At 42.8% G+C, this 72,089-nt stretch overlaps 3 protein-coding genes across 3 annotated transcripts; all 3 read left to right on the top strand.

Moving 5' to 3' along the window:
* Positions 1 to 13,399: 13,399 nt before the first annotated feature.
* Positions 13,400 to 21,001, top strand: LOC143508874 (extracellular calcium-sensing receptor-like). The gene is made up of 6 exons (XM_076997476.1): positions 13,400 to 13,635; positions 13,797 to 14,097; positions 14,256 to 15,029; positions 15,193 to 15,417; positions 15,527 to 15,650; positions 20,088 to 21,001. Exons 1-6 carry the CDS (start codon positions 13,400 to 13,402, stop codon positions 20,999 to 21,001), a joined length of 2,574 nt encoding a protein of 857 aa, XP_076853591.1.
* Positions 21,002 to 33,765: 12,764 nt separating this feature from the next.
* On the top strand, positions 33,766 to 37,558 carry LOC143508873 (extracellular calcium-sensing receptor-like). Its single transcript, XM_076997474.1, has 6 exons — positions 33,766 to 34,001; positions 34,181 to 34,481; positions 34,681 to 35,454; positions 35,634 to 35,858; positions 35,969 to 36,092; positions 36,645 to 37,558. Exons 1-6 carry the CDS (start codon positions 33,766 to 33,768, stop codon positions 37,556 to 37,558), a joined length of 2,574 nt encoding a protein of 857 aa, XP_076853589.1.
* An 8,255-nt stretch (positions 37,559 to 45,813) lies between these two features.
* LOC143508872 (extracellular calcium-sensing receptor-like) lies at positions 45,814 to 50,023 on the top strand. The gene is made up of 6 exons (XM_076997473.1): positions 45,814 to 46,049; positions 46,247 to 46,547; positions 46,755 to 47,528; positions 47,741 to 47,965; positions 48,120 to 48,243; positions 49,110 to 50,023. Exons 1-6 carry the CDS (start codon positions 45,814 to 45,816, stop codon positions 50,021 to 50,023), a joined length of 2,574 nt encoding a protein of 857 aa, XP_076853588.1.
* The last annotated feature ends 22,066 nt before the right edge of the window (positions 50,024 to 72,089 follow it).

Genomic DNA, 72,089 nt, shown 5'->3' with positions numbered 1-72,089 from the left:
GTAACAGATTAATCAAAGGCCAAACTAAACAGATGAGTCTTTAATCGAGTTTTAAACATTGAGACTGTGTCTGAGTCCCAAATAGAGGCAGGAAGATTATTCCACAATTGTGGAGCTTTAAAAGAAAAGGCTCTTCCACCTGCTGTGATCTTTTTGATCCTAGGAACAGTTAATAACCCTGCGTCTTGCGAGCGAAGTGAACGCGCTGGGTTATATTGTTCAATAAGTTCACTAAGATAGTCTGGAGCTAAGCCATGCAGCGTTTTATATGTTAATAAAAGTATTTTATAGTCAATACGGAATCTAATTGGCAGCCAGTGTAATGACGATAGTATGGGACTAATGTGATCAAACTTTTTAGTTTTTGTTTAAACTCGTGCTGCTGCGTTCTGAACCAGCTGGAGTTTGTTTATCGATTTACCAGAACATCCAGCTAGGAGACTGTTGCAATAATCTAAACGAGAGGATATGAATGCATGGATTAGTTTTTCTGCATCACTAATATTTAATATGTTTCTAATTTTGGCAATGTTGCGCAAGTGAAAGAATGCTACCCTAGTTATATTATTAATATGTGTATCGAACGAGAGATCTGGGTCTATTGTGATGCCCAAGTTCTTTACCTCTGCGCTGGGGGTTATAGTAAAAGAATGTAGATTCAATGCTACATTATGTATCTTGTCTCTTGCAGCCCTAGACCCAACTATTATTAAAATTATTAGAAAGTTACACGCCATCCAATGTTTTATCTCTTCTACACATTTCTCAATCTTACTGTTTGCGCCTAAATCATCGGGTTTTGCCGATAAATATAGCTGAGTGTCGTCTGCGTAGGAATGGAAACTGATGTCATGCTTATGCATAATCTCGCCTAAGGGTAACATGTACAGTGTGAATAGAAGTGGTCCTAGGACTGTCCCTTGTGGGACACCATATTTAACCTGCACAGATTTAGAGGTTTTATTATTAACACTTACACATTGGAAGCGGTCAGTTAAATATGATCTAAACCAGGAGAGTGCGACTCCTTTAATACCTACCGTGTTTTCTAGTCTATCCAGCAAAATGTTGTGGTCTACAGTATCAAAAGCTGCACTAAGATCTAACAGTATAAGGAACGAGACAAGCTCATTATCGGCCGATATTAGTAGTAGTAGATCATTCACTACCCTGAGTAAAGCTGTTTCAGTGCTGTGGTTTGGTCTAAATCCTGATTGGAACTTTTCATGGATACTATTTGATTGGAGATAGTGGTTTAACTGATTGGAAACAGCTTTTTCTAAAATTTTAGAGATAAATGGGAGATTAGAAATGGGTCTATAGTTAGCTAGAATCTGCGGATCGAGATTCTGTTTTTTAATCAAGGGTCTAATTACGGCGCATTTTAATTGTTTGGGCATGTAACCTAGGTTAAGGGAGGAGTTAATCATATTAAGTAAGGGCCCTGCAATGGCTGGGAGTAGGTCTTTAAATAGACGGGTTGGAACTGGGTCAAATATACATGATGTAGGCTTAGACGAATTAATCAGTGTTGTGAGCTCTTTTTGCGATATAGGATCGAAGTTATTTAGCTCAGTAATATTTTTGGATGCATAGTTACTAATAACTAAACTACTGGGGTTGGATTGGAGGTTAGGCTGCGATGTATTATGACTGTAGTCGGATATTATCAATTTTATTATTGAAAAAGTTAAAAAATTCATCGCTAGTGTGTGTAAGTGCTGTTAGAACTAGTGTCGTTGATATTTCTTGTTAGTTTAGATACCATCGCGAAGAGAAATCTAGGGTTATTCTTGTTGTTTTCTATTAGTGTCGAATAGTATGTGGCTCTAGCTTTTATTGGGGCATGTTTATATTTGACTATGGCGTCTTTCCATGTGATTCTAAACACTTCAAGTGAGGTGGATTTCCATTTTCGCTCCGCTGCTCGAGCTGCCTGTTTTAGAAGACGAGTGTGTTCGTCATACCATGGTGCAAGCTTTTTCTCCCTAATTAATTTTGTTTTAATTGGAGCTACACTGTCTAAGGTATTGCTGAGTGTGGAATAAAACTGTTGTGTTGCCTGTTCCAATTCATTGTTCATTCCTCTCTAAGATCCTTGAACGGGCTGTACACAACCAGTTATCCTCTTTTCTCTCACAGAACCAGCTTCAGGACCCCAACCAATCTGGCTTCAAGCTGGCACATTCTACGGAAACTGCACTCATTGCAGTAACTGAGAAACTCCATGCGGCTAGAGCAACTGGACTATCATCAGTTCTGATTCTGCTCGACCTTTCGGCGGCCTTTGACACAGTCAATCACGAGATCCTCCTGTCCATCCTTTCAGGCCTTGGTATCACTAGCAATGCATGGACGTGGTTTGCATCCTACCTGGAGGGTCGTTCCTACCAAGTAACATGGGGAGGATCAACATCCACGCCATGCAAACTCTCCACTGGTGTTCCACTAGGCTCAGTGCTGGGTCCACTTCTTTTTTCCCTTTATACCCGCTCACTGGGTGAGACAATTTCTGCACATGGCTTCTCTTATCACTGTTATGCAGATGACACCCAGCTCTTCTTTGCCTTCCCACCTTCTGACACACAGGTTTCAGCTCAAATCTCTGCATGTCTAAAAGACATTGCCTCTTGGATGGCAGCTCACCACCTAAAGCTTAACCCAAGCAAGACAGAGATGCTGTACATCCCTGCAAGAGACAGTCCTCATCATGATCTTTTTATCTCATTCGAGAAAACCGTGATCATTCCATCCATGGAAGCGCGTAGCCTTGGTGTAGTTGTCTCCTTCACGGCCCACGTTGCTAACACAACACGATCGTGCAGATTCGCCCTTCACAACATTCGGAGGATTCGGCCATTTCTCTCTAGGGAGGCCACTCAGGTCCTTGTCCAGTCCCTTGTCATCTCAAGACTGGACTACTGCAACTCCCTACTGGGTGGTCTTCCTATGCATGCCATCAAACCCCTGCAACTGATCCAGAACACTGCAGCTCAGCTGGTCTTCAACCTTCTCAAGTTCAGTCATGTCACTCCCTTGCTGTGCTCCCTCCACTGGCTTCCGGTAGCTGCCCGCTTCAAATATAAAACCCTGGTGCTGGCCTACAAAACAAAGAATGGTCCAGCTCCTCCTTAATGCTACATTATGTATCTTGTCTCTTGCAGCCCTAGACCCAACTATTATTAAAATTATTAGAAAGTTACACGCCATCCAATGTTTTATCTCTTCTACACATTTCTCAATCTTACTGTTTGCGCCTAAATCATCGGGTTTTGCCGATAAATATAGCTGAGTGTCGTCTGCGTAGGAATGGAAACTGATGTCATGCTTATGCATAATCTCGCCTAAGGGTAACATGTACAGTGTGAATAGAAGTGGTCCTAGGACTGTCCCTTGTGGGACACCATATTTAACCTGCACAGATTTAGAGGTTTTATTATTAACACTTACACATTGGAAGCGGTCAGTTAAATATGATCTAAACCAGGAGAGTGCGACTCCTTTAATACCTACCGTGTTTTCTAGTCTATCCAGCAAAATGTTGTGGTCTACAGTATCAAAAGCTGCACTAAGATCTAACAGTATAAGGAACGAGACAAGCTCATTATCGGCCGATATTAGTAGTAGTAGATCATTCACTACCCTGAGTAAAGCTGTTTCAGTGCTGTGGTTTGGTCTAAATCCTGATTGGAACTTTTCATGGATACTATTTGATTGGAGATAGTGGTTTAACTGATTGGAAACAGCTTTTTCTAAAATTTTAGAGATAAATGGGAGATTAGAAATGGGTCTATAGTTAGCTAGAATCTGCGGATCGAGATTCTGTTTTTTAATCAAGGGTCTAATTACGGCGCATTTTAATTGTTTGGGCATGTAACCTAGGTTAAGGGAGGAGTTAATCATATTAAGTAAGGGCCCTGCAATGGCTGGGAGTAGGTCTTTAAATAGACGGGTTGGAACTGGGTCAAATATACATGATGTAGGCTTAGACGAATTAATCAGTGTTGTGAGCTCTTTTTGCGATATAGGATCGAAGTTATTTAGCTCAGTAATATTTTTGGATGCATAGTTACTAATAACTAAACTACTGGGGTTGGATTGGAGGTTAGGCTGCGATGTATTATGACTGTAGTCGGATATTATCAATTTTATTATTGAAAAAGTTAAAAAATTCATCGCTAGTGTGTGTAAGTGCTGTTAGAACTAGTGTCGTTGATATTTCTTGTTAGTTTAGATACCATCGCGAAGAGAAATCTAGGGTTATTCTTGTTGTTTTCTATTAGTGTCGAATAGTATGTGGCTCTAGCTTTTATTGGGGCATGTTTATATTTGACTATGGCGTCTTTCCATGTGATTCTAAACACTTCAAGTGAGGTGGATTTCCATTTTCGCTCCGCTGCTCGAGCTGCCTGTTTTAGAAGACGAGTGTGTTCGTCATACCATGGTGCAAGCTTTTTCTCCCTAATTAATTTTGTTTTAATTGGAGCTACACTGTCTAAGGTATTGCTGAGTGTGGAATAAAACTGTTGTGTTGCCTGTTCCAATTCATTGTTCATTCCTCTCTAAGATCCTTGAACGGGCTGTACACAACCAGTTATCCTCTTTTCTCTCACAGAACCAGCTTCAGGACCCCAACCAATCTGGCTTCAAGCTGGCACATTCTACGGAAACTGCACTCATTGCAGTAACTGAGAAACTCCATGCGGCTAGAGCAACTGGACTATCATCAGTTCTGATTCTGCTCGACCTTTCGGCGGCCTTTGACACAGTCAATCACGAGATCCTCCTGTCCATCCTTTCAGGCCTTGGTATCACTAGCAATGCATGGACGTGGTTTGCATCCTACCTGGAGGGTCGTTCCTACCAAGTAACATGGGGAGGATCAACATCCACGCCATGCAAACTCTCCACTGGTGTTCCACTAGGCTCAGTGCTGGGTCCACTTCTTTTTTCCCTTTATACCCGCTCACTGGGTGAGACAATTTCTGCACATGGCTTCTCTTATCACTGTTATGCAGATGACACCCAGCTCTTCTTTGCCTTCCCACCTTCTGACACACAGGTTTCAGCTCAAATCTCTGCATGTCTAAAAGACATTGCCTCTTGGATGGCAGCTCACCACCTAAAGCTTAACCCAAGCAAGACAGAGATGCTGTACATCCCTGCAAGAGACAGTCCTCATCATGATCTTTTTATCTCATTCGAGAAAACCGTGATCATTCCATCCATGGAAGCGCGTAGCCTTGGTGTAGTTGTCTCCTTCACGGCCCACGTTGCTAACACAACACGATCGTGCAGATTCGCCCTTCACAACATTCGGAGGATTCGGCCATTTCTCTCTAGGGAGGCCACTCAGGTCCTTGTCCAGTCCCTTGTCATCTCAAGACTGGACTACTGCAACTCCCTACTGGGTGGTCTTCCTATGCATGCCATCAAACCCCTGCAACTGATCCAGAACACTGCAGCTCAGCTGGTCTTCAACCTTCCCAAGTTCAGTCATGTCACTCCCTTGCTGTGCTCCCTCCACTGGCTTCTGGTAGCTGCCCGCTTCAAATATAAAACCCTGGTGCTGGCCTACAAAACAAAGAATGGTCCAGCTCCTCCTTACTTGATGGCCATGGTAAAACCCAGAAGCATACCTAGAGCCCTCCGCGCCTCAAGTATGTCTCGTCTTGACCCTCCATCATCCAGGACACATGGGAGACAAGCATCCAGACTTTTCTCTGTCCTGGCTCCAAGGTGGTGGAATGAACTTCCCTTGTGTGTCCGAACATCGGAGTCACTTGCTGTCTTCAGACGCCGACTGAAGACCCACCTCTTTCAAGTGCACTTTGCATAATTATGCTTTGTCTATTGTGCCTTATCGTCTCTTTCCTCAGGTGTTTGTTACAGGTATTGCTTACTGTCTTTTTCTCAGGTATTGTGCATAGTTGGGTTATAGGAATTGCTTACTGTCTTTTTCCTCAGGTGATGTGTATATTCAGGTATAATTGTTAGGTATCATATGATTTTTGTCTAGTGGTCCAGCTTAGAGTACCTTGTGTTCAGGACTATCTATACTACCTTGGAGATTCCAAGCAACTACATAGCACTTTTGTAAGTCGCTCTGGATAAGAGTGTCTGCTAAATGCCGTAAATGTAAATGAAATTTTTAATTGATACTATGAAGTTTGTAATGCTGAGCAAGACACTGTGAAGAGTATTACTGTCAAACTCAACATCAAACCTGAGCAAGCACCAAACCAGTAAGCATAGGTTTTATAATGTATGTTATTAAGGTCTATGTTCTGGAGTCAGTAAGTGTCAGCAACTGGGCAATTCCCATTGTTCCTGTTCTGAAAAAGGATGGATCCATCAGAATTTGTGGTGATTTCAAGGTCACACTGAATCCAGTACTGTTGGTGTAAGAATAGCCCCTACCTCATCTTGATGACCTTTTTTGAAGGCTTGGTTGGAATTGTAACGAGCTGCACACAATTGTGGCCTTTAAGGGAATTCTCAGATGTAGTAGTCTGCTTTTTGGGGTTATGTCTGCACCTGCACTTTTACACAAGGGAAAGGACCAAATCCTGTGTGGCTTGCCTGGTGTTACTTGGTTGACATCTGGAAAAACTAAGGTGGTGCACCTAAGCAATCTTAACACCACACTTCAGTGTATTAAAGACTGAGAATTGTCAGAGATTTTTCAGAGAATATGTGGAGTACTTTGGACTTGTCATTGATACCAAGGGGCTTCATAAGCACTTTTGAAGGTGAAGGCCATTGTAGGTGTTCTTTAATGTTGCGAAGCTTGCAGGATGCAGAGACGAGTTGCGTTAAACACTAAGGTTTATTTATATGAATAATGGCTACTAACATAGCAAACACTTAACACCCAGGACGTTTGACTCACAAAGATGAACCTGGGACAAGACTAACGCACACAATATATACTGAACACATAACAAGTACCATGTGTAACACATTGGACTAACGAGACAGGTGAACACATAAACAGACAAATCACAGAAGAATATATATAGATACAGACAACATCAATACACACCCAAAAGGAGGGGTCCAGGGCTGTATTGTGACATGCTCCCATCCCACAAAAGGTCAGTCAGCTTCACTTGGTGTTAGATCTCCTAAATTACTATGGGTGATTCATTAAAGATTTGGCTACAAAATGGAAACCACTACAACAGTTACTCTGCAACATTGCTTGAGTAAGAGTAATTACTTGAGTAACTTTGTCCCAAAGTTGCCAATACAGCTAGCTTGCAATACTTCTCTATATGGATTGGGGGCTATCATTAATTAAAACATTATTTCATCAGGTCAGAAAAACCCGATTGCGTTCACCTTATGTCCCTTGACCAAGGTGGAAAGCAAACATGCGCAGACCGAACGAGATGTTTTGGGAACACATTGTGTACAAAAGTACAATCAGCACTGGTGTGAAAGGTCACAAAAACTGATCCAGTCCTTTCATAAGTGAATTAGTACCACATTTAGAACCACATTGACAACCCTACTTGGACTTGCAAGAACTTGCATTCTGGTTACTCATATGGTGTGGATGAAGGAGATAGTAAGGAGGTATTTTTAGTGGCCTGGGACAGACAGGGACATAGAGGAGAAAGCCAAGCCATGTTTTTCATGCCAGAACATCAGAAATGTACCACAGTCTGTGTCTCTACACCCATGGGATTGGGCATTGATCTCCTGGCAGTACATACACAGGGATTTCACTGGTCCATCTATCTATCAATCTACTGCTATATCTTTGAGCAACTACTGCACACCACCCTCGACCTGCTACAACCACACATGGTAAACTCCTCCCATTGCCTATCCCACGTCGGCCATGGTCACACATAGCTGTCGACTTTGTCACTGATCTGCCTGTCTCAGGAGGCAATACCGTAATCTTTGTTGTAGTGGACAGGTTTTCGAAAATGTGCCGTCTGATTCCTCGCCCCAAGTTACCCACAGCCATGGAAACAGCATCGGACATCTTCCACTACGTCTTCCGGATCTATGAGCTCCCAGAAGACATCCTGTCCAATCGAGGGGTTCAGTTCCACCTCACGCGTCTGGACCCAGTTCTGCAAACTGCTCGGCGTGACAGCCAGCCTGACGTCAGGATATCATCCCCAGTCCAATGGTGAGGTGGAGCGGTACAACCAAGAACTGGGTCGGTTTCTACGCCAGTACTGCGCATCTCAGAGAGACTGGCATAAATATCTCCCCTGGGCTGAGTATGCACGTAACTCCATAATACACTCCTCAACCAAACTCACTCCTTTCCAAATTGTCTACGGCTATCAACCCCCGTTTTTCCCATGGGATAAGACGCCCTCTGATATCCCCACTCTAGACGAGTGGCTGACGCGCAGTGCTCGTACCTGGGAACAAGCTCACGTTCAGTTGAGACATGCCCTCCATACCCGCCGTATGAATGCTGATCGCCGTCGTTTCCCAGCCCTGATCTATCACCCTGGTCAGCGAGTATGGCTCTCCACTAAGAATCTCAACCTGTGTCAGCCCTGCCATAAACTCAGTCAACGTTACGTGACCGTTTACGGACCGTTTAAAGTGCTGAAGAGGGTTAACGCCGTAACCTACAAGCTGCAATTGCCCCCTCATTATCGCATTAATCCCACCTTTCATGTGTCTCTCCTTAAGCCTGTCCATTACAGCCCCACGTCTGTCTCATCTGTTCCTGCCCGTCCCCCGGAGCCGCTGGACATCGACGTTCGGCCGGCGTATATCGTCAGGGAGCTGCTGGAGTCCCGACGTCTGCGTGGTGGTCTCCAATACCTCGTCGATTGGGAGGGCTTCGGTCCTGAGGAGAGGACCTGGGTGGCTGTGCGGGACGTACTCTGTCCCTCGCTCATCGCCAACTTCCACGCTGCCCATCCACATTTTTCTGCCCCCCGGGGCCGCGGCCGTCCGCCTTTGCGTCGTGGAGTGTCAGGAGACGCTCCGTTGAGGGGGGGTAATGTCAGGAATGTCACCTGATAGCCATTAAGGACTCAGCTGTTCCTCATCACCACACCCACATTCCAGGCATTCATATACACCGTCATCACAACACCTCGTCGCGAAGTATTGACAACTATGTTGCATACCGAGCGTTATCATACTCTGCTGTTTCTCCTGTGTACCGACCTCTGCCTGTTCCCTCGACCCCGTCTCCTGCCTAGCCCTCAGGTACCGTACGGACTCTGCCTTCCCGTTACGACCCCGGACCGGATAGACCAAATGTTACAATAACTAGGGTAGCGTTGTTTCACTTGCGCAACATTGCCAAAATTAGAAACATATTAAATATTAGTGATGCAGAAAAACTAATCCATGCATTCATGTCCTGTCGTTTAGATTATTGCAATAGTCTTCTAGCTGGATGCTCTGGTAAATCGATAAACAAACTCCAGCTGGTTCAGAACGCAGCAGCACGAGTTTTAACAAAAACTAAAAAGTTTGATCACATTAGTCCCGTACTATCGTCATTACACTGGCTGCCAATTAGATTCCGTATTGACTATAAAATATTTTTATTAACATATAAAACGCTGCATGGCTTAGCTCCAGACTATCTTAGTGAACTTATTGAACAATATAACCCAGCGCGTTCACTTCGTTCACAGGACACAGGGTTATTAACTGTTCCTAGGATCAAAAAGATCACAGCAGGTGGAAGAGCCTTTTCTTTTAAAGCTCCACAATTGTGGAATAATCTTCCTGCCTTTATTCAGGACTCAGACACAGTCTCAATGTTTAAAACTCGACTAAAGACTCATCTGTTTAGTTTGGCATTTGATTAATCTGTTACATATTTACTACATCTTGTATCTTTTCTCCGAGGTTCACCTAGAGAGTAACATTGCAGTTGGAGCCTACAATACCAGCATGGCTGCTCCGACACGGAATGAAAGCCTGGCGTTCATCAACAGACATTTACAGTGACAATATCATAACCCAGAACTTTCATTTTTACCTTTACTTAGTCTGATTGTGTGATTTGTGTGTGACTTGTGTATTTGTCTGTACTTTGTGTAATTTGTGTGTTAACGGGCCGCCCAATGGAGGATGGGTTCCCTTTTGAGTCTTGGTTCTCCCGAGGTTTCTTCCTATTCCCCACCATCATAGGGAGTTTTTCCTCGCCACTGTCGCCTTTGGCTTGCTCATTAGGGTTCTGGACCCATAGTATTGTTAACCTTTTAAATCCTGTAAAGCGCTTTGTGACATGTGTTGTGAAAAGCGCTATACAAATAAACTTTGATTGATTGATTGATTGATATATAGTAATACAATGATTTGATGGTGGTGACACACAGAATATTGTGTTTTGCTTCCTTGTTGTTGCATAAAAAGAGAAGGCCTAAGTAAACATTATTAGTTAATGTCTCACATTAGTTAAATTCACATTTAACTTATCACAGTGTCACAGTCTCACAGTATCACATTATCACAGCATCACAGATACAGACACATGAATGAGTATACAGACACATGAACAGAGACAGGGATCAACAGAAAACCAGGAACAGAACAGGGCAACAATAGGAACACAGGCACAGATTAGAGTCAGGCCTACAGGTAGGCAGAGCAATGCAGAGTCTCTGTAGGTCCCAGACCAGCGTAGGAAACTAGAACGGGTCCCAGACGGGCCTCAGGCAGGCCTCAGCACGTGAATAGGCCGCTGGCAGGCCGCGGGGAAAGGAACAGGCAGCTGGTGGGTTGTGGGAACAGGAGAAGAAGACACCTTCCGGGTCACAGGAAAAAGAGAAAGACCCGTTCTGGGTTGCAGGAACAGGTGGCTCAGCCGTGCAAGTGTCGCCATAGAGACTAGCAGAGAGTTGCGGCGTCGTTGGAAGGCGCTGGAGCTGAGGAGACGGCATTGTCGGGAGGCGCTGGAGCCAAGGAGACAACGTCATCGGGAGGTGCTGCAGCCGAGGAGACGCCATCAGGGGGTGCTGCGGCCGTTTAGCTTGCCCTCAGGCTCCTAATCCTACCCACATGACTGATGGGGACGGCCTGTTGGGTCCTGAGGGTGCAGTGTTCTGGGTCGTAGCCCCCCCCTAAAAAATGTCTTGGTGTGAGCCGAGCTTGACTACCAGCTCTGTGAGGAGACACATGGAAATTATAACACAGACTAAACAAGGAATGAAACAAGACACAGCTGAACATGATAATCACTACGGCAGGGACACAAGGTACAGGGGCATGATAGACAAAAGGGAAACCAAGGAAACCAAAAAACAAGGTGGGACTAGGGCAAACGACACAAGACAGGGGCAGAGGGTGAAGCTATAGGTGACACCACCCTTTTCTCTGCACTGTAAAAAACAGAACTTAAAATTGCTCGCCTTACTATGATTTTTAGTTTAGCTGATCCAAAAATAATTAATTGCACCATAAACTATAACAAATTAATTGGATCGGCTTACTTTATTGAGTTTCTTGTTAAAAGTTGATCTGACCTTACAACCTGCATTGTCAAAATATACAAATTGTAGTTGAACCCTAGTTAAGGCCAGGCCAACTCCTCTGCGCATGCTCAATTTGACTCCTTAGTTGAGAACAGTGTGGGGTTTGCGATTTCTGCCAGAATTTGACTCCGGACATCTTGAAATGGATTTCACCTGCGGCAAGCAGCGACCTACGCTACTCTGAACTGAATATTAACGTCCAAATGTGTTTTGTCATTTGTCTTATATGACCCAACTTCAGTTAGCTATTCTTAGTATTGAATTTAGAGATTTATGTACATGTGAAATACACACCTGTCAAGTTTTGTATTTAAAAATACGAGACATTTCCCGTATGTGACGTCATCACCTAATTTGCATAATCGGTTATTTGCATATAGCTGCAATCGAGGCTGTAGGAGAGACGAAAACATCTTTGGAGTGGCAAAAAGTGAAGAAAAAACACCCCAAATATGTTTTGAACTACAAATGTGACTAAACCCGTGAGTTTTCAATTGTTATTTTTTTAGAGCATTCATGTGCCGGGCCAAACAGAATTCTGTCACTAGCCTCGCGAGAACTGCCACCTGCAGTAGTCTGGGTGGTAGTTCTCGCGAGGCTAGTGACAGAATTCTGTTTGGAGCGGCACATGAATGCTTTAAAAAAAATAAACATTGAAAACTGAAAATACAGGAAAAATACGGGAAAATAAAAATACGGGATGACGTCGGGACAGAGCGGTAAATATGGGACTTTCCCGGCCAAAACGGGATACTTGACAGGTATGGAAATATACATTATCTGAACAAGATATTGTAGCGTCGGGCCAATGGGGGGTGCCAGAGGATGACGTCATTACCCATGAGTCCTTGCGGCTCCGGCCCTGTTATGTGTATTATGTGGTGTTTATGTCTGTATAGTGTTATCAATGATTATTAATTGTGTTATTAGTTAAGTCACCCTGGTCCATTTTTTATGTACATGTGCATTATCTGAGTTCCCCCTCCATGTATGTGTAACGTTGCTGTCTTCATGACCTCCCCCTGTGTTTCATGTGCAAGGCAAAGCTATTTGAGGCCTTGAGTTTGATCTGATTGTGCCTGTGAGTGCCAATTTTCTTGCGAGGTGAGAATAAAACCTCTGTTCTTGATAAGAATGGACTTGTCTGTGGCCTTTTTCTCCCACACCAAGCTACAATAAGTTGGCACAACTTAAAAAAATGTGGAACTCTTGGTATGTAAAACTTACATTTTGAGTTTCATATACATGGGCAAGATAAATTATCTGAACAAGATATAATAAGTTAGCATAACTTGAATCATTTGGAATTATTTGTAGGCAATACTTAAAATCTGAAGTTTATATACCTGTGAAAAATAAATAACTGGAACAAGAAATAATAAGTTGGCTCAACTGTGAGTGAATTTCTTAAAAACATAAGACTTTGAGTTGGGATCAAAATTCAAAAATCGAGTGCAGTAACTGCCAGTAAGTTTTCTCAACTTTTTCGTTTTTACAGTGTGCAGCTGTAGACGTTTTCATTTATGGCACAATCCACTCAGCAGACGTCAGTCTCCAGAGACAGATTTCCTGAAACAATTGATTTGTTTAAAAGATTTGACATATCACTTTCATGAAAGACATTGTCATACTATTGCACAGCAAATGGACAAGAAAATTAACTCAAAAGGTTCAATTTTTAATCTACTAAATTGAAAAGATAATGTATAAAATGTTTTGAAATTGCACATACTGTATGCACTATAGACATCAGAAAACTTTGAGATCTTAATTATGATTAACACTGAACACATAACCACACCTCTTCTGCTCAATTCACACCCACATTTACAGACAGGCCTTCACTACAAAGCTGCTATATAAACCACTGTAGAGCAGACATCCAGACATTCAGAGTGCTGGGAGACACCGAGCCCACCATGCAGATCACTTCAAGTCTGGTGCCATTTGTATCAGTGCTGTGGATGACTGTGTTCTGTTCTGCAGGATGTAAAGCAAACCCAGTCAGCTGCAGACTGTGGGCTGAGCCTCAGATACCTATTTTGTCTATGGATGGAGATTTTATAATTGGAGGGATATTCTCTATTCACTACTACGTGAGATCAGAGCAGACCACATACACGATGATGCCAGCACTACCACAGTGCGCTGGGAGGTCTGTCTGTGAGGGTTGAATTGATTTGTCATTTATTTACAATTACAATGAGAAATGAAATTGTTAAGCTGTTACTTTTTCAAGTCTTGTACTACTTATTTTAAAGACATTACAAGCTGTGTGTTTGCCTGATGTATTCATAGTTTTATGTCTTGTTTTAGCATGGAATTCAGGCAGTTGCGCTTCGCACGGGCCTTGGAATTTACAATCAACCAGATCAATAACAGAACAGATCTCCTGCCGGGCATTACGTTAGGCTACCAGATATACGACTCGTGCTCTGATGTGCCGATATCAGTGAAAGTTGCCTTTCAGTTTGCAAATGGCTTGGACCCCGTATTCAACGACACCGATGCCTGTTTAAATTCTACAGCTGCTGCTGTTCCAGCTGTCGTAGGACATTCTTCCTCCACTCCGTCAATTGCCATGGCCAGAACGCTCGGGCTTTTTGGAATTCCACAGGTGAATATCATTAGTTTAAAGACATAAATAGTTGTGAAACAATGCTTTATAAATTATGTCACATATATTATTTTAAGATGTGCCGAGAAATATGTGCAACGTTATAACTAAATCAGCATACTGAATCATTCTCTTTTCCAACACCCACTGACTTGCAGGTGAGTCATTCCGCAACCTGCGCGTGCCTAAGCGATAAGCGTGAATTTCCCACCTTCTTCAGGACGGTACCTAGTGACCAACACCAAGCGGCTGCATTGGCAAAAATGGTGAAGTATTTCGGCTGGACATGGATTGGGGCAGTACGCAGCGACAACGACTATGGAAACTACGGAATGGCAACGTTTCTACAGGCTGCGCAGGAGGAGGGGATCTGTGTGGAGTACTCCGTGGCTTACGTTAGGACACAACCGCGCAGTAAACTGGAGAGAGTAGCAAACGTCATCCGTAGATCAACGGCCCGAGTAATAGTAGCGTTTCTAACCTCAAGCGACATGAAGTTTCTCGTGGAAGAACTGGTACGAAAGCCATTGCCTCCGCTTCAGTTGATAGCCAGTGAATCATGGATCATACATCCAGACTTTTTGCGGTATAACATTTGTGCCGGCGCTTTAGGATTTGGTTTCCCCCGGTCAGTCATCCCAGGTCTTCGTGAGTTTCTACTAGACCTTTCTCCAGCACAAGCATTGAAATTGCCCATATTAACGGAATTTTGGGAGAGCTCGTTCAGCTGTAGCCTAAAAGGGCGGACAGGCGTGCGGGAATGTGACGGCAGTGAGGACATCCGCGCGCTACAGAACCCATACACAGACACGTCTCAGCTGCGCATCACAAACTTAGTATATAAAGCTACATACGCCATAGCCCATGCTATCCACGGAATAATCTGTAATGACATGCACTGCGACAAAACTAATGAATTTGTCTCATGGCAGGTATTTAAATCTTAATTTATATATTTAGATTTAATGGATAAATGTCCACTAACTATACAGCATTGTATTAATGTAATACGGTATTATCTGCATCTAGACTATTTTTTTCGGTAGTGGAATATACCCATTGTAATGACCTTTCATTAAGTCATATCAATTTCAGATACTCGACCAGCTCAAGAAAGTAAACTTCACCACAAAGAATGGTTACCAGGTCAACTTTGACTCAAACGGAGACCCTGTAGCTGCCTATGAGCTCATAAACTTGCAGTTTAAGAAGGATGGTGCTTTAGACTTGGTGCCAGTGGGCTACTATGATTCATCGAAACCGAGAGGACAGGAGTTCAGCATGAGCAGTGATATCAGCTGGGTGGGAGGACAGACAGAGGTACTGTATGACACATGCTGTACTCCATCTGAAGCAGGTGATATAAACTTCAACACCTGACCTGAATGAATGTTTTGCTAATTTCTTTCATTCCTGTTGCCTTTCCAAGGTTCCAGTGTCTGTGTGCAGTGAGAGCTGTCCTCCAGGCACCAGGAAGGCTGTACAGAAGGGAAGGCCTGTCTGCTGCTATGACTGTATACCATGTGCAGAGGGGGAGATCAGTAACAATACAGGTAGCACATCAAAGAGAATCATGAACAATGATTGTTTTACTAGCCTTGTCTTTGTGTTAGGTGAACAAAGATATATGTGTGTGCTCAATGCAGTGCAGGCCAGAACACGTTTGACACAGCAGCATTCTGCATTTATATTATATATAGAAACAGCAGTATTATACGAAGTTAATAATATGGTGAAGTTTACATCTTAATTTAAGTTAATTAAGTTAATTAATATGGTGAAGTTTACATCTGTAAGACAGTCTGTAGGAGTATTCCAAACTCAAATTTACCAAGAAAACATGTTGTTTACATTTTTGTACATTTTGATATATAAATTTGCAATGCTCTTTGAAAAGAAAATCACAGAATGTAGGTTTGCAGAAAATGAAGTTTACACACCTGGGGCCTCATGTACGAACGGTGCGTACGTACAAAACATTGCGAACGCTATGTTTCACGCAAACGGTCAGATGTACTAAATGTGATTTGAACGTGAGAAAGTGCGTACACTCATGACACTTTCACTTAAGGCATACGCATGTTTCTATGTTATTGTCAATTAGCGACACTTAGAGGTGATGCATTGAAATTACAACTATTAAGATATCATTTACGCGCACATTGTAATAAAGCCTGTATTGTGTAAACTAAAGTAAATTAATCAGAAAACTAAACAGTAATTGAATCAGACAATTTCACTGCCTTACTGACATTATCATTCAATGTGTTTCCACTTAGCCTAGATTATATAAACATGCATGAAATGTTGCGCTGGAGTTCTTGGGAGATGGCAGCGTTGGCATTACTGGAAGATATTGCTAATGGCTGAATTCGCTGAGAGCTTGTTTTCCGTGACCATTATGATTTTTTGGCCCATGATGATGACTTGCTTATAAGCCATTTCAGATTTCCAAGAGCTGTCCTCTTGTGCTGAGTTGGGTCCAGTTTTTGAGAGAGAAAGGTGCTGACAACGCTCGGCTTCCAGGCAACTGAGTCGTTTCAAAGAGAACTGGCAGACCGGTCGGGGATATCTCAGTCATCTTTGAGCCGTGCCATGCCAGCTGTTTTGGGTGGGATCATCTGCATGTCAGCTAGTTATATAAAGTTCCCATATGAAGCGGTTGACCAGGCAAACATTAAAGCGCAATTTGCAATAGCCGCAATAGCGCATTAGCGGGTTTCCCTAATGTAATCTGAGCGATCGACTGCACATTTCTATAAAGGCACCATCTGAGGAGAAATTTGCTTATGTGAATAGAAAGCACTTTAATTCCATAAACGTACAAATAATCTGTGATCCAAAAATGTGCCTTACTAATGTAGTGGCACGTTGGCCTGGATCAACCCAATGATTCGTACATCCTTACAAACAGCATGGTTGGGATAAGATTAGGCCTACAAGCTAGCAGAGTGCGTGATGGGTGGCTTCTTGGTAAGCAACAAATTTAAAGCATTTAAATAAAAGCATTATTACATTAATTTAAAACATGGGCAATTGTTAAATTACTTAGGAAACAGCAGCTATGCGCTCAAGGCGTGGCTGATGACCCTTTGTAATCCATAGACTGACTGGGAGCGGAGATACAATTCTCTCCATTCTTGCACCCAGTCAGTCGTAGAGAGGGTGATTGGGCAGCTGAAAAGCCGGTGGTGCTGGCTAGTCAGGACTGGGGGAATGCTCCTGTATTGGCCAGAGAAGGTGTGTCGTATTGTGAGGGCATGTGGGGTCCTGCACAATGTTGTGCACAGGTATGCTGTGCCATTTTTAGCGGTGGTGGATAGGGGTGTGTTTAAAAAATCGATCTTTCGATTCAAATCGATTTTCATTTGAATGATTCGATATCGATTTATGAAACCTGAGATGATCGATCTTTTTTGTTTTTTTTTTTTTTTAAAGATGATCGATCTTTAGAATTAGCTAATTTTCCCCGCATATGCGTACCGTTTTAACGTCTCGCGTTTTATCTCGCGAGATCAGCCTTTTTTTTCTTGAGCACCGCCACTTGGCTGGGGTGATCAGTTAAGCATGGCTGCAGCAAGAGTGAAAAAATGTACCTCTATGACTCAATGAATAGATCTATGATTCAATGAGTTACTAGTTCGCTCTGGCGCCAAAAACTGGCAAGCGATCGATCGCGATATAATACTTAATTTGTGTCCAATTTACACTGCCACCCCCTCCAGGTTCAAATCTCACTCCAAGCGATCTTGAAAAGTTGGCAACCCTGTAGATGTATGGTTACATTTTGGATTCAGAAACCATGATGGTAGGGAAGAGTTGGATAAAAGCACAGCCGTGTGTAAACTGTGCAACATGGAGGTGAAATATTGTGGGAATACCACAAATCTGAGAAATCATTTAACGTGACACCATCCTGATATTCAAAAAACTCCAGAACCCAAACAAACTCCACTAGAGAAGGCATTTGCGATTAAACTATCTACAAGTTCCCCCCGTGCCAAAAAAATAACCGAAGTGCTTTAATTCCACCTTTTAAAGGTGTATGAACCCTGCAAACATGACTTTGTTCATTGTTTTGAAGCGTGGCGCGTGCTAAGTTACAAAATTCAAGAGGTGCACGACCGCGTGAAGCGACAGTGCACGAGCGGAGCCACCGCGATTACGTCGTTTTTGGTGCGCGGACCCTCATGCCGATTGCGACGCGTCAAGTATAAAGCTGTGAAGTTTTCTCAATAGCTGGCAATATTGTTACTGCACAAAGGTACGGAGCCCGTAAGGTGACATCGTGTAAAAAAATAATAACGCGTGGCCACGACTTATTAACACGTGCGAACGAGATAATTAAGGCGTGGGAACGAGATCATTAAGGCGTGGGAACGAGATACTAATGTCGCCTTTCACGCGCGGCAACAAAGTTTTATTTTTTCACAGCAAATCAAGCAGTTCCAAGGGATGTTCGCAACTGACTACCAAGGAGGGGATGTGCACCAACTGCCTGCCTAAGGAAGGTAAACCTGGCATTATATAAAGTAATACTTAATTATCTCGTTCGCACGCGTTAATTGTCTCGTTCGCACGCGTTAGTAAGTCGTGGCCATGCGTTAGTAAGGCGTTCGCACACGTTCGCACGCATTACTAAGTCATGGCCACGCGTTATTATATTTTTTACACTATGTCACCTTACGGGCTCCGTACAAAGGAGCTGTCTCACTCCTCAACATGTTGATCAGCTCCTTTTCTTGCAGAAAAATTTGACAATCTCCAAGATGTCAGAAAGCAGTCATGAATAAATCTTTTTTTGGACCTTAATGTTTACAATATTCAGAACTATGTTCATAAATGTTTTTGTTACATGTAAAAAAAACTACTTAATTTGCACTTTAAAAGGCTGTTCAAAACCACTTTCAATGCCTTTTCTGGTAAAGGAGCTATGTGGAAGAGTGTGCATTAATTGATATTATAAAAAGAATGTAACTGTTGTTCACAGTATAAACATTAATATCTTAATACATTTTAATAAAGTTTTAGTGTTCCTTGTATCATTACAACATTTCACATTCAAACTACACTTTTTATTCTAACTGAAATGTCCCTACAAGAATCGATATTGAATCGAAATGGGAAATCAGTGGTGATACCCACCACTAGTGGTGGAGCAACCAGCGGACCCAGACAAATTAATACGCAGTCTAACCCAGGTTCCATACAAGCAAGGCAACAAATCATAGCTACAATATAAAAAGTGTGAAAAGGAGGACCCAAGTGCCGTCTAACACCACAACTGCGTTAGTAAAAACAGAATGCAAGAATAATAATAAAGAATGAGATCACGCTGAACCAAACAAACAAAAACAAACGCGGAAAACTCGACGCGTGAAAGAGAAACAATATAAGCCGTGAGAGCACGGTAAAACAATAAACAAAAACGATTGTGGAAAAACAAAAGCTCAACCGTAAGGAGACGGGAGAAAGAAAAAAAACAACAAATGTAATAAAATAGCGCGGATAAAAGCAACGTGAAAACTAAACTGAAAACGCCAGGGAAGGAAGCTGGCCAGCAGGCAGAAAACGCTGCAACAAAACAAAACCCTTCACAAAAATAAAGACAAAAAAATGACAGGCTTGTGAAAACTTGAGGTAGGTCAGGGAGCGATGCAGGAGAGATATCTCGAAGGAGAGCAGGAGACAAAACAGAGAGACAGAGAGAGCGGTGATGAGACACCTTGTACTTGACAGTAGTAACCACAGAGAATGAGGATACCGGCTGAGATCGCATAGGAAAACCACAACGAATCAGCAATGATCCGTTTCCCAAAGCTTCCTTAAGAAGCCTTCAGACAGCTGAAACGGATCATTGCTGATTACGTCACGCAAGTCTAGGACTGACTCGGGTGCCCCTCCTGGTGGTAGAGGGAGTGGCAGCCGAGCCAGTCCTGACAATTAGAGAATTGTTTCTGATATGTGGATCTACTTTCATCACATTGTAGATTCTCTGGACTGTGTGCGGTGCCCTCCTGAGTTCTGGCCAAACACCAAACAAGACAGCTGCCTCCCCAAACCTGTTGAGTTCCTGTCCTGGAATGATACTCTGGCCATTATTCTGACAGTGTTCTCCATCACTGGGGCCTTCATTACTGTGTCTGTAGGTGCAGTCTTCTACAAACACAGGACGTCTCCCATCGTAAGAGCCAACAACTCAGAGCTGAGCTTCCTGCTGCTCTTCTCTCTGAGTCTGTGTTTCCTCTGTTCACTCACTTTCATTGGTCAGCCCTCTGAGTGGTCCTGTATGCTGCGCCACACAGCGTTTGGGATCACCTTCGTCCTCTGCATCTCCTGTGTTCTGGGGAAAACAATAGTAGTGTTAATAGCCTTCAGGGCTACACATCCAGGCAGTAATGTCATGAAATGGTTTGGGCCTCCACAGCAGAGACTCAGTGTTCTTGCCTTCACTCTCAAACAGGCCACTATTTGTGTGATTTGGTTAAAAGTATCTCCTCCTTTCCCTTTTAAAAATCTAAAGCTCTACAAGGAAAAGATCATTCTAGAATGTCATTTGGGATCAAGCATAGGTTTCTGGGCTGTTCTGGGTTATATTGGACTGCTGGCTGTGTTATGCTTTATTTTGGCTTTTCTAGCACGGAAACTGCCTGATAACTTTAATGAAGCTAAATTCATCACATTCAGCATGCTCATATTCTGTGCAGTTTGGATCACCTTTATTCCAGCTTATGTGAGCTCTCCTGGAAAATTCACTGTAGCTGTGGAGATATTCGCTATTCTGGCCTCAAGCTTTGGATTGATTCTTTGTATTTTTGCTCCAAAATGTTTTGTAATTGTTTTTAGACCAATGAAGAATACCAAGAAACACCTTATGGGTAAAGTTCCCTCAAAGGCTCTCTGAGACCCTCACTCAGGTAGCACATGTATCATAAAGGCCCAGCATCATTATATAAACTGTGGACAGGCATGATTAGACCTACATGTGCATAGTGAATCAGTCTCACGCATAAACGTTTAGTCACTGTTTTATGTTTGTGTCAGCAAGCTTGATGAACTTCACATGCTGTCTGATACAGAAGGACATTTCAGATAATTGTTCTAAATAACAACCTATTTATCTGAAAGGGTCTCTCCCATGTCTATTCAAATATTATTTTATATGTATTTTTATAATATATATGAAATCTTGTATTATATGTTGTTATATTTAATAAAAGTGGTTGAGTTATCTTTCACTTCCACGTGGCTTGAGGACTCGTGAAATGTTTTGAGCCTGTTCAGCAGAGCATCATCATATTTAGCTGTACTCTGGTACAAATGCTGATCTGTACTGCATAGCTCATAGATTCCCCCACCAGGGTTGCCAACTCTCACTGTTTTCACACGCTCTCACGCCACACTTCCGATATCTCACGCCGAAAAAAAATATCCAGTTTATTTACCTCAGATCCACATATATGATTCAATACGTTACTAGTTCGCTAGCTCTGGCGCCATCCACCGGCGATATAACACTGAATCTGTGTCCATTTTACATTCGCAGAGATCTCAGACAGAGTGACAGAGTTTGCAGCTTGGGGAAGGAAGCTAGAGACACTGAAGCTCATGAGATGGAGAGGAGGCCACAGCAGGAGAGACTTGGGAAACATCCAATAAAGAGGTGACTGTGGATGCCATTGGAGTAGATGGCTTCACCCACTGCACACAGACACTGACACAGTCACTATGGTACAGTGCAAAAGGTTTCATCTCACATAGTGGCAAGAGGATGACTTGACTCTGCAGTGGCATGAACAAGAGTAGAACCTTACTCTTGATAAACTCCAGTGATTCAGAAAAATCCACACGTTAATTTGAACAGACTCCAGGTTCAATTTTGATATCTAGAATCACCTTAAGTAATTTTATTAGTTTTCTTGTGTATAAATTAATCAACAGTTGTCACAAGGCAGAAGCAGCAGGAGGCGGAGGTTGAGCTATAAAGTCTGGTCTATTGCAACATCCATCAGACGTACAGCTCAAGCAAAATAATAAGATACCATGGTGACAAATGTGTTACAAACACTTTAAATGGCCGGTATGTTCCTTATATAAGTTAATCCTTCATTTTAACTCATACTATCCCTAAGTGACACACAGGACACTTCCTGGATGCAGTCATGTGACAGTTGTGAATTTATTTGTACATGTGACCTCAGGTGGTGTGCTTGATTGGCACAAGACACAAAATCTGCTCATTTTTAAAAAGCCTGATTTTGTTTATAAAGGTATGTCCCAGACCATTTAACAATTCTATCTTCTCAAAAACATGTCCTATATTACATATATTCTGTTTTGACCCAATTTCTTGAACAAAATTATAAAAAAGAAGTTAGGAAAAGGTTCTTGTCTATATATGTCACATAGGGATTTTAACCTTCAGATAGTTACGTAAGATGCCATGTGACCTCCTTGTCACAATAAGAAAAATGCAAATAAGCTAATCAATTAATTCAATTGTTTTCAATCAATATTTTCTGATGTTCAATTCAATGCATATTTAGGCAAATATAAACCTAAAATAAAATTAATTTAAGATAAATTTAGTATTAAAATATATTATTAAACAATTATTACATAACAGTATATCGCTCCATGGTTTTATGTGACATTTAACACAAATAAGACTTTTACTGTATGTTGACCATATTTCAACATAATTTTAATGATTTGTAGTATGAATTCCAATAAGCGATACAGTGTTCAGGATTTACTCAATATCATCACTGGAGATGACAGTGAGTTTGAGGGATGTGAAGAGAGCTCAGATGAAGACCCCGAAGAACCACAACCACAATTACGTCACACACAGACACTGACACACACACACACACACACACACACACACACACACACACACACACACACACACACACACACACACACACACAGACAGACACACACACACGCAGACACACACAGAGACAGTCACACACACACAGTCACACACACACAGTCACACACACAGTCACACAGACACACACACAGACGCTGACACAGACACACACACAGTCCCACACAGACACAGTCCCACACACAGACACAGTCACACACACACACACACACACAGTCACACACACACACACACACACACACAGTCATACACACAGACACAGTCTCTCACACACACACACAGTCACACACAGACACTGACAGACACACACACACAGTTCCACACATAGACACAGTCACACACACAGTCACACACAGACACAGTCACACACAGACACACACACAGACAGTCACACACAGACACAGTCACACACAGACACAGATGCTGACACACACAGATGCTGATACACACAGAAGCTGACACAGACACAGTCACACACACACAGACACAGTCACACACAGTCACACACACACAGTCACAGTCATACACACAGACACAGTCTCTCACACACACAGTCACACACACACACAATATGACGTAATTTTATACGGTTTGCACAGTTTTTATATGTTAACAAATACATTTGAAAAAGATTATTGTTAGTTTTAACCAGCAGTGTTGTTATAAATGCAAATAAAAGGGAAAATCTGATTTACTAAGTAAAAACTTGATGTATTTTCAGACTAGGAATAAATATACCACAAACACCCGATGTGACATATTTGTAACATTACAGATCTTTGATACTAAAAGGTAAAATCTCAAAAACAAATTCAGAAATGTGTTCCTTGTGGTCCATTCAGTCTGTTTTCAATCCCACATAATTTTCTATTAAGGTGATCTGGGTCTGGGATCTTATGGGTTAAGGCACAGTAAGTGCTTTAAGTAAAGCTTGGCAAAGTAGCACACACTAAATGAACACAACTCTCAAAAGTCCAAGTGGCAGGCAAAGTCCAATGGGGTGGCTCTGAAGCTTCAGATGAGGGGAATGTGCATCACCGGATGACAGAACCTCTACAATTATAAAGGGGCAGTGGCGATTGAGAACAGGTGATGCTAATTAGACAGATGTGATTGTAAACGAGGGATTGTGGTGTTGTGTCTGGGAGTGGGCGTCTCCCCTGTGGACCTGGAAGGGCCTACTGTGACAACAGAGGTGTCAATTCCAGGTTCAGAAAGTAAAAGTCCTCACCAGGATTTTGCTCAAGCTTGCTAGATTTTCAAATTAGTGCAATCCAGGTAAAATTAGTGGAATCAACACAATCCAGGAAGCCTGAGCAAAATCCTGGTGAGGACTTTTACTTTCTGAACCTGGAATTGACACCTCTGGACAGCAGTGACATGCAAGAAACTGGACAAAAAAAAACAATTGTTATCAAAAACTCATTATTTTGGTCTCCTAAAGAATTTAAGGGCGTACTCACACTAGGCACGGTTTGCTGGTTCCGTGCTGGAGCCCGGTTATCCCCCCTCCCCTCTCCCCCTCTGGCCTGCATTCACACTCGCTTTATCAAACCGGCCCGAGCACGCTTACGTCATCACAACGTGACTTTATTTGGAAAAAAGCGCGCTCGCACAACACTATGGAGTTCACGATTCTCTTTTTATTGTATTTTTGGAGTCGTTTTGGGAGTGCAGAAACACGGTGCAAGCACAGATTTATCGATAATTTAACACAACGATTGTCTGCTAATCGCTTTGCACGTCATGTTTGAGTTCCAGCGAAATGAACCAATCAGACGAGGCACCAAGCGAACCGTGCCCGAGTCCACATGAATCGTGCCCTGGCCCACCTCTTCAAGCAGGCCCGAGCACGGTTAACTGATCCGGGCCCGGGCACGGTTGGAGCGCTCACACTAGCCAAACAAACCGTGCTTCGGCAGGGAACCGTGCCTGTTCAGCTGAGCCACAGGCCCCGCCCTTCTCTGGCTGAATCTAGGCCTGGGTGTGTCTCCCAGCCAGGAAGCAACAGACTGTCCTGTCCCAGGTGACAATGATTTAATGATTAGCCTGAAGGTTTCACTCACAGTTTCACTTACAGGGCAACAAGCAATGTTTGTGGGGAAATGGACACTGTGGGATTAAGAGACTTGGTTCAAAAGGAAGAAGGAGCCGGTGAGCTAGGAATTGTTTTAAAAGCCTTTTGATTAATTTTGATAAGTGCTGTTTCAATTAGACTAAATGTCTACGACTAAAATCATGATATTTAAAATAATGTATGGTGTAATTGGGATATTTATTGATTGATGAGTAATGTGTGTTTTAAAAATTGCTGATGAATAAATTTGCTAAATGGGAATTTATAAAATGTTAGAAATGTAAGGTTAAAAATTAACGTTGGACAGCATTATAAATATTTTTGATTTGGGTATTTAATTTTGGTCATAGTTAATTTCGGTTTGTGCTTTCTTGTTTGTGCTTAAGGTTTTTCACTGCTACTATTGTGATCTCGACAACTTTCAAATAAAAGAGGAAAAGAAAGAGTTGATTCTTGGTCATTGAGTGAAGTCCAGTTTAAATTCTTCTGAAGCAAGCCACCCTTTCAAGTGGGGGAAACCTGCAGTTTAAACCTAAAAAGGACTCGACAGTGAAAAACCGCCTCTGGGGGTTGGAGCAGCAACTCTGCTGGAAAACCAAAATGGCTGAATCAAAGTCATTGGAGCAGCTTAAAACAAACAGAACATCTGCAAAGCGGATATTCTCCAGGCTGGCCAACAACATTGTCCGAATGCATGTCATAATGTCAGAAGAGGAGCTCAAAGACAATCTCAAGAAACTCATAATTGAGGCTAACAAAGTCATTGAAGCCAATGAGGATGTGGAGGCTCAGTATCTCGCAGAATTGAACCTTCAAATAGATTCTGAAGAAACCCCGCAGTTAAGTGATTTGCAAAACGCTGACATTGAAAAAACTGCAAAAGAATGTGAGACAAAACTGAATGAACTGAAAGACCTTGTCCAGCAGACACTTTGGGCAAACTTCGGTGAAGAAGAACTGACAATGGTGGTAAAAGCTGCTGAGGAGAAAGCAGAGAGCATAATATCCTTTGACTCTAGTGGAAATAAAGAAGCCTTTGACTTCATGTTTGACTACATGGAAAGTTTGGTAAAGAAAGCAAAAGAGTTGTATATACAGTGGAAATGTTGGGCTCCCCCAGCTGAGCAGAAAGACTTTCACCTGCGTGTAAGAGAGCTAGAGCAGATTGTTCCAAGGTTGATGTCCAGAAAAGCAGAGTTCATTGGAGCCAAGGCTAGGGAAAATGCTGGAAAAGTGGAGAGTACATCTTGTATCCCAATCCCAACAGCAACTATCCGATTAAAGCCAACCTCCCTCCCCAAGTTTACTGGGATCAAGCGAGACTTTTATCGATGGAGAAGAGATTGGGAGGCTCTGCAGAGTCAAAGAGAACCCAGTGGGTCAAGAGTAGTAAAAAAGTTTCAGCTTATTGACAGTTTAGATGAGAAGATAATAAGAGAGCTTCGACTGGTGACCTACAAAACAGCCGATGACATATTCCGTGTACTGGAAAACAGGTTTGGATGCCAACTAGCTGTTGTTATTGAAATAGTTGAGGAGCTCCAGAGACTTCCACCTGTTAAAAATCATCAACCTAAGAAAATTGTTGAGCTAATCCAAGCCATTGAAAAAGCCCTTGAAGATTTAAATGACCTTGGTGAAACGGGCGCTTAAAAAAATCCTCTAGTGACAAAATTAATTGAAAGCAAACTTCCTGATGCATTGAAGAAAGAATGGCTTCTCTATGCGGCTGAGAGGATACATACTAAACCAGAAAAGCGCTTTGACAATCTAATGGCCTTCCTCAAGAGTCAGGAGAGCATCTATGAGCAGCTTGACCAACTGAGGGATGAGGATTCACAGAGGAAAGAAATTCGACCTGAGCAGAGGCAAGCAAGGACTAGAACCACGAACCAATCAAGTGGCCATGTCTCAGGTTGTGTTGTCTGTGGAGATGTTAAACACAGGAAAAAGTTGTACTTCTGCAAGAAATTCTGTGTACTTAATCTTACAGAGAAGAAGGATGCAGTGAGGAAGTTGGGAGCCTGCTGGAAATGTCTGGAGGTCCACAATGCTGATGATCACTGCAAAACTTTATTTTTGTGTAAGAATCCTGGGTGTGAGAGTAAGAGAGACATAGACCACCACTACTACCTGTGTCCAAACGCTGAACTATCTAGAGGGAGCATGACGCAAAGAAGGAGAAGGAGTGGAACAGTGGGAGGCGGCAATATGGGGAATTATACTGAAGCCCAAGAAGAACTCCTTAGGAAACTCTCACCTGAGTTAGCTCAACAGTGCCGGGATGCATTTTGCAACACTGCGTCAAGAGTCGCCCATATTGCAAAAAGTCACTCAAGCCTTTTAGAGGAGAATGGTTTGATGGAGTGGCCTGTTAATGATGATTCTAGAAGTCACAGCTAATGATGGACAGAAAATTGGAACCCTGATTGATCTAGCTTCTGATACTAATTATATTACACATAAAGCAGCAGGTCGACTCAATCTCAGAGGTGAAGACATCACTCTTGTGGTTCATGGTGTATGAGGCATGAAAGTCTCTGTCAAAACAAAGCGATACCTCCTAAGAATCCGTATCCGCAGTTCAAGAGGCACTCTCAAGTCCCATCAGCTGGTTTGTTATGGCCTAGACCAGGGATGTCAAAGTCAAATACACCGAGGGCCAAAAAAACAAATTTGCTACAAGCCGAGGGCCGGACTGGTTCAATGTTTATTAAAAGATATTAAAATGATTGCACATAGCCTATTGAACCAAGACCTAACACAGTGTATATTATTTAATGCTTAAATGAATAAAGCAATATTTTCTTATTTTCAAGTGAAAATATTTTTCAACAAGCAAACATGAATAAAGTAAAGGTTTGAAAAGTGCTGGAATTTAAGTTAAAGTACTTGAAAATGCTTGAAATTGTAACTACTTCGTTTCACAACAAATAACTATCTGACTGAACAGTTCTCTTGTATCTTGTAATTCCAGGACGAAACATGAGAGAACGTGAAGACGTTAATATTGGGCGTTTTGAAAATAAACAACCATTAAATAATGTGAATAAAAAGCGAATTATTTCGAATCATTTCGAATATATGTATAAATATTTAACTTAATTAAGTTTAACGTGCTGGGAAATATTGAAATGAACCTTGAAAGTGACGTACAAGTGCTTTAATTCCACCTTATAAAGATGTATGAACCCTGCAAACATGACCGTTCATTGCGCTGAGGCGCGGCGCGCGCAAAGTACAAAATTCGAGAGATGCACGACCTCGCGAATCGACAGCGCGCGAGACGCTCGCGCACGAGCTGAGCCACTGCGATTACGTTATTTTCGCCGCGCTGACCGCTTGTGCGCGCTGCAGTGACTTCGCGGGCTACCGTTGCATTGTGGGGAATGTAGTGTTTGTGCGTGCAAAACACCAGCGGGTGGCTGTGGCCTGCGGGCCGGTTCTAATAGTAATTAAATATCGTCCAGGGGGCCATAGATAATCAATTCGCGGGCCGGATCTGGCCCGCGGGCCTTGGCTTTGACATATGTGGCCTAGACAGTATTGCCGACATCCATAAGCATGTGTCCCCAAAGAAATTGCAAAAGTTCTTCCCAGGCATCCCACTCAGTGATTTGACAAGGCCAAAAGAAATCCACCTCCTGGTAAGCCATAAAGAAGGCCAGCTAGCCCTACAGAAAATCTGCACTGTTGGAGATCTCGTGTTGTGGGATGGACCGATGGGGAAAACAGTTGCTGGCACCCATCCTGAGCTGTCTGAAGAGGTCACTATATCAGCTCATACATCACGCACACACTTTGCAAGATCTATGAGAACTGCTGCTGCGAAGTATGAAGAACACATCTGTGTAGCCCCAAGTTACACTACACAAAACAAGCAATCATTGCAAGTCATTCAACCTCACAGATCCAGCTCTGCAGCTACTAAATCCAGGTTCCTAGAGTGGTGGGAATGGGACAGCATTGGTGCTGGCTGCGTCCCAAAATGTGGAGGTTGCTGCTGTGGAAACTGTCAGCCAGGAGGCAAAGAAATAACCCTCGCTGAAGAAAGGGAGCTGGAAGTGGTCAAAAGTGGACTCACATATGTAGGTGCTGATGGCCACAGTGAGAAGCCTCATTGGCATGCTAAGTATCCCTGGGTAGAAGATCCAGCCACATTACCCAGTAATAGGAGTGCAGTTGAAGCTACATTTATGAGGACTGAGAGGCAGCTGGCTAAAGAGTCAGAGTGGAAGACTGCATATGCAGCACAAATTCGTGAGATGGTTGAACGCCGAGCTGCAATCAAGTTGTCCAAAGACATCTTGAACATATGGGCAGGTCCAGTATGGTACATCAGCCACCTCATAGCACTAAACCCACACTCCGTCACAACTCCAGTAAGGTTGGTCTGGAACAGTAGTCAGAAATGCAAAGGGGTGAGTCTAAATGATCTCCTGCTAAAGGGTCCTGATGTGCTAAATTCAATTCGCACTGTGCTCCTCAAGTTTCGAAGTGGAAGGTTTGCTGCTCTGGGGGACATACGAAAAATGTATAATTCGGTGTGGCTTGAGGACCGAGAGGTGCACCTACATAGGTTCCTGTGGCGTGATTCTGAGGAGGAGGAACTGAGTGAATTTGCAATTACATTGGTGATAAGCCAGCAGGTTGTATTGCTCAACTTGCCCTAAAGGAGACAGCTAAACTCCCTCAGTTCAGTCATTTTGTGGAGGAGCGTAGAGTAATAGAAGAGCATAGCTACGTTGATGATCTTTTGACCTCTCATAATAGCTTAAACCAGCTCAAACTCATTACAGAAAATGTGGAGCAAATCCTAAATGCAGGTGGGTTCCAATTAAAACCATGGGTCTTCTCTGGCCAAAGTGGGAGGCAATCTGTGGGGAAGCAAGAACAGAAAGACACTCCAAAAGTTATGATTCTGCCGAATCAGCTCAAAGAAGAGGACAACAAGGCCCTTGGCTTGGGCTACATCCCAGAAGGCGATAAGCTCCATGCCATGGTTGGAATTAATTTCTCAAAGAGAAAAAGGAAAATGAGGCTTGGAAAAGACCTTCGACTAGAACAGGTGAAAGCTCAAACTCCAGACCCACTGACACAATGAGAATTACTCAGCCAAGTTTCTAGACTGTATGACCCAATTGGTCTGACAACACCTGTCAAGCAAAAAGGGGTCATCCTGGTTCGCAAAGCATTTCAGGAGGCTAAGCAAATAACCATCAAAGATACCTGGGACCTTGCACTTTCAGAAAAGCTTAGAGCTGATGCCATCGGTCTCTTTGAAGAGTATGCTCAGTTGGGCGAGATCAAGTTTCCAAGAGCTCTGACACCAGAGGGCGCACCTGCTGAGCCTGATGCAATAACCTTTTCTGATGGCAGTGAGCAGGCTTATGGTGTGGTTCTCTACTTGCGATGGGCATGTGATCAAGGTCCAGTAGTAAGATTGGTGGAATCTAAAGCTAAACTGACACCCTTAGACCACAAAGGGGAAGCAGTCAAGGCAGAGCTGTGTGGAGCTGTATTTGCCGCTCGCTTAAAGAGGTACTTTGTGCAACATTGCCAAATTCAAGTAAAGCAGTGGTACCACCTCGTCGACAGCCAAACTGTCCTTTGTGCAATTCAGCGTGAAAACTATGGCTTCCAGTCCTTTTTTGCCAATAGGATTGGAGAAATCCAGAATAGCACACGACTTCAGGATTGGTGGTGGATTCCTGGTCTGCTAAACATTGCAGATATCATCACTCGAGGGTCTGGTTCAAAAGATTTAGGGGAAAATTCAGCGTGGCAGCGAGGCCCGAAGTTCCTGAGTCTACCATCTGATAAGTGGCCAATTAAATCTCCAAAAGATGTTTCATCTGATGCAAGAGAGACTGTCGGAAAGATGCAGAAAAAATCTTTTGCTGCAGTGCTCACAAGATCTCAGGTAAAGAAAGAACCACCAGATCCAGAACCTCGAAGACCACCTGCTGGTACAGCAGTCCAGAACCTGGTGAATGTACGACGATTCAGTAATCTGACTCTGCTCATTCGGACAATCGCCCAAGTCTGGCGGGCCGCCAAACGCTTTGTAGACCAGAGGAAGATGATGGAAACCCCAAAGTGGGAGGCAGTGTCATCAGCTGGGGTCATCACTGTAACAGAGCGTCAATATGCTCTAAGAGATATTTTTCTTGCTGCACAAGAGGGCATCACCTTTGCAGCCACCACAATAGATCGTTTGGTGGTTTATAAAGAGGAAGAATCTGGGCTTCTGGTCTGTGGTGGGAGAGTCCAGGCTTTTAATGAAGATAGAATTGGTGTTCCTCTGTTACCATTCAGTGCATGGGTCTCAATGCTGTTGGTTTGTGAAGCTCACAACAGAGGTCATGAGGGAGTGGCTGCAACACTTTTGAAGGTGAGAAAGAGAGCATGGGTCATCAAGGGACGAAGAATTGCTCAGAAAGTTATTGGAAATTGTGTGATCTGCAAGAAATCCAAAGCTAGACTATGTCAGCAAGTGATGGGTGATTTGCCTCAAGAGCGAACCAGGCCAGCAGCCCCATTTGAGTTTACAACAGTTGACCTGTTTGGACCTTATCAGGTTAAGGATGATGTGAAGAAGAGAGTCAAAGTAAAGGTTTGGGGGTTATTATTCTGCTGCATGGTCAGTAGAGCAATTCACACAGAGCTCGCCAACAGCATGTCAACTGAGAGTTTTCTAATGGCTTACCAGCGATTCACAGCAATTCGAGGGCATCCTAAAAAGATCTGGTCTGACCCAGGGACCAATTTTGTTGGTGCCAAACCTGTTCTGGAGGAATTGTATCAGTTTCTGGATATGTTGAACAGGTCTGCTGTGGAAGAAACCTCAGCTCAAAATGGAACTGACTGGCAGTGGAAAATCCAACCAGCGGATTCCCCTCATCGGAATGGGTCTGCTGAAGCAGCTGTTTGGGTTGTGAAAAAAGCATTTCACAGTCTTGGAAAAGAGTCAGGGCTCAGCTTCAGTGAGTTTCAAACAACACTTCAGCTTGCTGCTAGCCTTGCAAACGAACGCCCCATTGATGCCAGGGTACAGAGCCAGGAAGATACTGTCCAGTATATTACACCTAATTCACTCCTGCTGGGACGAGCTTCATCAAGTGGTGATTGGAAAACATTTGACTTCGCAAGTTATCCCTATAAAAGACTTCAGGAAATGCAGCATCAGGTTAACAAATTCTGGAGGTCCTGGAGTCAGCTTGTTGGGCCTAATCTCTTTGTCAGAAGTAAATGGCACACCACTCAAAGAAATGTTGCAGTTGGAGACATTGTCTGGCTGTGCGATCAAAATGCGTTGAGGGGTCACTTTAAGCTTGGGAGAGTCATTAGTGTCAATCCAGACCTCAGAGGCATTGTTCGGGATGTGAATGTTAGAGTTGCATCAAGTTCCTGCGCACCAGATGTGAGGTTCACACTTAACCATTCTGCATCCAAGCATCCTAGTTCCTGAATTCCGAAGGACATTCAGTCCACAATCCTTCACAGGGATGTCAGACGGTTGGTAGTCCTGCTGACAGTAGAGGAGCAGGCAGGAAGCCCAGGAGGGACTAAGGTCATAAATTGATTGTATGCGATCTTTCCAGCGTTTCCGTGGGAAGTTCGAGTGGGAGGTGTTGAGCTGAGCCACAGGCCCCGCCCTTCTCTGGCTGAATCTAGGCCTGGGTGTGTCTCCCAGCCAGGAAGCAACAGACTGTCCTGTCCCAGCTGACAATGATTTAATGATTAGCCTGAAGGTTTCACTCACAGTTTCACTTACAGGGCAACAAGCAATGTTTGTGGGGAAATGCTGGGGAAATGGACACTGTGGGATTAAGAGACTTGGTTCAAAAGGAAGAAGGAGCCGGTGAGCTAGGAATTGTTTTAAAAGCCTTTTGATTAATTTTGATAAGTGCTGTTTCAATTAGACTAAATGTCTACGACTAAAATCATGATATTTAAAATAATGTATGGTGTAATTGAGATATTTATTGATTGATGAGTAATGTGTGTTTTAAAAATTGCTGATGAATAAATTTGCTAAATGGGAATTTATAAAATGTTAGAAATGTAAGGTTAAAAATTAACGTTGGACAGCATTCTAAATATTTTTGATTTGGGTATTTAATTTTGGTCATAGTTAATTTCGGTTTGTGCTTTCTTGTTTGTGCTTAAGGTTTTTCACTGCTACTATTGTGATCTCGACAACTTTCAAATAAAAGAGGAAAAGAAAGAGTTGATTCTTGGTCATTGAGTGAAGTCCAGTTTAAATTCTTCTGAAGCAAGCCACCCTTTCAAGTGGGGGAAACCTGCAGTTTAAACCTAAAAAGGAGGAAGCACTTGACAGTGCCTGGGCCCGGATCACAGAGCCTAGTGTGAGTACGCCCTTAGAGTCATTTTTTTTTTCATTTTAAAGACAATGTTTTGTAAGGTAGTGCATAACCAAAAAATAATAATAAAAAAATAATCCATATGCACTTAAAGACTCTATTTGCTGCAATTATATTCTACTGCACACCACCGATACATGAGAGAACCTTGTGGCTTTCATTATGATTACTAATTAATCTTAAACCACACCTTCTGGCCTAAATTCACACCCACATTTATTAACAGGTCATCACTACAAGGTAGCTATTTAAACCACTGTAAAGCAACCATCCAGACATTCAGAGTGCTGGGAGGCACCAAGCCCACCATGCAGATAAATTCAAGTCTGGTGCCATTTGTATCAGTGCTGTGGATGACTGTGTTCAGCCCTGCAGGATGTAAATCAAACCCAGTCAGCTGCAGACTATGGGCTGAGCCTCAGATGCCTATATTGTCTATGGATGGAGATATTGTAATTGGAGGGATTTTCTCTATTCACTACAACATGAGATCAGAGCAGAACACCTACACCACGATGCCAGCACAGCCACAGTGCGCTGGGAGGTCTGTCTGTCAGGGTGGAGTGGACAGTACAAAAAGCTGGGCATTTATTTACAATTACAAATAGGAAATTAATGTTAGGCTACTGCTTTTTTAGTCATGTAGTGATTATTGTAAACCCATCACTAACTGTGTCTTTGCTTGAACATTTCGGTATTTCTGTTTTACTTTTTTCCAAACAGCATGGAATTCAGGCAGCTGCGCTTCGCCCGTGCCTTCGAATTTACCATCAACCAGATCAATAACAGAACAGATTTCCTGCCGGGCATTACGTTAGGCTATAAGATATACGACTCGTGCTCTGCTGTGCCGATATCAGTGAAAGTTGCCTTTCAGTTTGCAAATGGTTTGGATCCCGTGTTCAACGACCCCGATGGCTGTTTAAATTCTGCAGCTGCGGCTGTACCTGCTATCGTAGGAGATTCTTCCTCCACTCCGTCAATTGCCATGGCCAGAACGCTCGGGCTTTTTGGAATTCCACAGGTGAATATCATTACTAGACTATATTAGGTACATTAAAAATATTGATAATTTATAGTTTAAACTGATAAATAGTTGTGAAACAATGCTTTATAAATTATGTCACATGCCTTATTTTAAGAAGTGCCGAGAAATATGTGGAACGTTATAACTAAATCAGCATACTGAATGATTCTCTTTTCAAACACTCACTGACTTGCAGGTGAGTCATTCCGCAACCTGCGCGTGCCTAAGCGATAAGCGTGAGTTTCCCACCTTTTTCAGGACGGTACCTAGTGACGAACACCAAGCGGCCGCACTGGCAAAAATGGTGAAGTATTTCGGCTGGACATGGATTGGGGCAGTGCGCAGCGACAACGACTATGGAAACTACGGAATGGCAGCGTTTCTAAAGGCTGCGCAGGAGGAGGGGATCTGTGTGGAGTACTCCGAGGCCTATTACAGAACACAACCGCGCAGTAAACTGGAGAAAGTGGCAAATGTCATCCGTAGATCAACAGCCCGAGTAATAGTAGCATTTCTAACCTCAAGCGACATGAAGTTTCTCGTGGAAGAACTGGTACGAAAGCCATTGCCTCCGCTTCAGTGGATAGCCAGTGAATCGTGGATCATACATACAGACTTTTTGCGGTATAACATTTGTGCCGGCGCTTTAGGATTTGGTTTCCCCCGGTCAGTCATCCCAGGTCTTCGTGAGTTTCTACTAGACCTCTCTCCAACACAAGCCTTGAAATCGCCCCTATTAACAGAGTTTTGGGAGAGTTCGTTTAGCTGTAGCCTGAAAGGACAGACAGGCATGCGGGAATGTGATGGCAGTGAGGACATCCGTGCGCTACAGAACCCATATACAGACACGTCACAGCTGCGCATCACTAACTTGGTGTATAAAGCTACATACGCCATAGCGCATGCTATTCACGGAATAATCTGTAATGACACGCAATGCGACAAAACTAATGAATTCGCCCCATGGCAGGTATTTAAATCCTAAACAGCTTAATGTGTATATCTAGATATAAGTGATAAATGTTCACTGATTATACAGCATTGTACTAATGTAATAAGGTATTAGTAATGATCTGTAGCTAGACCATTTTTGTCTATAGCGGAATTCACCCATTGTCATGAACTTTTATTCTGTTGTATCTATTCCAGATACTTGACCAGATCATGAGAGTGAACTTCACCACAATGAATGGTTACCAGGTCAACTTTGATTCCAGTGGAGATTCTGTAGCTGTCTATGAGCTCATAAACTTGCAGTTTAAGAAAGATGGTGCTTTAGACTTTGTGCCAGTAGGCTACTATGATTCATCCAAACCAAGAGGACAGGAATTCAGCATGAGCAGTGCTATTAGCTGGGTGGGAGGACAGACTGAGGTACTGTATGACACATGCTGTACTCCATCTGACGCAGGTTATGTAAAACTTCAACACCTGACCTGGATGATTGTTTCTCTAATTTCTTTAATTTGTGTTGCCTTTGCCAGGTTCCAGTGTCTGTGTGCAGTGAGAGCTGTCCTCGAGGCACCAGGAAGGCGGTACAGAAGGGAAGGCCTGTCTGCTGCTATGACTGTATACCATGTGCAGAGGGGGAGATCAGTAACAATACAGGTAGCACATCAAAGAGAATCATGTGCAATGAATGTTTTACTAGCCTCGTATTTGTGTTAGGTGAACAAAGATATGTGTGTGCTCAATGCAGTGCAGGGCAGAACACAATGTTTGACATTCTGCATTAACATTATGTATAGAAATAGCAGTGTTATACTAACTTGTGGAATACAGCATATTCCAATCTCAAATTTACCAAGAAAACATGTGGTTTCATTGTTGTACATATTGAAATATAACTTTTGCAATGCTCTTTGAAAAGAAAATGAGCAGAATGTAGGTTTGCAGAATATCAGGTGATGGGTAACTTGAGGTTAACAGGAGAAATACAACTTTAAAGTGACAGAGAGTCTTTGAGAGCAACTAAGACAACAGGAAACCCAATATAGTCTGTGTGGCTCCAACACTGAAATTACAGTCAAAGATGCACTTATGGGAAGCTGTCATAGTCTGGTTGGATGATTCCCTTGGGGGACTGACCAGTGTTCTGCAATGTGATGCCTTATTGTTGGATTGTTTCTGACATGTGGATCTGTGTTTATAACATCATAGATTCTCTGGACTGTGTGCGCTGCCCTCCTGAGTTCTGGCCAAACACCAAACAAGACAGCTGCATCCCTAAACCTGTTGAGTTCCTGTCATGGGATGACACTCTAGCCATCATTCTGACAGTGTTCTCCATCACTGGGGCCTTCATATCTCTGTCTGTAAGTGCTGTCTTCTACAAACACAGGACATCTCCCATCGTCCGAGCCAGCAACTCAGAGCTGAGCTTCCTGCTGCTCTTCTCTCTGACTCTGTGTTTCCTCTGTTCACTTACTTTCATTGGTCGGCCCTCTGAGTGGTCCTGTATGCTGCGCCACACAGCGTTTGGGATCACCTTCGTCCTCTGCATCTCCTGTGTTCTGGGTAAAACAATAGTGGTGTTAATGGCCTTCAGGGCTACACTTCCAGGAAGTAATGTCATGAAATGGTTTGGGCCTCCTCAGCAGAGACTCAGTGTTCTTACCTTCACTCTCAAACAGGCCATTATTTGTGTGATTTGGTTAAAAGTATCTCCTCCTTTCCCTTTTAAAAATCTAAAACTCTACAAGGACAAGATCATTCTTGAATGTAATTTGGGATCAAGCATAGGTTTCTGGGCTGTTCTGGGTTATATTGGACTGCTGGCTGTTTTATGCTTTATTTTGGCTTTTCTAGCACGGAAGCTGCCTGATAACTTTAATGAAGCCAAATTCATTACATTCAGCATGCTCATATTCTGTGCAGTTTGGATCACCTTTATTCCAGCTTATGTGAGCTCTCCTGGAAAATTCACTGTAGCTGTGGAGATATTTGCTATTCTGGCCTCAAGTTTTGGTTTGATTATTTGTATTTTTGTTCCAAAATGTTTTGTAATTGTTTGTAGACCAATGAAGAATACCAAGAAACACCTTATGGGTAAAGTTCCATCAAAGGCTCTCTGAGACCCTCACTCAGGTAGCACATGTATCGTAAAGGCACAGCATCATTATATAAACTGTGGACAGGCATGATTAGACCTACATGTGCATTGTGAATCAGTCTCACATAAACCTTTAGTCACTGTTTTATGTTTGTTTTCAGCAAGCTTCACATGCTTTCTGTTTTTATATATATATTTTTGTATTTTTATAATATATTCATAATTTATATTATAATCTTTATAATAATAATAATCTTTATTTGTATAGCACCTTTCATACCTACTTGTAACTCAAAGTGCTTTACAGTATAAATAAAAGAAACATTAAAAGGAGATAAGACAAAAAGACAAAAGGAAATTGTTAAAAGAAATTAAAGATAAAAATATTAAAATAACAAAAAGTAAAAAAGTAAAGTAAAAAAGATACTAAAAAGTAAAGTAAATAAGATAAAACTATTAAGTTAGAGTTTCTTAACTAAAAGCGGATCTAAACAAGAATGTTTTGAGACTGCTCTTAAAACTATGCAGGGATGAAATGCCTCTGAGCTCAAGATCATATTAATGATCTTGTATTATATTTTCTTATATTTAATAAAAGTGGTTGAGTTATATTTCACTTCCACTGGCTTGAGGACTTATGAAATGGTTTGGGCCTATTAGTAGGCAGGCCACAGCCAGTGGTGGTGGGCATTTGCGTCCGTGAGTTCACCCTTAGGGTAGTGTAGTGTCACTGGGGTGTGAAGTCAGCGTATTTTACCTGTGGTTCTGTGGAACCCCTCCCTGCCTGTTTGATTTATTTCTTATTTCATAGTATTTGTGTTGGTTTTGTTTTGTGGGTCCACCCTGACCATACGCAATGTGTGAGTGAGTAGGTGTGAGTGTTTGGGTGCAACCATTTTAATAGATTGAAAAAATATATATATAATTGAATACTTTTGATAATAAACATTTCTACTCTAACCCTGTCTCTGTTTGATTGCAAAAACCTGAATTGCGTGGGAACCCTGGTAATTGGGATTAATTTGAGGGGTTTGTGTTAACAAATTCACTTTCCCTCGGGAGCTTATTACCCCCGGGGGTGGCGTAGTCTGAGTTACTTCCTGGTTTCGGCCACTCCACTACATATCGACCACCGGGTCCTTACTCAGAATTTCTTAAGGAATTTGCTGAGTTTCTTTCGGAATTAGTCCTAACAATTGAAAGATTTGTAATTGTGGGTGATTTCAACGTTCATTATGAAAATAAATCAGACCCACTGAAAACCGCGTTTGATTCCATCCTAGACTCAGGAGGTATAGCCCAAAATATGACGGGACCTACTCACCGCTGTAAACACACCTTAGACTTAATACTTACGGGTTAAACATAGAACATTTGGCAATTATCCCCAAAAGTGATGCCATTTCAGATCATTCCCTACTGATATATGAAATGGCTTTATACAATTTACATCAGATGCGCCTGTCAGGAATGTCACCTGATAGCCATTAAGGACTCAGCTGTTCCTCATCACCACGCCCACATTCCAGGCATTCATATACACCGTCATCACAACACCTCGTCGCGAAGTATTGCCAACCATGTTGCATACCGAGCGTTATCATACCCTGCTGTTTCTCCTGTGTACCGACCTCTGCCTGTTCCCTCGACCCCGTCTTCTGCCTAGCCCTCAGGTACCGTACGGACTCTGCCTTCCCGTTACGACCCCGGACCGGATAGACCACTCTCAACAAACGGCATTAGATCAACACCGTTTATGCATTAACATCTCGCATTCTCTGGTTGTATCTATCTGCCAAATAAAGAGCACTGTGCTTTTGCATAAGGATCCCTCTCTGTCTCTTCCTGACGTTACAGCGCCATATAAAAACCACACGCACCATCACATCCGACACCGCAGCAACATTTATAAACATGCTACTGAGCACTATGCCACTGCAGCCCAATGAATTAGAACTGGCAACACAACAGTTTTATTCCACACTCAGCAATACCTTAGACCAGGCGTACTCAACTAAATTTGTCCGCGGTCCAATTTTGGCAGATACCTGTGACCTGAGGTCCGTTGCGGGGGTGGCGAACGCAAAGCCTGGTACTTTCGCGAGTGACTGTAGCGCGTGACTCCACCCACCTCGCGCGACCCTGCACGAACGGTGGAGGCGTTTATTTTTTATACTTTCACGAGCGTCACTGCAGTGTTCTCCGAAACGATAGGTGTTTTGTCCGAAACGATATGTGGTAGAAACACCCCTCAAAACAGGGGAATGAACATTTACCTGACCAATTTTAATGTTGCTATATGTTTCAGGTTTGAAAAGTGCTGGAATTTAGGTTAAAGTACTTTAAAATGCTTGAAATTGTAACTACTTGGTTTCACAACAAATATCTGTCTGACTGAATAGTTCTCTTGTATTAGGTTAACAAATACGAGCCTCTTGTAATTACAGGACGAAACATGAGAGAACGTGAAGACGTGAAGATTGGGCGTTTTTAAAATAAATTAAATAATGTGATAAAAAGCGAATTATTTCGAGTATATGTATAAATATTTAACTTAATTATGTTTAACATGCTGGGAAATATTGAAATGGACCTTTAAAGTGACGTACAAGTGCTTGAATTCCACCTTATAAAGGTGTATGAACCCTGAAAACGTGACTTTGTTCATTGCGCTGAAGCGCGGCGCGCGCGAAGTTACAAAATTCGAGAGGTGCACGACCTCGCGAACCGACAGCGCGCGAGGCACTCGCGCACACGCGGAGCCACAGCGATTACGTCATTTTCGCCGCGCGGACCCTCGCGCCGCTCGCGAAGCGTCAACCAGGCAGGCTTATTTTAAGTTGTTGAGGGGGTGGCGAACGTAAGTTGTTGAGCGGGGTTGGCAAACGTAACACTCGCGACGGAGTGTTTTGTCAATAGTCCTGAAATAAATGCTCCGGTTTTGTTTTGGTCCGTATCCAGTTATTCAGGAATGAGATTGGGTCCGGACAGGACTGCGTTCGGGTCCGGATCCGGACCGCGGTCCGCCAGTTGAGTACCCCTGCCTTAGACAGTGTAGATCACATATGTCAAAGTTATGCCCGTGAATTGATTATCTATGGCTCCCTGGATGATATTTAATTACTATTAGAACCGGTGTTCTGTCGGATTTTCCTACTTTGTCGAATTTTCCTACCGTGTCCGTTGTGTTCTGTCGATTTTTCCTACCCATCGAAAATTCATACCAAGGCTTACTGCGCATGCGCAAGTCGCTTTACGTCACAATTTTTGTGGCCTACTACACCCATTGATTTTTCCTACCTTCTAGCGAATTTCAACAGTGCAGTACTATTTAGTCCTTTCAGTAGTGCAGTAAGTTAATTTCTTGTTTATAATTTCTTCTTTGTTTCTTCTTTGTTTGCAATTGCAATGTTTTCAACTGTGCATTAAGTTAACTAGTTGTGTAAAATGTTTTAAACAGCGCCGTTTTACTGCCTCCACATCAACCCCATTTACTCCTACATCAGTGCAGTAAGTGAACGTGTTCTTTTTTTAATGTTTTATCGCTATTTATAATGTTTTTTTAACCGTGTAACACTACCTGTAGTGTTGAACTTAATAATGCTGGTTTATAATGACACACAGGCTAAAAACATGTTCATTCAAAGATGTAAACAATCCAATTTGCTTGTATTATTATTAATAATACATTAATACACAAAATAAAACGTTTATTTTAAAGCTCATCCTACTTTTTAAATGCTTAATTTTTATTAATTTTATTAATAATAATACACTACACGGCTCAATCATTATCATGCGGAAATATCCAAGTCCCTATAAATAGGTAATAACAGGTAGTAAAACGGCGCTGTTTAAAACATTTTAATCAACTAGTTAACTTAATGCACAGTTGAAAACATTGCAATTGCAAACAAAGAAGGAATTATAAACAAGAAATTAACTTACTGCACTATTGAAAGGACTAAATAGTACTGCACTGTTGAAATTCGCCGAAAACATTGCAATTGCAAACAAAGAAGGAATTATAAACAAGAAATTAACTTACTGCACTATTGAAAGGACTAAATAGTACTGCACTGTTGAAATTCGCTAGCAGGCAGGAAAAATTGATGGGTGTAGTAGGCAGCCACCAAAATAGTGACGTAAAAGCGACTTGCGCATGCGCAGTAAGCCTTGGTATGAATTTTTGATGGGTAGGAAAAATCGACAGAACACCTGTTCGCAGGCCACAGCTGCCCGATGGTGTTTTGCACGCACAAACACTACATTCCCCACAATGCAACGGTAGCCCGCGAAGTCACTGCAGCGCACACAAGCGGCGAGGGTCTGCACGGCGAAAATGACGCAATCGCAGAGGCTCCGCCCGTGCGCGGGGGCGTCGCACACTGTCGATTCGCAAGGTCGTGCACCTCTCGAATTTTGCAACTGCGTGCACCAGTTAAACTTAATTAAGTTAAATATTTATACATATAGTCGAAATGATTCGAAATAATTCGGATAACACTCACCGGCCACTTTATTAGGTACACCTGTCCAACTGCTCAATAATACAAATGTCGATTCAGCCAATCACATGGCAGCAACTCAATGGATTTAGGCATGTAGACATGGCCAAGACAATCTGTTGCAGTTCAAACTGCATCAGAATGGGGGAAGAAAGGTGATGTAATTGACTTTGAACATGGCATGGTTGTTGGTGCCGGAAAGGCTAGTCTAAGTATTTCAGAAACTGCTGATCAACTAAGATTTTCACACACAATCATCTCTAGGGATTACAGAGAATGGTCCAAAAAAGAAAAAATATCCAGTGAGCGGCGGGTCTGTGGGCGCAAGTGCCTTGTTGATGCCAGAAATCAGAGGAGAATGGCCAGACTGGTTTGAGCTGATAGAATGGCAACAGTAACTCAAATAAGTCTGCTGTTGTAACCCATCTGCCTTGTCGCGTTACATAATAATCAGCCAGATGAGGATACAGCAAGAGAGTGAGACTCCGAGGAGCTTCTTCGCTGGGTCGAATCTCTGACTGCTGTGCAGAAGGAGCCTCACGTGTACCAGCAATGGCTACTCAGAGATAGTAAATCCCCTGATGCTGTGGGTACAGGAGATTCCCTGTGGGAATCTACAAATATTGTTTGTAGTTTTCTTTATCTGCTCAGTACTATGGGAATCCTGGTCAGCGCCACCAGTCAGCCTGTCTTGGGGAACGTTACAGGGAGGAGCAACCTGTAACGCAACACGTGGATAGACGGAAGAAATGTGCAGGTTGTCTTTTGGACATGTTGTGTGTTCCTGACAGCCAAGGCAGGCTCCTGGTGCCTCAGGTAAGGCAGAGCAGGCAGATCCAGAACCACCAAGATGATTTCATGTCTTTATATTCCTCCAGGTTCTTCCAGGCTTCAATGGTAGTACAGGACACACCTGCCACTCAGTCTGCCCCGGTCACCTGCGTGGGAAGTTCCTGTGACCCTGTGTGGGCCTACTTCACCTCCTGTGACCCAGAAGGGGTCTTCTGTTCCCGTCACCTGGAAGGGGCCTTTTGTTCCCATAACCCTAAGTGAGCCAACCCCAGCTTATATGTCCCAGTATGCCATGCCTCTGGAAAACCTGGGCCGTTCTTTGTTTGTTTTGGTCCACTGGTTTGGTTTCTGGTTTCTTGTGGGTTTTTGTACATTTGTATTCCATGTCTTTGGATATTTAACACTGTGTGTTAGTTTCGTAACTGTTTTGGACTGCTATATGTGTAGGTACCATGCTAAACCAGCAGGTGGCAGTACCACTGGCAACACATGGAACAAGCTTGCTTTGACGGAAGTAAGGGTGTGTCTAAAGTACGTGCTAACCAGGTGTTAAATACTCTGACCAGCCATCCGTTCTCTCTCTCTCTGGTTTGACCGACACATAGGTTAGACCTATTAAAGAGAGGCTCCGTAATTCGCTCTTTCTGGTTTGACCGACACATAGGTTAGACCTATTAAAGAGAGGCTCCGTAATTCTCTCTCTCTGGTTTGACTGACACCGAGGTTAGACCTATTAAAGAGAGGCTCCGCCATTTCTCTCTCTCCGGTTTTGTTTGAGAGCACGTGAACTTTGCTACGAATAACAGCTGAAAGTCGTATTAGTTAATTAATGAGCCCGAGTTACAGTGTAATCTACCAGCATACTGATCAACGTTACCGCGACAACAGATTCACCAAACTACTTCAATCAAGCTTGCTGACGCGGCCAGATGGACTGAAACAAAGGTGATCAATTCCCTGTTAAACCGTGAACGAGAATCTCATTCCTGGACGATTCCCAGCTCACCTGGACTACGTCGCTTTATCAACGAGCAGCCTGTGGTGGAAATTCCCTCCAAATTCAGGGAGGATGACGACACTACCCAAAATCTTCAACACGTGAGAGTCTAACCGCTGGGCATAGTTTATAAAAGGGCATAGTTACTTGAACGGTAGACTTATCTAAGTTTAACTAAAACCTTCTCAATGTTTTGTTTTCAACTTTGTTTAGATAGTCTTCAAGATTTGTATATACAAAGTTCTCTTTGCTGTGCATGCAATCTCTCCATGTTTTTATCTTGATTAATTGACAACTTGTGGCCTCCATTCTCAGACACACCACATTAATTTTTAGTTATTAAGCCAGCGCCATTACTCTTTGTTCTGACCACGTTGGAATAAACCAGCTGAGCTCATTAACATACAGCCGCGCTGATGTACTGTTTAAAGTCGGCGCCATTTTAGATGCTTTGTTCTCTATAGGAGAACTGAAACTACAACTCTCGCCTCCTCACACGCACACAAGCACGTGCACACATTACTCTCCTCCCCTTTTCACACACACACACACACACACACACACACACACACACACACACACACACACACACACACACTAGATACCTAGTCTTCACTGTAAATATACCAATCCTTGTTGATGCTGTTTGTTTTAGGATAGCTGATTTTAAATAAATGTATAATTTATTTTCACCAAATTGTCTGTGTTGATGTCATTCAAAAGTGGTTGTTGCCAAAACCTCCAAAGAATTCATAGTTAAATCCTTCAGATACCAAACCATTAATTACCTTTAGTTGATAACTAAACTTATGGTTCTGGTATAATTAGAATATGAGACTGATTCTAAATTAATGAGACTGATTAATAATTAAGGTAAAACAGTATATGAATATGGCCATGGGTCCTCCTGATCCTAATATATCTCTCTCCTCTCAGGGTTTGTGTCCACCCCCTCTAACCTCGATACGTGCTGCGTTACACTGCAGCACCAGGGCAGAGACGAATGTGGACTTAAGAGCTTCAAATGCTCGCTCAGCCTCCTCTCCCAAATTAAGCCTTTGCCTGCCCTGTAGCAGTTTAGTGAGGGGCTAAGCCAGGGTGCTTAGTGATCAGATGAATCGCTGATAGAAGTTTGAGAACCCCAGGAACCGTTGGAGGTCACGCATCTGGGGTCTTCTCAACCCAATCACTGCCTCCACCTTGCATGGCTGCATACGTACGGGGCCCTGCCTGATTATTTAACCCAGGAAATTTACGTCAATGAGGTGAAACATGCACTTGCATCTTGCAATACAACTAATTTCACAGAAAAGTGCTCAGGACTGCACACATACATCATGCATATGTCAGTCTAGGGAAGAGAAATAAATCAAAATGTCATTGATTTAAATGATGACCAGTTTACCCAAATATTCCTGCAGGACCTCAATAATGAATGTCTGGAAGATAGAAGTAGCAATGGCTAAGCTGTACAGCAGTAAGTGGTACTCATAGTGCCCTATAGTCGTACTAAATGCCTTCTTCCACTCATCTCCTTTGTGAATGCGGATGAGATTGTAGGTGCTGCGTAGATCGAGTTTGGTGAAATACTGTGCCCCCCTCAACTGCTTACTGCGGTCCTCTGTAATCTATGCATGACCTCAGACCCCTGTCCTTCTTTACAAAGAGGCAGGCAAGGTGGATGTAACCCTGGACTAAAGCCTCTCTGAAACAGGACAAAAAATTCAAATATTCAATAATTTGATCTCCAAAATTGTGAGGATATTGTATAAAAAGGACTGAAACTGCAAGACACTTCCGCAGAAGTGTGAATACCACTGATACATGAGAAAACCTTGTGGTCATTATGATTACCAATTAATATAAAACCACACCTTCTGTGCTAAATTCACACCCACATTTATTAAAATGTCATCACTGCTAGATGGCTATTTAAACCACTGTAAAACAGCCATCCAGACCTTCAGCACCAAGCCCACCATGCAGATCACTTCAAGTCTGATGCCATTTGTATCAGTGCTGTGGATGACTGTGTTCAGTCTTGCAGGATGTAAAGCAAACCCAGTCAGCTGTAGATTGTGGGCTGAGCCTCAGATGCCTATATTGTCTTTGGACGGAGATTTTATAATTGGAGGGATCTTCTCTATTCACTACTATGTGAAATCAGAGCAGGCCACCTACACCATGATGCCAGCACAGCCACAGTGCGCTGGGAGGTCCGTCTGTGAGGGTGGAGAGGAGAGTACAAAGAGCTGGGCATTATGTTAGAATTAAAGAAATGAAATTAAGCTATCACTGCCTATAATCATGTTACTTATTGCATTTATGAACATAAAACCTTCGCAGTAAAAATATAATCTGTGATTTTGTCTGTTGTATTCAGGTTTCTGTCTGTATTTGTATTTCCAAGCAGCATGGAATTTAGGGAACTCCATGTCGCCCGTGCCTTGGAATTTACCATCCACGAGATCAACAACAGAACAGATCTCCTGCCAGGCATCAAGTTAGGTTATCAAATATATGATTCATGCTCTGCTGTGCCGATGTCAATCAAAGTTGCTTTTCAGTTTGGAAATGGCTTGGACCCTATATTCAAGGACACCGATGCCTGTTCAAAATCTGGAGCTGCAGCTGTACCTGCTATCGTAGGAGATTCTTCCTCTACTCCATCAATTGCCATGGCCAGAATGCTCGGACTTTTTGGAATTCCACAGGTGAATATCATTAGGAGGCTACCTAATCTTGCTATTTGTCTAAATAGTTTGGTAACAGTAGTTTAAAAGTATTCCAACAGACCGATATTGTAATGTAAGTGTAAAGACATGCTGTGTGTGTGTGTATATATATATGGAAGGTTATAACTAAATCAGGATACTCAAATAATGTTTTTTTTCTTTTTTCCAATACTGACTGAATTGTAGGTGAGTCATTCATCAACCTGCGCATGTCTGAGTGATAAGAGTCAGTTTCCTGCCTTCTTTAGGACCATACCGAGTGACCAGCATCAAGCAGCCGCTCTAGCAAAAATGGTGAAGTATTTCGGCTGGACATGGATTGGGGCAGTACGCAGTGACACAGACTATGGAAATCTTGGAATGGCATCGTTCCTCAAAGCTGCGCAGGAGGAGGGTATCTGTGTGGAGTACTCCGAGGCCTATTACAGGACACAACCACGCAGTAAACTGAAGAGAGTGGCAAACGTCATACGCAGATCAACGGCCCGAGTAATAGTAGCATTTCTTGCATCAGGTGACATGAAATTTCTTGTGGAAGAACTGTTACAACAGCCAATGTCTCCACTTCAGTGGATTGGCAGTGAGGCGTGGATCATACATCCAGACTTCCTGCAGTTTAATATTTGTGCTGGCGCTTTAGGTTTTGGAGTCCCTCGGTCTGTTATTCCAGGTTTTCGTGAGTTTCTACTAGACCTCTCTCCAGCAAAAGTTTTGAAATCACCCATATTAAAGGAGTTTTGGGAGAGCTCGTTCAGCTGTAGCCTAAAAGGACGGACAGGCGTGCGGGAATGTGACGGCAGTGAGGACATCCACATGCTACAGAACCCATACACAGACACGTCACAGCTGCGCACCACTAACATGGTGTATAAAGCTACATATGCCATAGCGCATGCTATTCATGGTGTTACTTGTACTGATACACAATGTGACAAAAGAAATAAAATCACGCCCTGGCAGGTATTTAAATCTTAATTTAAACATCTTATTGATTAAGACATGCTATGGTCATTGACATGCATTAGAAGGGTATGGGATAAAAATTCACTAATTATATAACTGTATTAATGTAAAAAAAAAAGTTATTAATAATGGGCTACAGTTAGACTGTTTTGATCTGTAGTGAAATTCACCCAGTGTCAAGACCTTTCATTAAGGTATGTCTCCTCCAGATACTCAACCAGCTTAAGAGAGTGAACTTCACCACGAAGAATGGTTACCAGGTCAACTTTGATTCCAATGGAGACCCTGTGGCTGTCTATGAGCTCATAAACCTGCAGTTTAAGAAAGATGGTGCTTTAGACTTTGTGCCAGTGGGCTACTATGATGCATCCAGATCGAGAGGACAGGAGATCGGAATAAGCAGTGTGATTAGCTGGGTGGGAGGAGACACAAAGGTACAATATAACACATCCTGTACTTATTACAAATAATTTTCTGATTATATTTATGTGTTAGTGAAGGGAATATACAAAAAGCCATTGTGTGCCATTCAAGCTCAGATATGTGATGTATGTACACTCATGTCATGTTCCTTGATGTCTTTTCCAGGTTCCAGTGTCTGTGTGCAGTGAGAGCTGTCCTCCAGGCACCAGGAAGACTGTTCAGAAGGGAAGACCTGTCTGCTGCTATGACTGTATACCATGTGCAGAGGGAGAGATCAGTAACAAGACAGGTTGTATATGGAGCATAATGCTGAATTAAGGTTTTACCAGCCTCGCTGTTTGCATTGATTCCCAGTTTACAGAATAAAGATATCTGTCAGTGCTTATATCAGGGCAGAAAACTTTTGACACAGTAACATTCTGCATTAAGATTACCTGTAGAAAGGACAGAGTAAAACTGACATCTGTAATAGAGCAGAGTATTCCTGTGACGGGCAGGGTGAGCGAAACAAAATGAAAGCGATCACGCCAAGTCTCAGGGAAAATGTATGGTTTAATAGAAAAGTGCGCAAACCAAAAACTCGTGACTTGATCCAAATTAAGGATATAATAACCAGCGGTCAACTGGTACAAAGACAAGACATATATAGACAAACAAACGACCCTCAGGTGAGACGGATTGCGGGCTCCGCCCACCTGATGGACGAACACCACAACAACAACAACGACAACTGCCGCTGTGGACGGAGGCGACCGGTAGGAGGCCGCCGTACCATGACAATTCCATTGTCAAGAAAACATGATATTTATGTATTTGTACATATTTAAATGTCAATTTTGTAATGTTGTTTGAAAAGAAAATCACAGAATACGTTTGCTGAAAACCAGGTATACACACATAATGAGGAAGTTGAGGTTAACAGTGGCAAAAAAAAACTTAAAAGTGACAGAGAGGCTTTGAGAGCAGCCAAGACAACAGGAAACCCAACATAGTCTGTATGGATCCAACACTGTAATTACAGTCAGAGATGCACTTATGGGAGGCAGTCACAGTCTGGTTGGATGCTTCCCTTTGGGGACTGTACAGTCTTCTGCAATGTGATGCCTTTTTAATGGATTGTTTCCAATATGTGAATCTGCTTTTATAACATCACAGATTCTCTGGACTGTGTGCGGTGCCCTCCTGAGTTCTGGCCCAACACCAAACAAGACAGCTGCCTCCCCAAACCTGTTGAGTTCCTGTCCTGGAATGACAGTTTGAGCATTATACTGACAGTGTTCTCCATCACAGGGACTTTCATGTCTGTGTGTGTTACTGCTGTCTTCTACAAACACAGGACGTCTCCCATTGTCCGAGCCAACAACTCAGAGCTGAGCTTCCTGCTGCTCTTCTCTCTGACTCTGTGTTTCCTCTGTTCACTTACTTTCATTGGTCGGCCCTCTGAGTGGTCCTGTATGCTGCGCCACACAGCGTTTGGGATCACATTCGTCCTCTGCATCTCCTGTGTTCTGGGGAAAACAATAGTGGTGTTAATGGCCTTCAGGGCTACACTTCCAGGCAGTAATGTCATGAAATGGTTTGGGCCTCCACAGCAGAGACTCAGTGTTCTTGCCTTTACTCTCACGCAGGCCATTATTTGTGTGATTTGGTTAAAAGTATCTCATCCTTTCCCTTTCAAAAATTTAAAGCACTACAAAGACAAGATCATTCTTGAATGTAATTTGGGATCAAGCATAGGTTTCTGGGCTGTTCTGGGTTATATTGGACTCCTGGCTGTTTTGTGTTTTGTTTTGGCTTTTCTAGCACGCAAGCTGCCTGATAACTTTAATGAAGCCAAATTCATCACATTCAGCATGCTTATATTCTGTGCAGTTTGGATCACCTTTATTCCAGCTTATGTCAGCTCTCCTGGAAAATTCACTGTAGCTGTGGAGATATTTGCTATTCTCGCCTCAAGCTTTGGTTTGATTATTTGTATTTTTGCTCCAAAATGTTTTATAATTATTTTTAGACCAATGAAGAATACCAAGAAATACCTTATGGGTAAAGTACCCTCAAAGGCTCTCTGAGACCCTCACTCAGTTAGCACATTTATCACAAAGGTCCAGCATCATTATATAAACTGGACAGGCATGATTAGGCCTACATGTATATAGTAAATCAGTGTCACACATAAACCTTTAAATGCTTTCTTTTACAGGAGGACATTTTAGATAACCTTTCTAAATAACAACCTATTAATCTGAAAGGGTCTCTTCCACCTCTATTCATTTATTACTTTTCATGTATTTCTTACTAACAGTAAATACTACAGTATGTGCATCTTGGGTTTTAATATTTGAATATTGTGTTTAATATCTGAATGGATGTAAAATGCATGTATACCAATTCTGTGAGGTGCTTAATTATAGTATACCATATGATTATATATACATAATGAGCATGTACAAACATTAGCATAAGCAGCATCAGTGATATTGCACTAATAGAGATAAAGAATGATCAGTGAATAAAAAGATTATTCCTAGGGGCCACAGTGACAACAATGGTGATTATTACTAAAAGCCTGGAAGACAGTGGTGGTCAGTATGATGAAAAGCTGTAGTGACAGTTGTAATAAAAGTTTCAGTAACAGCAGTGCAGGTGACAGTAACAGTGTAAATGAGTTTATAACAGTAGTAATATAAATATGGATAAGAATATGAACTGGACATGTAGCAGTATGTACTGACTCAACACAGTTCAGACAGCAGGACATCAGTAGTGTCACTACAGTAAAGAGACTCATTGTATAGTCTGATTGCAATGGGAAGATCCCACATGGCGTTCTTTAGCACAGGACAGCTGTATCAGTTTACCATGTAATGTGCTTCTCCCTGTCTCCACTGTAGTGTGCAGATGGTGTGATGCATTTTCCATAATAAATGGCCTGCAGTTTATTTACAATCTGTTTCTCTGCCACAACCTCCAGAGAATCCCATAACAGAACAAGCCTTCTAAATCAGGTTGTCCAATTTGTGCTTTGTGCTTTTGCTGATATTGTTGCTCCAGCACACCACAGCACACAACATTGTACTAGTGACAACAGACCAAGAGAATATCCAAAGGAATTTAGTCCAGAGCCCAAAGAACCTCAGTTTGCTAAGACAGTACTGATGACCCTGTCGTTTCTTGTAGACTGCACAGGTGTTAGGGAGAAGTACGAGTTCCAACTCAAGAGGTGAGCTTCCTGGGTTACATCATCAGGGAGGGTCCATATGCATGCAGCCCTGCAAGGTGGACGTAGTGACCAGATGGCCTAAACCCTAGATGTGTTGAGAGCTCCTGCGGTTCCTGGAGTTTGCCATCTTCTACCAGTGGATCATCAGGTCCTTCAGCACCCAGGCTAGGCCTCTTAATAACCTGCTCCAGGAAAGAGCCATGCAACCAAGGTGGACTCCAGAAGTGGAAAAATCTTTCAACATGTCAATGCAGCCTTTGCTTTGCACCCAACCAAGCTATTCATGGCAGAGATAGATGTCTGTGACCTTGGAGCCGGAGTCATGTGCCACATAAACCGTGCCATGAAGCTTGCCTATGAAAAAAACATCCAATCTCTCAGGGCATACACTCTCCAGGCCAATGGATAAGCACAGTGATCTAATCAGGAGTTAGGTTCCTGCACCTATTCTGCCAGGAAATCCACGAGATATGAAGTACTGTCATCTCCCGGGCAGAGTACAGCCAAAACTCTCTCTGACATGCAAGTACTGGTGTGACGCGTGGTGCAGGGCGAAGGACGAGGCACAGATCCTTGCGTAAACGCACGGTCAAGTTTATTTTTAGTACAAACAATAGCGCATTCAGCGCACGTAGAACACAGAAACACTCAAACGTGTAGACGCTTAACAACGACGAGCACAGGACACTGCGCGAACACACATTAAATAGACAAACCACATAATCCTCACGTGATGACGAGACGAGCCACAGGTGAGACGAATCAGCACAAGATGTAACCGCACCCACGGAGACACACTGACGCAGACGAGTAGACGCAGACGACGTAAACACACGCCCAAAAGGGAGGGGCCGGGGACCTCAACGTGACAGATGCCCCCACCAAGGGCACTACCTGTCCCGGGGTGCCAACAGGATCAAGTGCCCAGAAGCCACATCGATGGGCGGATCCGCAGCGCTCCGTCCTGCGTCTGGGAGATGACCGCCCTCGGTGGAGAGTCCGCCAAGAACAGCCTAGAACACCCTCCCTGGGAAGACTGGGGAAAACACATTAGACCAGAGATGTCAAAGTCAAATACACCGAGGGCCAAAAAACCAAATTTGCTACAAGCCGAGGGCCGGACTGGTTCAATGTTTATTAAAACATATTGAAATGATTGCACATAGCCTATTGAACCAAGACCTAACACAGTGTATATTATTTAATGCTTAAAAGAATAAAGCAATATTTTCGTATGGATCTGTCAGTAATTTCAAGTGAAAACATTTTTCAACAAGCAAACAGATAAAAACAAACTTCCTTCAAAGAAAACATGTCCTGTACATTAAATGAATAAAGTAATAAAGGTTTGAAAAGTGCTGGAATTTAGGCTAAAGTACTTGAAAATGCTTGAAATTGTAACTACTTCGTTTCACAACAAATATCTGCCTGACTGAACAGTTCTCTTGTATTACGTTAACAAATACAAGCCTCTTGTAATTCCAGGACGAAACATGAGAGAACGTGAAGAAGATCGACGTTTTCAAAATAAACGATTAAGTAATGTGAATAAAAAGCCAATTATTTCGAATCATTTCAAATATATGTATAAATACTTAACATAATTAAGTTTAACGTGCTGGGAAATATAGAAATGGACCTTGAAAGTGATGTACAAGTGCTTTAATTCCACCTTGTAAAGGTGTATGAACCTGGCAAACATGACTTTGTTCATTGCACTGAGGCGCGGCGCGCGCAGTTACAAAATTCGAGAAGTGCACGACCTCGCGAATCGACAGCGCGCGAGGGCCTCGCGCACCGGCGGATCCACTGCGATTATGTCATTTTTACCGCGCGGACCCTCGCCGCTTGTGCGCGCTGCAGTGACTTCGCGGGCTACCGTTGCATTGTGGGGAATGTAGTGTTGTGCGTGCAAAACACCAGCGGGCGGCTGTGGCCTGCGGGCCGGTTCTAATAGTAATTGAATATCATCCAGGGGGCCATAGATAATCAATTTGCGGGCCGGATCTGGCCCGTGGGTCTTGACTTTGACACATGTGCGTTAGACAGACACACTGGGACGTTCACACACAGAGGCACAAAAGGGAAAAGGGGGTTAGGCAGACATACGGGAAAGTTTACAAACACTGGTACAAACAAACATGTAGATGGCGCCAGGCTCCGCACCAGGCTCCGCGCCAGGAGAAGGGCTGCCAGTGGGGAGAACATAGGAGCTTCGAGAGCTGCAGGCGATGTGGTGGGCGGTCCTCCTCCCGCCCTCGCCGCAAATCCTCCACCGGGTGCGGCGCGGCTGGTGGACGCGCCAGGTGCAGCGCGGCTGGCGGACGCATCAGGTGCAGCGTGGCTGGCAGACGCATCAGGTGCAGCACAGCTGACGGACGCGTCAGGTGCAGCGCACCTGGTTCCTCCAGAAGCCCCCGAGGGGCGCGTCGCAGGATGACTCCGCCCACGCTCTCTCTCTCCTCTTGGCGGAGCCTGCTGGGAGGACTCCCTCCCTCTGGGTGTGAGCCTTCCTAACCTGGCAGTGGGGGGCGCTGTTGGTGACTTCCATCTCCTCTTTCTCCTCACTGCCCAGGCTCCAGCTCATAGGCTCTGCCGTACTCTCACCCCGAGAGCAGTCCATAGCGCTCCCCTCTGAGTGGTCGGGGGAAGCGCTCACCTCTGGGGTGTTCCTCCCCTTCACGGTCCTCGCGGAGTGCTCCGAAATGTAACTTGTATGTGATAAAGTGCGTACAATTATGACACTTCCACTTCAGGCGTATGCATTTTTCTAATGTGTTTTCGTCAATTAGCGACACTTAGAGGTGATGCATTGAAATGACAACTATTAAGATATCATTTACGCACACATTGTAATAAGCCCTTATTGTATAAAATTAAGTAAATTAATCAGAAACTTAAACAGTAAATTAATCAGACAATTTCATTGCCTTACTAAAATAATCATTCAACGTGTTTCCACTTACCCTAGATTATATAAACATGCATTAAATGTTGCGCTGGAGCTCTTGGGAGATGGCAGCGTTGACATTACTGGAAGATATTGCTAATGGCTGAATTTGCAGAGAGCGCGTTTTCCATGACCATAATGTTTTTTTGGCCCATGATGATGACTTGCTTATAAGACATTTCAGATTTCCACGAGCTGTCCTCTTGTGCTGAGTTGGGTCTAGTTTTTGAGAGAGAAACACGAGGAGTCGCGAATTGCAAGTTCCTTTACAGGTGCTGACAACGCTTGGCTTCCTGGCAACTGGCTCATTTCAAAGAGAACTGGCAGACCGGTCTGGGATATCCCGGTCATCTTTGAGCCGTGCCATGCCAGCTGTTTTGGAAGGGATCATCTGCATGTCAGCTAGTTATATAAAGTTCCCATATGAAGCAGTTGACCAGGCAAACATTAAAGCGCAATTTGAAGCGATTGCCGGTTTCCCTGATGTAAGCTAATCGGAGCGATCGACTGCACACACATTTCTATAAAGGCACCATCTGAGGAGGAATTTGCTTATGTTAATAGAAAGCACTTTAATTCCATAAACGTGCAAATAATCTGTGATGCAAAAATGTGCCTTACTAATGTAGTGGCACGTTGGCCTGGATCAACCCAATGATTCGTACATCCTTACAAACTGCATGGTTGGGATAAGATTACAAGCTAGCAGAGAGTGTGATGCGTGGCTTCTTGATAAGCAACAAATTGAAAGCATTTAAATAAAAGCATTTGACATTTCCAGCTTAGAATAATTAATTAAAAACATGGGTAATTGTTAAATTACTTAGGATACAATGGCTACACACTCAAGACATGGCTGATGACCCTTTGTAATGCACTGACCGGGAGCGGAGACACAATTCCCTCCAATCTCGCACCCGGTCAGTCGTGGAGAGGGCGATTGGGCAGCTGAAAAGCAGATGACGCTGGCTGGACAGGACTGGGGAAATGCTCCTGTATCGGCAAGAGAAGGTGTTGTATTGTGAGGGCATGTGGGGTCCTGCACAATGTTGTGCACAGGCATGCCGTGCCATTGTTAGAGGTGGTGGAGCAACCAGCGGACCCAGAGCCAGGACAAATTAATGCGCATCTTAACCCAGGTTCCATACAAGCAAGGCAACAAATCATAGCTACAATATAAAAAGGTAAGTGACAGCATTCAAATTTTAATCAATTCTTTTATTGAGTCGCTGATGCTAGTGAGCGCATCACTGATATTTTTTTGGTGCATTATATTATTCTGCCAGTGTGCATTGTACTGACCCCACAACATTTAAAGCTTCACACACGCTGTCCCACTCAGACTTTTTGCACTTTGCCGTAATGCCACAACGTGCCAAACAAAATCTTTTTCCGTGCCTCTACCTCATTCAGGAGCATCTCCACTTCACATTCGATGAAGTTCCTCTTCTTTCCTCGTTTAGACATGGTTTGTGATAGATCAGAGAGGAAGCTCCTCCGGTGCAGGGCAAATTTAAATGAATTTGCATATTTATAGGGAGGCTTGTCACAGGAGTCAGCCACTCTCTTGATTGGGATGTACAAAAGTTTAGTTTAGTTAAGAAATTCTCAATCTTATTTACTTTATTACATTATGTTGTCTATTATTTTTAAATCCAATTATCTAAATAGTTTTATCTTATTTACTTTACTTCTTATTATCTTATTTACTTTACCTTTTTACTTTTTATGTTATTTTTATATTTTTATCTTTAATTTCTTTTAACATTTTCCTTTTGTCTTTTTGTCTTATCTCCTTTTAATGTTTATTTTATTTATACTGTAAAGCACTTTGAGTTGCATGTATGTATGAAAGGTGCTATACAAATAAAGATTATTATTATTATTATTATTATTATTATAAAAGAAATGTACGTGGATTCAGGCGTATGCACGGTTTGATACATCCGGATTTTTTCGCCAATTTTCAGTAAGAAATCCATGCAAGTCTTTGTACATGAGGCTCCTGAAGAACAAAGCTGGGTACAAGCGACCGAGATGCTATATTTCATATATGTTGTGGTCGTTCCCACTGCAGGAGGCTGGTGGGGACTTTGGAGAGGAGTGATGTTCTGTCACAATTCACACACACAAAAAACCTAATCATCATTATACTTATCATTGAAAACAAAACCACACCTGCTGTGTTCACACTTACATTTTCTGAAAAGCCTTCACTACAAGGCTGCTATTTAAACCACTGTAAATCAGCCACCCAGACCTTCAGAGTGCTGGGAGGCACCAAGCCCACCATGCAGATCACTTTAAGTCTGGTGGCATTTGTATCAGTGCTGTGGATGACTGTGTGCAGCCCTGCAGGATGTAAAGCAAATCAAATCAGCTGCAGACTGTGGGTTGAGTCTCAGGTGCCTGGGCTTTCTATGAATGGAGATTTTGTAATTGGAGGGATTTTCACCATTCACTACTACACCACTGTCAGAGATAACATGTACACCGTAATGCCACGACAGCCACAATGCTCTGGAAGGTTTGTGTGGATGCACTGAACAGCAAAGCGAACAGGACATTTGTTACAATTACAAATAGAAACTAATATGTTTTGTATAAATGTTCTTATTGTTGTATTAGTAAATTGAAAACGCCACAGAAAAGAAGGGGGTATGTTGTCTAATGTTTTGTAATTAAGTTTGTGCTACTCCAAACAGCATGGACTTCAGACAGCTGCGTTTCGCCCGTGCTTTGGAATTCGGGATCCGCGAGATCAACAACAGAACAGATCTCCTGCCGGGCATCACATTAGGCTACCAGATATACGACTCGTGCTCTGATGTCCTGATGGCAATCAAATGTGCATTTCAGTTTGTGAACGGCGTGGACTCCGTTTTCAATGATTCCTGTTCAAAATCTCCAGCTGCCACTGTGCCTGCTCTCGTAGGAGATTCTTCTTCCACACAGTCAATTAGCATGGCCACCATACTCTGACTTTTTGGTATTCCACAGGTAACTATGCTACATGAAATTTAAAAAATGTAGGCTTATTTATTTTACATTTTGCTATCGTATTTGACAGTGGTAAATTAGGAAAAGTTACATATAAATATCCCCACGCTGCTATAGCCACATGCAAGGCTAAGAGTTTATGTGTAAGGTAAATGAAAACCACTTATTGCTTGTAAGAATCCGGCTACTAAAATAAAGGTGTTTTCTCATTTCCTCCAGGTGAGTCATTCCGCGAGCTGCGCGTGCCTGAGCAATAAGCGGCAGTTCCCAGCCTTCTTCAGGACCGTACAGAGTGACGAGCAACAAGCGGCCGCTCTGGCGAGACTGGTCAAACGTTTTGGCTGGACGTGGATTGGAACAGTGCGCAGCGATTCAGACTATGGGAATAATGGGATGGCATTGTTTCTGTAAGCTGCGCAGGAGCAGGGGATCTGTGTGGAGTACTCCGAGGCCTATTTCAGGACACAACTGCGCAGTAAACTGGAGAGTGTGGCAAATGTCATACACAGATCAACAGCCCGTGTAATAGTAGCGTTTGTTAGCATTGGTGATATGAGGTTTCTTTTGGAAGAACTGTCAAAACTGCCATCGCCTCGGCTTCAGTGGATTGGCACCGCATCTTGGATCACACAGTCAGAGTTTCTACGATATAACATGTGCACTGGTGCGATAGGTTTTGGGATTCCCTGTTCAATTATTCCAGGTTTTCGTGACTATCTTCTAGACCTCTCTACATCACAAGCATTGAAGTCGCCAATTCTGGGAGAGTTCGTTCAGCTGTAGCCTAAAAGGGCGAACAAAAGGCGTGCGGGATTGTGACGGCAGCAAGGACATCCCCGCTCTACAGAACCCATATACAGACACGTCACAGCTACGCTACTCTAACCTCGTGTATAAAGCTACATACGCCATAACGCATGCTTAACACAGTGTCATTTGCAATGCCACGCAATGCAATAAGACCACTGAATTCGCACAATGGCAGGTACAAAACGGCTTCGCTTGAAAAAAAAAATGTTTTGGAATCGGTAATGTCTGCAAAGTCTGCAGGTGAACTGCGTTGTGTGTAGAGACTAAAGTAGTTATTGTCATCACAGTGCAGAGTATTCATTTGTCAAGGAAACATAATATTTATGTTTTTGTATACAGGGCTCTAAATTAACACCCGCCAACCCGCCAAATGCGGGTAAAAAATCATTTTGGCGGGTGCTAAAAAAAACTTACTAGCCAATTTGGCCAGTGATGCAAGAGGCATTACATCATGTATGATACACAAGTCTCCGTTCTCACTCATTTATCCCCTGGCAGTACTTTCTACATTTCCCATGAACACTACATGCCTTAGCTACGTCATGATATTACACGCCAATTGGCTGCGCGCGGTTTGTAGTGAAACATGAGACCGCGTGAAACCATGGAAACGAACGCTAACGCCACTGAACGTACTTCGTGGTGTTAACAGACTTCAAGAGGTAGTTACCGTTAACGTGTACTTTAGGCTAACTATTAAACTAAATGCGGCGGTGGTTGGGACTTGGAGCAGCTGGGGGGGAGAAGAGGAGCGAGAAGAGGAACAATGCAGGTGATGAGGAAAGGGAAAATAAAAAAAGAAAATTTAATGCCAAATGGCTGACGGGCCGGGAATGGCTAGTGTTCGACAATGAAAATGTGCTAATGTTTTGTCAAAATTGCCGCACTTACGGTAAAGAAAAGAATAAAACGAACAATTTCGTGGTTGGAACCAATAATTTTAAAATAGAATCTATAAAGGACCATGAGAAAGCACAAAGCCATCAGGAGAGCCTACGAATTAAGGCTGCAAAGACAGGTCCTATCGAAGAGAGCCTTGCTGGGAGAAGCCTCGCTTTATTGAACGCATCGGAGATGGAAAAGATGCAGTTACTTTTTCGAAATGCCCACGCCCTCGGAAAAAAAGGCAGGCCTTTCACCGACTTCGAATGGATGTGTGAGTAAGTAAATTAACATTATTATTCATATTACTATTCTTTACTATTCAGAGTGCTTCTATGCTACATGCTACTATTAGTGGCTTCATTTACAAGAAAAATAATTTCAGGGTGGACAGGAAGAAAGGCTTGAACATAGGAGAGACATACACAAATGCCTACCAGGCAAAAGAGTTTATTCACTACATTGCAGAGGATGAGAGAAGAAATATGAGGGCAAGATTATCAGATGGCAAGTTCATCTCGGTCAGGTCAGATGGATCCCTGGACAGTGCAGTGATGGAAGAAGAAATGGTTTACGTTAGGAGTTCCAGTGAGGGAAAGGTCAAAGTTGATTTTGTTGGGGTAAAAGCTGTCTCAAAGCCAGATGCTACAAATATAGCTGAAGCAGTGTGTAGTATAATGGAACGTGAAGTCGGTACTGATTGGAAGAACAAGCTAGTGGCAATCACCACATATGGAGCATCTGTAATGACAGGAGTAAACAACGGTGTAGTCACAAAACTGCGTGCAGACAGACCAAATGTGCTGGGGATTCACTGCATGGCCCATAAGCTAGAGCTAGCCTTTTCAGACGCATTAAGGAAAAATGTGATGGCCAGGAAAGTTGAGGACCTGTTGAGTGGACTCTACACTTTATATCACAAGAGTGGTGTGAACAGAGCCAGTCTAAAGCAAAACTTCCAAGAGCTGCACATTGTCACGGTGAGGCGGCCCCCTACCGGCCGCCTCTGTCCACAGCGGCTGTTGTTGTTGTTGTTTGGTGATGTCATGTGCGGCCCTCAGGTGGGCGGAGCCCGTGATCCGTCTCACCTGAGGGTCGTTTGTTTGCCTATATATGTCTTGTCTTTGTACCAGTTGACCGCTGGTCATTATATCCTTAATTTGGATCTATTGCACGGGTTTTAGGTTTGCACACTTTCTATTAAACCATCCTTTTTCCCTGAGACTTGGCGTGATCGCTTCCTTTTGGTTCGCACACCCTGCCCGTCACACACATGAAGGCTTTGATACCAACCAGAGTAGGTGGAACCCGGTGGCTACCACATCTCTTCAAAGCACTTGACCATTTTCTCAGGGGATATGCTGGCATTATACACAACTTAGAGGAGAAGGTATGTAAATGAACAGCATACTAAAACCAGCAATGTAAATGGGTTATTTAATGTTTTCTTTCTTTATTCATCAGTGTTAAATGCTGTCTCATATAATACAGTTATTTTGTTGTAGTCCCAGGAGTCCACGAACATCAATGCTGTTCTGAGGGCAAAAGCCAAGGGGTTCCTTAACATAGGGAAGAATGGTGGAGTGCTCAGGTTTTGCTGCCTTCTCTATGACACCATCTATCAACTGAGCAATCTCTCCAAGTTACTGCAGAGGTCAGTGTCAACCCTGGCTGAAGCACAGAGCTGCCTGTCCTCCACTCAGGCTGTCATAGAAAAGTACAAGTCAAGGTATCACATATCCTATAATTTATCATTTGATTTTAGGCTGTGTTGGGGTGTTTATAACTCAGTATAAATAAAAAGGGAATGAAAAGATGCTCATTCATCCATCTATCTCTGCACAACTGTAGACCTGGGCCTAAGCTGAAAGCAGTGCTGGACAGAGACACCTATGAGGGAGTCCTCCTGAAGTCTACTGATGCCGACCAGCATGACAAGGCAAAGAATGAGCTAATCGATTCCCTGTGCCGGTGCATCACTGCTAGATTTAGTGATGTGAACAGTGGCGTCCTGCAGGCTATGCGGCTGACCAGTTTCCAGTGCTGGCCAGAGGCAGACACAAGTTCAGGTTAGGAATTCAAATGTAATTAACAAATCATTACACATTTTATGTTTTAAGACAACTGCTTAACATTATGTCAATGTTTTCCTGTTCTGAGATTTTGGTGATGGAGAGGTAGACAAACTCATCAATTATTTCCGACCTCTTTTACTGTCTGCTGGAGTGGATGTGGAGTTGATCCATGATCAATGGACAATTCTCAAGACTGAACTGTACACAGCAGGATTTAGCCAAGGTACTTGGAGGATAGATAGATAGATAGATAGATAGATAGATAGATAGATAGATAGATAGATAGATAGATAGATAGATAGATAGATAGATAGATAGATAGATAGATAGATAGATAGATAGATAGATAGATAGATAGATACTTTATGCACATGTCTACTATTGTGTTTAACTTTACTTTTTCAGGAAGCAGAGTAAATGTCATTTGTTAAAGGCAATCCAAATTTGATGCCATCTTTTAATAACTAAAGTTGAATTAGAAAAGGTGTCATTGCAAGTGCATAATGCATATTGTCTGTCTCACCCTGCTACAGGAAATTATGAGAAGACCTGGCCTACTGTGAACAGAATGCTGCGACATCGGTGTCCTGATATCCTCGATCTTTTTGATGTTCTCCTCACAATCCCTGCAACAACAGCTGACTGCGAAAGAGGGTTCAGTGTCATGAAGCAGGTGAAAAGTGACTGGCGCTCATGCCTTAAAGATGATACCCTCTCTGACCTCTTGAAAATACAGTTGTGCTCACCTGACATAACTAACTTTGACCCGTCCAAAGCCATTGATATATGGCATGCTGATGGGGTGCGCTCACGCAGGCCTAACTTTGTGTGCAAACGTGCAGCAAAAAATCAGAGTAGCTCGGATTCCGATGCCACTTCTGAAGAATAGCTCTGAAGTCAAATAATATCTGATATAATAATATTTCGGTGTATATATTATGGTATGTTTTTCATGCAATGTTAATAAAATTATCAAATGCATTCAGTGGTACTCATTTCTCTTATTTTTATCGCATAAAATTTGGCTAGTTGAAGTTCTGATTGGCCAGTAACTTTAGAGAGTTACTAGCCACATTGGCTAGTGGTCAAAAAAGTTAATTTAGAGCCCTGTTTGTATATATTTAAATGTCAATTTTGTAATGTTGTTTGAAAAGAAAATCACAAAATATAGGTTTGCGGAAAACCAGGTATACACACATAATGAATAAATTGAGGTTAACTGTGGCAATAAAACTTTAAAGAGACAGAGAATCTTTGAGAGTAGCCAAGACATCAGGAAACCCAACATAGTCTGTGTGGATCAAACACTGAAATAACAGTCAGAGATGCACTTATGGGAGGACGTCATAATCTAGGTGGATGATTCCCTTTGGGAACTGTACAGTTTTCTGCAATGTGATGCCTTATTGGATTGTTTTTGTGTGAATCTGCTTTTATAACATCATAGATTCTCTGGACTGTGTGCGTTGCCCTCCAGAGTTCTGGCTCAACAGCAAACAAGACAGCTGCCTTCCCAAACCTGTTGATTTCCTGTCCTGGGATGACACTCTAGCCATCATTCTGACAGTGTTCTCCTTCACTGGTGCCTTCATGTCTGTGTGTGTTACTGCTGTCTTCTACAAACACAGGACGTCTCCCATTGTCAGAGCCAACAACTCCGAGCTGAGTTTCCTGCTACTCTTCTCTCTGACTCTGTGTTTCCTCTGTTCACTTACTTTCATTGGTCGGCCTTCTGAGTGGTCCTGTATGCTGCACCACACAGCGTTTGGGATCACTTTTGTCCTCTGCATCTCCTGTGTTCTGGGGAAAAAAATAGTGGTGTTAATGGCCTTCAGGGCTACACTTCCAGGCAGTAATGTCATGAAATGGTTTGGGCCTCCACAGCAGAGACTCAGTGTTCTTGCCTTCACTCTTACACAGGCCATTATTTGTCTGATTTGGTTAAAAGTATCTACTCCTTTCCCTTTTAAAAATCTAAAGCACTACAAGGACAAGATTATTCTAGAATGTCATTTGGGATCAACCATAGGTTTCTGGGCTGTTCTGGGTTATATTGGACTCCTTGCTGTTTTGTGTTTTGTTTTGGCTTTTCTAGCACGGAAGCTGCCTGATAACTTTAATGAAGCCAAATTCATCACATTCAGCATGCTCATATTCTGTGCAGTTTGGATCACCTTTATTCCTGTTTATGTCAGCTCTCCTGGAAAATTCACTGTAGCTGTGGAGATATTTGCTATTCTGGCCTCAAGTTTTGGTTTGATTATTTGTATTTTTGCTCCAAAGTATTTTATAATTGTTTTAGACCAATGAAGAATACCAAGAAATACCTTATGGGTAAAGTTCCCTCAAAGGCTCTCTGAAACCCTCACTCAGGTAGCACATGTATAATAAAGGTCCAGAATCATTATATAAACGAAAGGCATGATTATACATATATGTACATAGTAAATCAGTCTCACACATAAACATTTAGTCACTGTTTTATGTCTGTGTCAGCAAGCTTGATTAACTGAATATGCTTTAATATGTTACTTATTATTCCCCATTAGCTTGGCTGCATTATATGAACATCAACCAAATAAAGGTACAGAAATTCTCCAAAAAAATAAATATCAGAATGGATTATATTTTTACCCAGAGATGGGCACTCGATTGAGCAACCTACAAAAGACTCTTGACTTGACTCAGACACATCAAAAATAACTTTTTTTTTTTTTTTAAACTGAACAATAAGAGTCAGTTTGCTATCCAGGCACTGTGTGAGTTATAGAAAAAAAATTGTGTTTTATTTTGCCATTATTCTTTTGTTTCTGTGATTTGGGACGCAACCCCTTTTCATGTGACGTATCACAACATCATTTACAGCAAAATGGAAAATCGGAGAGCAGCGTTGAATGTAGACAAACAAAGTTGCCATGGCTACGTCTGTAGTACCGTACGTGGAGGCTATAAGTGTTTAAGTGTTTTCTAAGACGCGAGCTTCTTAACTCCTTTTTAAAATTCTCAATGGTATTAGCGATAAGAGATAAGATAAGCGATAAGGGATACAGACAATATGCAATACGTGGATGTGGCTGATAATGGGGGACGGCCAATAATAGGAGATACCAAGGTAATATATAAAATTGTTGTTTTCCATCTCCTGTCCCTAAGCTTATCTTGGTATTGACTTGAGACTTGACTTGGACTCCAGCCTAAAGACTCATGACTTTACTTAGACTCTAGTCTATAGACTTGGGACATGGACTTGTATTTTGCAACTTTTGAACATCTCTGGTTTTACCGTCAGATGTGGAATGAGAAAATAGTAAGTAAAAATGACACACATACACTATCTCACATTTCCACAAATATTTTATTTAGAGGTGTATTCAACTAAGGATTTTCATAGTCGAATCTGATTCGTCAGATTTTCCCTTTAGTCGACTAGTAGTCAAATCGGGTTTTGGTTTTTTTTTTATCTAGAGCACCTTAAACATGATCCCGTTCTCGTTCCGGACTTTTTTCCACTTCAAAGTAAAAACCTAAAACTCTCAGATAAACGAATAAACATGGTAGGTTGGCTTTATTCAGCTTTTATTTATTTACTTATTTACTTTTTAATTAAATGTTAGAGAACATTAAAAAAAAAGTCACCGACAGTGCGCAGCGCGCATACTAAACTGTCAGACAGGCACTGTGCAAAATGTCAAAAATATTTTAAATAAAATATGCCTGCCTGAAAATATTTTTAAAATTGCCACACAACAGCAGAAAAATGATAAGGAAAGGTTCAAGTAACAGAGTTTATTAAGCAAACAACAACAACAAAAAAATTTTTATAGGCCTACTTGCTGAGACGCACCGCGACGAGACGACCAAAACGACAAACGGCTGAACTGGTTTTTTTCGCCTTACGCATTTTAAATGGTATGCCATGTTGGTTGTTGTCGTGCGAAATGAAAGACGTTGATGACATAACTTGCACTTTACCTTGTTTGATTCATCTTTGTCTTTTTCAAAATACTTTTGAAGGTTTTTTTGTAGCCATTATAATCTCGGCAGATGCTGACTATCCTGTAGCGTGTTTAGCTCCGCTCTGTCACGGTGAGGGGACCGGGTCGCCACCGGAGGGCGCGTGTCCCGGCCAGCAGCCGATCCCAGCACACACCCCCGAGCACACAACCACTCCCACCGTCCCGTTCACCCGAGTACTAACACCTGTACGCAATTATGTTTCCCTTTTTTAAGCCCGCAGGTCGTTCGGTCCAGTGCTGCACATTGCCCCACTAGAAGCCACACTGGACCTCTCTAGCTCGTTGTTACAAGCTACCCACTTCCTTTGTTTTCACTTTATGCCAGTTTTTGTTGTTTGTTGTCGTTTCCATTATCATGGAGAATAAACTCCCTTCATTTCAACCTGCGCCTCCTGCTGCCTCTGTCCCGACGCCCCCAGCATCACAGAATGTGCAGCCTGGAGCAGCCGGAGGTGAGGGAGCTTCCCCCCTGGAGATCCAGGGAGTGGTGCTTGGTAAGCAACAACAGGAGCTCCAGGAGCTCCGCACATTGATGACGAACTTGACAACATGTATGCAGGCTTTGTCTGTGCAGGTACCAGCACGGCCCGTGCAAGCCAGAATGCCTATTACCCCCCCCCCCCCCCCCCCCCCAGTACTATGGAGGGGACCCCGAATGATGTGAGGGGTTCTTGGTTCAGTGCAGACTATATTTTTCGAGCTTGCCTCCTCTCGGGGAAGCAGAGAAGGTTGCCTTAGTTGTGTCTCATCTAACTGGCAGGGCACTGGATTGGGAAGCGGCTCAAATCATGGGGGAGGCACCCTACAAGGACTTCATCCACGAATTGAAGGCGGTGTTTAACCACCCTCGCCGAGGAAGGTCCTGCGGCCAGAGCCTGCTTCAATTGCGGCAGGGAACCCGCAGCGCCACTGACCATGCACTGGAGTTTCACACTCTGGCTGCCAGGACCGCGTGGAATGACGCCACCCTCATAGACGTGTTCCTGGCAGGACTCAAGCCCGAGCTGAGGGCTGAACTGACCTGCCGGCGGCCAGAGGAGCTAGACTTCAACCAGGTAGTGCACCTGGCCATTACCTTTGATAGGTTGCTGCAAGAAAGGAGAGGAGGAGCTACGCCTTCCAGTACCCCGCAGGCTCCCGTGTCCACACCACCTCGTGAGGCACCACCTGCTGAGCCCATGGAGATGGGCGCGACCACATCGCAAATACGTCCCCCCTGCACAGCGCAGCGCCCTCATTAGCTGGGCACACACGTCTGTGGGGACAGGGCATCCCGGAGTCTCGAAAACAGCCCAGTTACTGGGAGCCCGCTACTGGTGGCCGGGGCTTCACAGGGACATACTCCAGCAGGTGGCATCTTGCACGGTGTGCGCGCGCTGCAAGGTCCCACACACTCCTCCTGCGGGTAAACTCCTCCCTCTCCCTACACCAAGGCAACTGTGGACGCACATCGCTCTAGACTTTGTCACGGATCTCCCCCCTTCCGAGGAGAACACGGTCATAATGGTGGTGATTGACCGCGGTCTGTTTTCATTTCCGTTATCATGGAGAATAAACTCCCTTCATTTCAACCTGCGCCTCTGGCTGCCTCTGTCCCGACACCCCCGGCGTCACACGCTCAATTGGATTGTGCAACTGCAGGGTGTGATTTATTAATGTGTAGTAGGAAGATGCCTATTGTTAATGCACACACATCATTTAAAAATATTTATTAACAGAAATTAGGTTGATTTTATTTGACAAAAGGCTATATATAACAAAAACAAAGACATTTCATGTAACAACTAATTCTTAGTAGCATCCTTGGGCACCCCCATGCAGTTAGAATGGTACATTCGACTATGACGTTCATAGTCGACTAGGGGGTATAGTTGACTATAGTCGAATCAGCGACTATTGCATGTCACCCCTAATAATTTCTATATTCCAACCCCTTGTAAACAACAAAACAACTTAAGGAGATAACTGTGTGCTTGGGCTTGTGCCAAAATAACAAACAAAAACAAGCTAAACGCTCCCCCCTTCTAACTTTCCTAAACCAAAAGAAATAACCAAATAAACAGATCAATCGTCCCTAACTCCCTATCCTCTCACAAAAACAGGAGAAAATGATGATTCAAATAAAGAGGCACTCACCCCAACATAATACAAACAAAACAACACTTAATGAGAACCTATGGACCCACACAAAGTCTGGTTAGGACTATAACAGCTCATAAGGCGCATTAATACACCTCTTTAGCTCTTAGCACCCAAAACATGGACTAACGTCTCAAATCAGTTGTACCCAATAATACACAAGTCTGACATTAATCAAAACACCCTACTATGCAATGCCTTGGCAAAGAGGACCGCGTGGTGAACTGAAAAATAAGACACCACGGGCCACCATACCAGGAGCAAGAACTCCTTAAAAAGGGAATCCAATTATGGAAGTAGTCAATCCCGTCGTCCCATCGTCACATAGAAGCAGCACTCGTCTTCCATATGGTCTTTTTGCTCGCCCTCTAGTGGACAACCTGCAAGAATACCCGCTAGCACAAACAAAGAAAACCAGGCACGTAACAGTGATCTCAATGAGATTTTACCTGGGTAAATAAAGGCTTAATAAATAATAACAAGGCCCACTCGGACTCAGTGTTTCTGGCCTCCGTCAATGCTCGGGATGTGGGAGTTAAAGATCTTTCTGATAGGTTATTCTGCCAGACGTTCCTAGCAAACCCTCCCAATATGTTTGGGTCTGCCAGGTCTGTCTGGCATCCTCGCCGCTAATTGATCCAACTCACCACTAGGTGGTGATCGGTTGACAACTCAGCTCTTCTCTTTACCCAAATGTCCTAGACACACAGACGTAAGTCTGACGACATGACTACAAAGTCATCATCGAACTGTGACCTAAGGTGTCCTGGTGCCATGTGCACTTATGGACACCTCTGTGCTTGAACATGGTGTTTATTATGGACAGACTGTGATGAGCATCTGAGAGGTTGTTGCTCCCAATCACGCCCTTCCAAGTTCTGCTGTCATTGTTCACATGAACATTGATGTTCTCCAGCAGAACAATGGATTCCCCATAAGGGAGCATCTTCCAGTATCCCCAAATACCCGACTCCGAACTGTCATTTGGCACATAAGCACAAACAACAGTCAGCACCCGAATGTGCAGGGAAGCAACCCTCTTGTCTACCAGGGAAAACCCCAACACACAGGCAGCGAGCCGGGGAGCCATGCGTAAGCCCACTCCAGCCCTCTACCTTTCACCATGGGCAACTACAGAAAATAATAAAGTTCAGCCTCTCTTGAGAGGATTGGTTCCAGAACCCAAACTGTGTGTTGAGGTGAACCCAACTATATCTAGTTGGTATATCTCAGCCTCACACACCAACTTAGGCTTCTTCCCAACCAGAGAGGTTACATTCCATGTCCCAAGAGCCAGCTTCAGTAACTGAGGATTGGTATGCCAAGGAGTGCCTGGATTCAGGCAAGAGTATCTGGGTCCTGCTATTTGTAAATTCCATAGGGTTTTTTTTTGGATCACTCTTTGTCTGGCTCATCAACTAGGACTAATTTGCCTTGGGAGACACTGGGGGCATTGCCCTCGACAGCCTAGCTCCTAGGATCATGCAGGCGCATAAACCCTCCACCATGATATGGTGTTGATCCATGGAGGAGGTGGAATGTAGCGAATACACTGGTTATCTCTGAATTATGAAATGAGGCACCATCCTGATTGCTCAGGAACCAATGTTTTGATAACAGGAACAGGTGGAATATTGTTGAATCAGTCTCATTACCAAAGGGTTAAGTTCGGGATCCATACAGTGACCTAATACCATCGACCAAAATATGTATTTACCACTGTGACCAGATTAATGAATAAATGTCCAATTTTATTGAATGGTTAATATCACAATTGTTGCATTATAAGGAATAACATGTGGGATGATTTGGCTCAGGAATGGAACTAAACCTATATGTAAATCTACTAATCTAAGGCAAAGGTGAATTAGAAACAAAAATAAGGAATAAATATAGCCGCAAGCGGCAATTGGCGGGTTCACACACGAATAGGCTTCTTGGCTTCAATAGGCAGAGGCCCAAAAAGGTCCTTTAGACCCCAAAATGTGAAAAGAAGCTGTTTGAGTGGAAAAAATGCACAAATAAATCAATGTGCAAAAAAAGGTTCAATTGGGGCACTAAAGGCCCAAAAGGATCAAAATAATATGTATTGGCAAAATTATTCAGATCACAGAACTAAATCACAATGCTGAGATCAGCTTTGTGTGTGTTTGTGTGGTGTTTCATGTGAGAAATAGTTTTCAGTCAGTTCCGGTGTTTGGCCACTAGATGGAGCCCAAGTACTATCATACTGATATCTCATTAATCTCAGTAATGCAATGACATTTTGGTGAATTAAAAGGTTCATTTCTGGTCAGGCAGTGCACTTTTTGTTATGAGATGTAATTGCAATGTTATAGACCTCATTGATCTGAATCATACAAGCCCCATTACTTGTCTGTATTCTGCATAACAAGATTGCTGCGTGAGTTTTTATGATTTCTCAGGTTTTTGGGTACTGTAGCGCCTCCGACAGGCCAATTTGAACCAAACTTGGCATACCTCACAGGGACCTCAGTGTATAAAAGCCTTTCAAATTGGGAGTTGATCACTTACATGGTTTATGAGTTATAGCAATAAAGGTCATTTATGGCATGGCCAGAAGGATATAATGGAAAAATTGACCAATCAGACAAATAAAAATGCAACATTTTTTCCATATGTAGTTAACTACAGTGTCTACAGATTATGCCTATGCCATTTTTGCCATCATTGGATCAAATTCCTAGGACTAGTTCTTAAAGAGCTATTTTCAAACAATTGATGAATGTGACAAAAGTATGCATTTTTAATAGGACTTGTAATTGCAAAGTTGTCAGGTCTACTGCAAGGAATAAAAAGAAACAAGTTGCATGTTCCTAAGTGAAAATTTGGAGGAGTTATGCATGATTTTCACAAATAGCGCCACCTAGTGGCCAAATGTTTTAAAACTGCACAGCATGACACATAGTCCTGAGATATGCACAGTGGTGAGGTTTCATGTTGATTGGCCAATGGTAAGTCTGTCAAATGGCCAATTAATTCAAATAAAAATTAATTGGCTCATGGCGGCCATGTTTTTTGAGTGATGATGTCATCATTGTGTGTCTTGATATCACTTGGGCCCCTGATGATGCCTGTAAAGTTTTGGCTTGATGTGACTAATGGTTTCTGAGAAACAGTTTTTCCCATGTTATAGCGCCCCCTATTGGACAATCGTGGCCAGCTTTGACCTATGACCTCGGAGTCATGTGCCCTAACAACTGTTAAAATTTTATGAAGATCCGTCAAAGCGTTGCTGAGATATAGCTGTTTAAGTAAATTTGGCCACGCCCCAGAGCTATTGATTGACATGTCACAACGACACTGTATGCAAATGTCACAATTTTTTCCAGGAATATTGATAATGAGATTCTTCTGAACATTTTGATACCAAGCTTGTGGTGATCGGATGAAAAACCAGGGACTAGTATAAAAAAGTAGGTTTTGCATATTATGCAAATTAGCAAAAAATCTAAGTAGGCGGAGCTTAATGGTTCTTGAGGCTTTTTTGTTTGGCTTGAACCAAGGAATCCATCAGAAGTGGAATTTTGTTTCTAGGCCCTACGGTTTGGGAGATATGGACCAAAACGCAAAATGGTGCGCTATAGCGCCACCATCAGGCCAATGTGGGTCTCTGTACTTTAGCACGGTCTCGCAAAGAGACTACACCATTCTGCCAAGTTTGGTGTCTCTGGGCCTTACGGTCTAGGCTGCAGTATGCGTTTTATGCGGAGAAAAATAATAATAATAAGAAGAAAATATAGCCGCAAGCGGCAATTGCGGGTTCACACACGAAAAAGGCAAAAAAGCCCAAAAAATTGGCAAAATGATTCAGATCAGAAGTAAATCACATGCTGTGATTAGCTTTGTGTGTATGTGTGTTTGTGTGTTTTTTTATTTAAGCAGTACATCTTGGCTTGATCCAAGGAATGCAACAGAAGTAGAATTTTGTTTCTAGGCCCTACAGTGTGAAAGATATTGGAAAATAAAAGTGAAAAGAAGCTGTTTGGGTTTGGCCAGTGTGTGCTCTACAGATAGTGTGTGATGACATCTGCGTGTGTCAGAAAGGGAGACACAAAAATAGCACATCTGGCTAGGGCTGCATCTATGTGAACAGTATAGGAAGGCCTGCATGTGTCTATACATGATTGGGACTGTATATTACCGACAGAGAGAGATTCAGGGAGCCAGAGACTATGCTTTGTTAATTCACTCCTTGCACACCTTGCACGCCTAACATGACTGTCCGTGTATTCAAAGTATGAACGTAGTCTGCAAAGCCTGCCATAACATGACTGACATGACTGGTATGACTGACATAACTGATATGACTGGAATGACTTCACTGGCATGATGAACAAAAATAACATGACTGATATGACTGACAACTGGCATGACTGGAATGAGTGACATGACTAGCATGACTGTAATGACATGACTGATATGAGTGACATGACTGGCATGACATGACTGATATGACTGACACGACTTATGTCTGACATGACTGGACTGACATGACTGACATCTGCTTGTGTCAGAAAAGGAGACACAGAAATAGCACATCTGGCTAGGGCTGCATCTATGTGAACAGTATAGGAAGGCCTGCATGTGTCTATACATAATTGGGCCTGTATAAGCATTGTTTAGAGTAAATAATTAACCTTGGATTTGAATACATGTAGCGTGCTCTGAAGTATCAGTGTCCATTTAACTGGCTTATGAGTCACCAAGGCCCAAAAGGTCACAAAACATTGTAATGGCAAAACAATTCAGATAATAGATCTAAATCACTTGCTGAGATTATCTTAGTGTGTCTTTGGATGACAAAAATAAGCTAAACATCAGTTAGTGTGTTGGAAATGGCTAGAGAACTGTGTATATGAAGCATAATTGTAGTCCTGTGTGTGAATGTGTATGGAGAAAAAAGTTAAATATCTGTGTGTGTGTGTGTGTGTGTGTGTGTGTGTGTTTTAGTCAAAGAGTAATGGGTATACATGGCTAGGGCAGTGTGTATGTTAAACCTATAAGTAGGTGTGTGTGTGT

This window comes from Brachyhypopomus gauderio, chromosome 2 (genome assembly GCF_052324685.1).
Source record: "Brachyhypopomus gauderio isolate BG-103 chromosome 2, BGAUD_0.2, whole genome shotgun sequence".
Classification (NCBI taxonomy): Eukaryota; Metazoa; Chordata; class Actinopteri; order Gymnotiformes; family Hypopomidae; genus Brachyhypopomus; species Brachyhypopomus gauderio.
This window is presented reverse-complemented; position numbering and strand designations above follow the sequence as displayed.

Coding starts and splice junctions, on each gene's coding strand:
- LOC143508874 (XM_076997476.1), top strand. CDS start 13,400: ATGCAGATCACTTCAAGTCTGGTGCCATTTGTATCAGTGCTGTGGATG. Junction 13,636..13,796: donor CTACCACAGTGCGCTGGGAG/GTCTGTCTGTGA, acceptor GTCTTGTTTTAG/CATGGAATTCAGGCAGTTGC. Junction 15,030..15,192: donor ATGAATTTGTCTCATGGCAG/GTATTTAAATCT, acceptor TATCAATTTCAG/ATACTCGACCAGCTCAAGAA.
- LOC143508872 (XM_076997473.1), top strand. CDS start 45,814: ATGCAGATCACTTCAAGTCTGATGCCATTTGTATCAGTGCTGTGGATG. Junction 47,529..47,740: donor ATAAAATCACGCCCTGGCAG/GTATTTAAATCT, acceptor TGTCTCCTCCAG/ATACTCAACCAGCTTAAGAG. Junction 47,966..48,119: donor GGGTGGGAGGAGACACAAAG/GTACAATATAAC, acceptor TGTCTTTTCCAG/GTTCCAGTGTCTGTGTGCAG.
- LOC143508873 (XM_076997474.1), top strand. CDS start 33,766: ATGCAGATAAATTCAAGTCTGGTGCCATTTGTATCAGTGCTGTGGATG. Junction 34,002..34,180: donor CAGCCACAGTGCGCTGGGAG/GTCTGTCTGTCA, acceptor TTTTCCAAACAG/CATGGAATTCAGGCAGCTGC. Junction 35,455..35,633: donor ATGAATTCGCCCCATGGCAG/GTATTTAAATCC, acceptor TATCTATTCCAG/ATACTTGACCAGATCATGAG.